The sequence below is a fragment of the Babylonia areolata genome, chromosome 27 (genome assembly GCF_041734735.1).
Source record: "Babylonia areolata isolate BAREFJ2019XMU chromosome 27, ASM4173473v1, whole genome shotgun sequence".
NCBI classification, from domain to species: domain Eukaryota; kingdom Metazoa; phylum Mollusca; class Gastropoda; order Neogastropoda; family Buccinidae; genus Babylonia; species Babylonia areolata.
Genome location: NC_134902.1, coordinates 14261364 through 14331363, shown reverse-complemented (window position 1 = coordinate 14331363; position 70000 = coordinate 14261364). Strand labels below are relative to the sequence as shown.

Genomic DNA, 70000 nt, shown 5'->3' with positions numbered 1-70000 from the left:
AAATGTGGAAAAAAGAGACGACAGTTTGTATGTGTATGATGAATATGTGTGTGTGTGTGTGTGTGCATGTGTGCATGCATGCATGCATTCACACACGTGTGTGTGTGACGTGCATGATTTCTCTCTCTCTCTCTCTCTCTCTCTCTATGTATATATATATATATATATATATATATATATATATGTATTTACACCTGTAACAGCTGTTTGGTATCGGATCAGAAACAACATTAATCAATTATGCAGATTAATTATGCACGGAGAACACTTAAGACTGCCCTATAAAAGTGTTTCGTTGTTACCGGTGTTATAGCCGTGGTGTATATAGCATTCCAATTACTCCGTCCCAGGAGATGTAGTCAAAGCCAACTCTAGCATCACTCATGTGGAAAGAAGAGACGATCCCCCAGGATTTCAAAGATGCATCTATCATTCACTTGTACAAGCGAAAGGGGAACCGGCAAGCCTGTGATAACCATCAGGGCATTTCCGTGCTCTCCATTGCAGGCAAGATACTTGCCAGGATCCTACTAAACCGCCTCACAGCATACCTTGACCAAGGTCATTTGCCTGAGAGCCAATCTGGATTCCGGAAAGAGCGCGGAACCACCGACATGGTGTTTGCTACAAGGCAGCTGCAAGAGAAATGTCAGGAGCAAAATGCTGATCTGTTCTCCACCCATGTCGACCTCACTAAGGCCTTCAACACCGTGAGCAGAGAGGGACTGTGGAAGATCATGGCCAAGTACGGATGCCCCAGGAAATTTATTTCCTTGGTCAGCCAATTCCATGAAGGCATGCAGGCTCGAGTCCAGGACAATGGCGAAACATCTGCTCCTTTTCCTGTCACAAATGGTGTCAAGCAAGGCTACGTCCTGGCTCCAGCACTGTTCAGCCTCATGTTCTGTGCAGTGCTTACTGAAGGGAGATGGCGATGTTGGAATCGGCCTAAAGTACCGAACAGATGGCAAGCTGTTTAACCTCAGAAGGCTTCAAGCAAAAACAAAGGTCATGACAGACATCATCAGAGACTTTTTGTTTGCTGATGATTGTGTCCTCATCGATGGATCTGAAGCTGACATGCAACTCAGCGTCGACAAGTTTGCCACTGCCAGCAGGAACTTCAGCCTTACCATCAGCATGAGGAAAACTGAAGTTCTCCATCAGCCAGCCCCAGGGAAACCCCACGTTGAGCCCAACATCACAGTCAACGGTCAGAGACTCAGTGCGGTGGAGCGGTTCACATACCTTGGCAGCACACTGTCACGAAATGCGACCATCGATGATGAAGTGAACGTCAGGATTGCAAGAGCAAGCGCAACCTTTGGTAGACTCTATGCAAATGTCTGGAACAGAAGAGGCATTGGTCTTGAGACCAAGCTAAAGGTCTACAGAGCAGTAGTTCTCCCCACACTACTGTATGCCTGCGAAACTTGGACAGTGTACCAACGACACGCCAAGAAGCTGAACCACTTCCACACAACATGCCTCAGGAAGCTACTGAACATCAAGTGGCAAGACAAGACCCCAGACACGGAGGTGCTTGCAAAAGCCACCCTTCCCAGCATCTTCACCATCCTGATGCAGTCCCAGCTTCGCTGGGCTGGACATGTGGCGCGCATGCCAGACCATCGGCTGCCCAAAAGGCTCTTCTATGGCAAGCTGCAACAAGGGAAGAGATCACACGGAGGTCAGAAAAAGCGCTTCAGAGATACTCTGAAAGTCTCTCTGAAAGCGTTTGATATCAACCCTGACTCCTGGGAGGAATCTGCAGTGGACCGTGACAAATGGCGCACTGCTGTGCACAAAGGCGCCAAGTTGTGCGAGGCCAACAGGACTGCTGCAGCTGTTCAGAAGAGGCAGGCCAGAAAGTCACGGGCAAACAAGCTCCCTGACAGTGATATGCCTGTCTTTGTCTGCCCCAACTGTCAGCGCAGATTGGACTTTTCAGCCATCTGCGCATTCACAGATAAATTCATGAGCAACCCCCCCCCTCCCCTCCCCATACCCAGCTAGATGACAATGATGGTCATCATTGATCTCGCTGGACACACAGTCATATAGCATAGGGCTTGTTGCCTTTGCCATGGGGAAGAAAAGGCTTTTTTGGACAAAGAGGGGAGAAGTAAGGTAGGAGTGGTTCAGAGCACTCCTATTTCAGGCCAGGTTTTCATAGCACATCAGTTACATGCATGCTGAGATCAGCATTACCGCTTGATTGACACCAACCCCTCTCCTCCCCCCCCCCAACCCCCCTTCTTCCCTCACACACACACACACACACTGGCTTCCTATGCTCACACCCTGTCTCTCTTATGCATGTACACACACACACACACACACACACACACACACACACACACACACACACACACACACACACACTGGCTTCCTATGCTCACACCCTGTCTCTCTTATGCATGTACACACACACACACATACACACACACACACACACACACACACACTGGCTTCCTATGCTCACACCCTGTCTCTCTTATGCATGTACACACACACACACACACACACACACACACACACAAGCACATACACGCCCACTTGCATACACGCACACCACACACACACACACACACACACACACACACACACACACACACACACACAAAGAGAGCAAACATCTCTCAGCACCTCATGCAAGCCATCATGCATGCATTGATGCATGCAGTGTGTGTGTAAGTACGCCTGCAAAAGGGTGAAGGAGGGGGTGGGGCGAAAATGAAGACCACTGAAGGGTCAACATTGTTTGTGTGTAACATTACGCACGTAGAAGGTAGTTACAGCCATCTCTTGATGAAACATCGGTTGACTGTGGAAAACTGTGCAGAAGTTAGTTGCAGTGTTCATGTTTTCTCACTCTCCTGATGAAACACTGGTTGACAGTGGAAGAGTGAGCAGAAGATAGTCACAAAGTTAATACTTTGTCTGTCTATTTCCTCTTGAAACATTTAGCTGACTGTTGAAGGCTGTGCTGAAGTTAGTCGCAGTGCTCATGTTTTGTCATTCTCCTGATGAAACGATGGTTGACAGTGGCTGCCATTCTCCTGATGAAACGATGGTTGACAGTGGCTGTCATTCCCCTCATTCTCCTGATGAAACGATGGTTGACAGTGGCTGTCATTCCCCTGATGAAACGATGGTTGACTGTGGCTGTCATTCCCCTGATGAAACGATGGTTGACTGTGGCTGTCATTCCCCTGATGAAACGATGGTTGACAGTGGCTGTCATTCCCCTGATGAAACGATGGTTGACAGTGGCTGTCATTCCCCTCATTCTCCTGATGAAACGATGGTTGACAGTGGCTGTCATTCCCCTGATGAAACGATGGTTGACTGTGGCTGTCATTCCCCTCATTCCCCTGATGAAACGATGGTTGACAGTGGCTGTCATTCCCCTCATTCTCCTGATGAAACAATGGTTGACAGTGGCTGTCATTCCCCTCATTCTCCTGATGAAACAATGGTTGACAGTGGCTGTCATTCCCCTGATGAAACGATGGGTGACAGTGGCTGTCATTCCCCTGATGAAACGATGGTTGACAGTGGCTGTCATTCCCCTGATGAAACGATGGTTGACTGTGGCTGTCATTCCCCTGATGAAACGATGGTTGACTGTGGCTGTCATTCCCCTCATTCTCCTGATGAAACGATGGTTGACAGTGGCTGTCATTCCCCTGATGAAACGATGGTTGACTGTGGCTGTCATTCCCCTGATGAAACGATAGTTGACTGTGGCTGTCATTCCCCTCATTCCCCTGATGAAACGATGGTTGACTGTGGCTGTCATTCCCCTCATTCTCCTGATGAAACGATGGTTGACAGTGGCTGTCATTCTCCTGATGAAACGATGGTTGACAGTGGCTGTCATTCTCCTGATGAAACGATGGTTGACTGTGGAAAACTGTGCAGAAGATAGTTTTACGAAATTAATAGTTTGTCAATTTCGTGATGAAACATGGGTTGACTGTGGAAGACTGAGCAGAAGACAGTTGCGAAATAAATATTTTGTTTGTCTCCTCATGAAACATTGGTTGACTGTTGAAGGCTGTGCCGAAGTTAGAGCTGTAAAGTCCTGTTTTAGCATCCTAAATTAAGGAATCTATTTTAACGGGAATTTTCATGCATGAATGCGATTTTGAGGGTTATTGTACTCAAAATTGAAGTGGATTCAGTCACTTTACTAACATGCTGCCAACTTGCAAGTCCAAAATCATCTGTTATGACTTGTACATTCAGTTTGTGCCAGTCAGAGAACTGCTTTTTCCATGTTGTGCCCTGCAGTCCATGAAAAGGACTTAAACAAACAACATGGCGGCCCTGGCTAAAACTTGTAGGAAAAACTTCAGTCTAACGTACATGCATGTGTGTAGGTGTGTGTGTGTACATGCGAGCATGCATGCGTGTGTGCGTGGAGCGATGGCCTAGAGGTAACACGTCCGCCTAGGAAGCGAGAGAATCTGAGGGCGCTGGTTCGAATCACGGCTCAGCCGCCAATATTTTCTCCCCCTCCACTAGACCTTGAGTGGTGGTCTGGACGCTGGTCATTCGGATGAGACGATAAACCGAGGTCCCGTGTGCAGCATGCACTTAGCGCACGTAAAAGAAGCCACGGCAACAAAAGGGTTGTTCCTGGCAAAAATTCTGTAGAAAAATCCACTTCGACAGGAAAAAGAAATAAAACTGCACGCAGGAAAAAGTACGAAAAAATGGGTGGCGCTGTAGTGTAGCGACATGTTCTCCCTGGGGAGAGCAGCCCGAATTTCACACAGAGAAATCTGTTGTGATAAAAAGGAATACAAATACAAATACAAATGTGTGGAAACAAATGATGAACGCATAAAGGCAGCTCTCAGTCAGCTCAATCCAGGCAGGCAGTCTGCTGTGTGAATCACTCTGTGTTTATAATGCACTTAGAGCTTGATCTCTGATCAGGGATAGTTCCTATATCATTATCTTTATTGATCAGTCAGTCAACTTACTCATGATTTTCTGTTTCTGGTAGTTCAGAGATTGAGTTTTGTTTCTATGTGTTGTGCAATTAAAGAAAAAATCATTTCATAAAATTGTTTATTCTTACAGTAAACCACTCGCTCTTTCATTCAGGAAGTAATGTTCCGTAAAAGTGAAATTAAAAACTACAGAGAAAGAAACCAGCATGGATGTTTAACATGTAGTTGATGCACACAGAAGCTGTGTATCATTGCCATGTTGTTATCAACATGTAGTTGATGCACACAGAACCTGTGCATCGTTGCCATGTTGTTATCAACATGTAGTTGATGCACACAGAACCTGTGCATCGTTGCCATGTTGTTATCAACATGTAGTTGATGCACACAGAACCTGTGCATCGTTGCCATGTTGTTATCAACATGTAGTTGATGCACACAGAACCTGTGCATCGTTGCCATGTTGTTATCAACATGTAGTTGATGCACACAGAAGCTGTGCATCATTGCCATGTTGTTATCAACATGTAGTTGATGCACACAGAACCTGTGTATCGTTGCCATGTTGTTATCAACATGTAGTTGATGCACACAGAACCTGTGCATCGTTGCCATGTTGTTATCAACATGTAGTTGATGCACACAGAACCTGTGCATCGTTGCCATGTTGTTATCAACATGTAGTTGATGCACACAGAACCTGTGTATCATTGCCATGTTGTTATCAACATGTAGTTGATGCACACAGAACCTGTGTATGATTGCCATGTTGTTATCAACATGTAGTTGATGCACACAGAACCTGTGTATGATTGCCATGTTGTTATCAACATGTAGTTGATGCACACAGAACCTGTGTATCATTGCCATGTTGTTATCAACATGTAGTTGATGCACACAGAACCTGTGTATCATTGCCATGTTGTTATCAACATGTAGTTGATGCACACAGAACCTGTGTATCATTGCCATGCTGTTATCACACAGAAGCTGTGTATTGTTGCCATGCTGTTATCAACATGTAGTTGATGCACACAGAACCTGTGCATCGTTGCCATGCTGTTATCAACATGTAGTTGATTCACACAGAACCTGTGTATCGTTGCCATGCTGTTATCAACATGTAGTTGATGCACACAGAACCTGTGCATCGTTGCCATGTTGTTATCAACAGGATGGGCAATGTGTGGGGTTAGTCTCACACTTGATACTCCTGAACTGGCCTTCAAGTTCAGCTGTGTTTTAATAAAGTGTGATATGTATGTGTGTGTGTGTGTGAGTGTGTGTGTGAGAGAGAGAGAGAGAGAGAGATGTATGTATATGCCAGTCAGGATTATCTGACTTTGTTGCTTGTGGTTTAGGGAACAGTTCAGAGAGAGCTGAACACTGAACACTCTGAACTTTGCAAAGCAAATTTTATGCCATTTACTTGTTATAATCTTAATATACTTCTGTGTTTGAATTATTGATTTAGATGAAGAGAGAGAGAGAGAGAGAATGTATATACATGCCAGTCAGCATTATCTGACTTTGTTGCTTGTGGTTTAGGGAACAGCACAGTGATAGAGAGAGAGTGTGTGTGTGTGATAGATGGATAGATACATCAATAGATACATAGATAGATATATAGATAGAAAGAAAGAGAGAGAGACAGAGAAAGAAAGAGAGAGAGAGATGTATGTGTTTTCCAGTTAGCAACACCTGACTTTGTTGTAGTTTGGGGAACAGCAGAGAGAGAGAGAGAGAGAGGTGTATGTATATACCAGTCAGCATTATCTGACTTTGTTGCTTGTGGTTTAGGGGAACAGTTCAGTGATAGAGAGAGAGAGAGAGAGAGTGATAGATGGATAGATACATAGATAGAAAGAAAAGAGAAGAGAGAGAGAGAGAGAGAGAAATGTATGTGTATGCCAGTTAGCATCATCTGGCTTTGTTGCTTGTAGTTTGGGTTCAAAGGTTCAAAATACAAAGGTTCAAAATCATTTTTAATCCGAGAAACCCTATTTTGGGTACATGGAAACACAAGAGAAAAACAGGCCCACATCCTCAAGACGTGCCATCGCACGAAGAAGAAGAGAGAGAAAATAAGAAAATTTTAAAAAAAGAGGCGGGGAGGGGGGGGGGCGGGCGTGGGCACACATAGTGGAGCCCTAGGAACAGAAAACCTGCAAGGCCCACATGCACAAATGTAAATAAACAATCATCAGTTCAATATAAGGAGTAAAAAAAAAAAAGAAAGAAAGAAAAAAGGAAATATATTACTTGAAGTGTTTAGTACTGCTAACCTGACGTAAGAAAAAAGAATAAGAACATCAGAAATTATCGCACAGATTCAATAATAATTTTCAAAACTTTTGCCAGCTTTAACAACACTTTTGGAGTATTAAACAGTGTACTGAATTTCAGTGTGTTTGGTCATTTACAGTAAAATGGTTTTAAGAATGCTTTTCTAGTGTCAGAAAAGAACGAGCAGTGACCAGTGACTTATGAACTTGTGTTCCTTTAATTGTCCTCTTGTTTTAAGATAAAGATGTGGGAACATAATACATCTTCATGTGATTGCCGGTACTGTTGAGGAGAAAACAAAACATAGACTCACTTTGTTTACACAAGTGAGTCCAAAAGCATTTACTTTATGCTATTGTTTTTGTGGTTTTTTATTTAAAATTTTTTTTATTTGTTCCATTCTGTTTTGTTGGACTTGCGTTAATATTGGATATAAAACAAAAGAAGAGACAGTGTGTTCTGAATTGATTTCCTAATTGATTTGGTGTCAGGATTGTGCAGTTAAACGTTTTTTTGTGTGTGGTTTTTTTTTGGGGGGGTGGGGGTGTATACCATTAGTGACTGTAAGTGACACCACACATGTTTGTGCTTTATGAAAAACACAGAGAAGCTAACGGACATTCATGCACTCACAATCACATGCACACAAACACACACACACATACACGTCTGTCTGTCTGTCTATCTCTCTCTCTCTGTGCGTGCAGGAAGCATAATTTATCAGCTGGCCAGCTGCTGCATATATCTGTGCTGTTGTCAGCCCCCTGGGCAATAGTGAACACCGGCAAATTTTCACTCATGACATTCATTCACCATGAGAGTTTCATTTTGAGTGTAAACCGTGGATGATGATTTTTTTTCACTCATTATGTATGCTGTATGAGATTCATCATACAGGGATATGGACGAATCATCACCCGTGGCACAGGGTGTATAAGGGCTCTTTTTTTTTTTTGAAGTGTGGTGGGTGAATTTTCTGCCACGTTGTTTGGCGTGTGTAAAAAAAAAAATAAATAAAATAAAATAAAAAGTCGATGTACGTTGATAGGTTCAATTCCTTGTGGGTTTTCCTTTTTGTCATTTTCTGGGTGCACTTGTGTGTGTGTGTGTGTGTGTGTTTGTGCATGTGTGTGTTTGTGTGTGTGTGTGTGTCTGTGCGTGTGTGTGTGTGTGTGTGTGTGTGTGTGTGTGTGTGTGTGTGTGTGTGTGTGTGTCTTTGTGTGTGTGTGTTTGTGTGTGTGTGTGTCTTTGTGTGTGTGTGTATGTGTGTGTGTGTGTATGTCTGTGTGTGTCTTTGTGTGTGTGTGTGTGTGTGTCTTTGTGTGTTTGTGTGTGTGTGTGTGTGTGTGTGTGTGTGTGTGTGTGTGTGTGTGTAATGCTTTTGTACATGCTGTTTACATGCTGTACTATTTGTTCTGTTTTTTTCCGTAGTCTTACAATATTATTATTATGAACAGAGCTGTGAAATATGTACTGTTATTATTATCATTTATTATCATCATCATTATTACTATTATCATAATTGTTTTTGGTGGTGATGATATCATCATCATCATCATTGTTGCTATTATCATCTTTATTATTATTATTATTATTATTGTTTTTGGTTGTGGTGGTGGTGATATTTTCATCATCGTTGTTGTTGTTGTTGTTGTTATCATATTTATTATTATATTATTATCATCATTATCATTATCAATATTATTATTATTATTACTACTACTACTACTATAATTATAATTATAATAATTATTGTTATTGTTTTCATCATCATCATCATTATCATCATTATTATTATCATTACTGTCCTCCTTGTTATTGTTTTCATCATCATCGTCGTCATCATCATCATCATCACACCTATGATAAGCATGAACTGTGGTGTGTTGCAGACCTATTTCCGCGACCTGCCCAGCAGTGACCTGTCCAACCCAGAGCGGGGCATCGGAAGAGACATGGCCACCCTGGACTCTGCTTACTTCCTCTCTCAGGTGAGTCGCACACTTCGCTGGGGACAGAAAAACAACAACAGCGTCTGTTGAGAACATTTGACAGGGGAAGAAAAACATTCTGGCAGCTAGCTGCTGCAGTCTGTCTGGTCGTGGTCAGGTTGTGTCACTCCGTGTCCCTCCCGGCTAGTGTGTTTGACAGGGGAAGACAGATGTTGTTATGCATCACCCCTAACTAGTATGGTTGACAGTAGAAGAAACTCATGGTGGTCAGGACATAGCGTCCCTCCTGGCTAGTGTGTTTGACAGTGGAAGAAACTCATGGTAGTCAGGACATAGCGTCCCTCCTGGCTAGTGTGTTTGACAGTGGAAGAAACTCATGGTAGTCAGGACATAGTGTCCCTCCCGGCTAGTATGGTTGACAGGGAAAGAAAGACATGTCGCTATGCATCCCTCCCGGCTAGTGTGTTTGACAGGGGAAGAAAGTCATGGTGGTGAGAACATATTGTCCCTCCTGGCTAGTGTGTTTGACAGTGGAAGAAAGTCATGGTGGTCAGGACATAGCGTCCCTCCTGGCTAGTATGGTTGACAGTGGAAGAAAATCCTGTTGATGAGAACATAGCGTCTCTCCTCGCTAGTATGTTTGACAGGAGAAGAAAGATGTCGCTGTGCATCACCCCTAGCTAGTATGGTTGACAGGGGAAGAAACTCATGGTAGTCAGGACATAGCATCCCTCCCACCTGGCTAGTGTGGTTGACAGCGGAAGAAAGACATGTCGCTGTGCATCCCTCCCAGCTAGTATGTTGCGGAAGAAACCCATGGTGGTCAGGACATAGCGTCCCTCCCGGCTAGTTTGTTTGACAGGGGAAGAAAATCCTGTTGATGAGAACATAGTGTTCCTCCTGGCTAGTATGTTTGACAGGGGAAGAAAGATGTTATGCATCACCCCTGGCTAGTATTGTTGACAGGGGAAGAAAATCCTGTTGATGTGAACATAGCATCCCTCCTGACAAGTGTGTTTGACAGGGGAAGAAAATCATGGTGATGAGAACATAGTGTCCCTCCCAGCTAGTATGGTTGACAGGGGAAGAAACTCATGGTAGTCAGGACATAGCATCCCTCCCTCCTGGCTAGTGTGGTTGACAGCGGAAGAAAGACATGTCGCTGTGCATCCCTCCCAGCTAGTATATTGCGGAAGAAACCCATGGTGGTCAGGACATAGCGTCCCTCCCGGCTAGTTTGTTTGACAGCTGAAGAAAAACATTCTTGCAGCTCAGTACATGTTGCTCAGTGTCACTCCTGGCTAGTATGGTTGACAGTGGAAGAAACTCTCGGTGGTCAGGACATAGCATCCCTCCCACCTGGCTACTATGGTTGACAGTGGAAGAAAGATGTCGCTATGCATCACTCCCAGCTAGTGTGTTTGACAGGGGAAGAAAATCATGGTGATGATAACATAGTGTCCCTCCCGGCTAGTATGGTTGACAGGGGAAGAAACTCATGGTGGTCAGGACATAGCATCCCTCCTGGCTAGTGTGTTTGACAGGGGAAGAAACTCATGGTGGTCAGGACATAGCATCCCTCCCGGCTAGTATGTTGCGGAAGAAACTCATGGTGGGCAGGACATAGCGTCCCTCCTGGCTAGTGTGTTTGACAGGGGAAGAAAGATGTTGTTATGCATCACCCCTAGCTAGTATGGTTGACAGGGGAAGAAACTCATGGTGGTCAGGACATAGCGTCCCTCCTGGCTAGTGTGTTTGACAGGGGAAGAAAGATGTCGCTGTGCATCCCTCCCGGCTAGTATGTTGCAGAAGAAACCCATGGTGGTCAGAACATAGCGTCCCTCCCGGCTAGTTTGTTTGACAGCTGAAGAAAAACATTCTTTCAGCTCAGTACATGTTGCTCAGTGTCACTCCCAGCTAGTATGGTTGACAGTGGAAGAAAGATGTCGCTATGCATCCCTCCTGGCTAGTGTGTTTGACAGGGGAAGAAAATCATGGTGATGAGAACATAGCGTCCCACCTGGCTAGTATGTTTGACAGGGGAAGAAAATCATGGTGATGAAGACACCTGTTTGACAGGGGAAGAAAATCATGGTGATGAGAACATAGCGTCCCACCTGGCTAGTATGTTTGACAGGGGAAGAAAGATGTCGCTGTGCATCCCTCCCGGCTAGTATGTTGCAGGAGAAACCCATGGTGGTCAGGACATAGCATCCCTCCCGGCTAGTTTGTTTGACAGCTGAAGAAAAACATTCCTGCAGCTCAGTACATGTTGCTCAGTGTCACTCTGAGATGAGAACATAGCGTCCCTCCTGGCTAGTGTGTTTGACAGGGGAAGAAACTCATGGTAGTCAGGACATAGCGTCCCTCCTGGCTAGTGTGTTTGACAGGGGGAAAAAAAAAACATTCCTCACAGCTCAGTACATGTTGCTATGCGTCCTTCCCCTGGCTAGTAATGGTTGACAGGGGAAGAAAAACATTCCAGCAGCTCAGTCGTGATCAGGATGTATCGCTGTGTGTCACTCCTGGCTACAGCAGCTGGGCTGAGACGGGGTGTGTGTGTGTGTGTGTGTGGGGAGGGGGGGGGGGGGAGGTGGGGGGGTGGGGGGGGCAGGAGGGGGTCATGGTGCTTGGGGCAACCCACAGGGTCTGCTCATCCTTTGTTTTTTTTAATGATAATGATAATGATGATGGATGCTTGTTGAGCACTTTCCTCCCTGACAAGGAGCTCGAAGCGCTTTCCAAGAAACATTCATGATGAACATTATCATAATTATTACATTGATGATGTTACAAACATTAACAGCAACAACAATAAAACGATGATAATATTATTATATTACAAGCACTGCACACACACACACACACACACACACACACACACACACACACACACACACACACACACACACAGACACACACACACAGACACACACAGACACACACACACAGACACACACACACAGACACACACACACACACACACACACACACACACACACACACGTGTGCGCGCATGCTCACACATGCAAACCCAACACCCCTTGCACCTTTACAGTTATAATAATGACCCTATCTCTGCTCTTTCTCAAAATCACCATGTGCAAATATTTTCACACACACACACACACAAAAAAAAGATCAGTCCAGGATTCAGTGACACTCCATTCAATGATCTTAGGAGTCACTGACTTCTTCATTGCGTGGACACCGATGATAATGTGATAAAGTGTGTTACTGTCGAAAGAAAGGCTGATATGCTGCTGCCTGAAAGAAAGAGAATTCCTTAAAAAAATTTTTTTAATTTGAACTGTGGTGATACAGGTAGTGGACTGTGGTGATACAGGTAAATATCTACATAGGTGATGAACTGTGGTGATAAAGGTAAATAACTACTTCTCCCCAACCCCACCCGCCCTCCAATCCCCAGTTATGTCTCTTCAAGTCTTCTCTTTGTTTTTGGCATGAAATTATTTGCCGCTCGGCAGGGTGTATACAATTTATTGTCGCCGGCGACAGTTATCACGTACTTGTTCATGTCAATAGTGTTGAATAACAGCTGGTTTTTAACCGTGTACGTCGTTGTTTAATTATAGTGTGATATTCCCATCTGTTCTTTTACTGTGATTATCGCCACGGCACTGGTTGATTTGTGATTATTGTGTGACATTGATCAGCATGAACTTTGTATTCATGCATTTCATGTTCCTTTTGTATTCATGATGAAGGACTGTGAACGTGTGCAATCATTACATGTGTATGATTGCGATCATTGTACGAAAGGTCCTCATCAACTCAGCATTTCAGCATTTTATATCTTTCATGTGTTTAAAACCTATCTATAAGTTGACTCTCAGCTTCCCTTTCTCCAACACCACCCCACCACCCATGTCAGCTCGGCTTTGGATGGATGTAGAGTGGGAAAGGGAGAGTGTGAGTGGTGGGAGGGTTTTTTGAGAAAAGAGTGGTTATGAATGGTTTATGTTACTTGTAATATTTTTCTTTCATGTAAAACGCCCTGAGCTCTTAGTGAGAAAGGGCGCTATATAAATGTACATTCTTCTTCTTATTATTATTATCATTATTACTTTGATTGGCTCTGATTTTCGTGTACTGTTTGTGTAAAAATACACCACACGTGATTTTCTCTTTAAAAAAAAAAAAAGGAAAAAAAAGGTAAATAACTACATAGGTGATGAACTGTGGTGATACAGGTAAATAACTACATAGGTGATGAACTGTGGTGATACAGGTAAATAACTACATAGGTGATGAACTGTGGTGACACAGGTGACATAGGTAATGAACGTTTTAGGTGATGAACTGTACATGTAATGGACTGTGGTGATACAGGTGACACAGGTAATGGACTATGTAGGTGATGAACTGAGGTGACACAGGTGATGAACTGTACAGGTGATGAACTGAGGTGATACAGATATAAAAAAACTACATAGGTGATGAACTGTGGTGATACCGATGATGAACTGAGGTGATACAGGTGATGAACTGAGGTGATACAGGTGATGAACTGTGGTGGTACATATGATGAACTGTGCAGGTGATGAACTGTGGTGACACAGATGATGAACTGTGCAGGTGATGAACTGGGGTGATACAGGTGATGAACTGTGCAGGTGATGAACTGGGGTGATACAGGTGATGAACTGTGGTGGTACATATGATGAACTGTGCAGGTGATGAACTGTGGTGACACAGATGATGAACTGTACAGGTGATGAAGTGTGGTGATACATATGATGAACTGTGCAGGTGATGAACTGTGGTGACACAGGTGATAAACTGTACAGGTCATGAACTGTGATAATACAGATGATGAACTGTACAAGTGATGAACTGAGGTGATACAGATGATGAACTGTACAGGTGATGAACTGTGGTGATACAGGTGATGAACTGTGGTGATACAGGTGATGCACTGTACAGTTGATGAACTGTGGTGATACAGGTGATGAACTGTGGTGATACAGGTGATGAACTGTGGTGATACAGGTGATGAACTGTGGTGATACAGGTGATGCACTGTACAGGTGATGAACTGAGGTGATACAGGTGATGAACTGTGGTGATACAGGTGATGAACTGTGGTGATACAGGTGATGCACTGTACAGTTGATGAACTGAGGTGATACAGGTGATGAACTGTACAGGTGATGAACTGCGGTGATACAGAAGATGAACTGTGGTGATACAGGTGATGCACTGTACAGGTGATGAACTGTGGTGATACAGGCGATAAACTGTACAGGTGATGAACCGTTGTGATACAGTCAATGAACGGCGGTGACACAGGCGATGATGACACCAGTGTGTGTGTTTTGTTTCTCCCAGGTGATCCTGACGGTGGTGATGGGGGGCGTGGTGCACGTGATACAGGTGATGAACTGTACAGGTGATGAACCATTGTGATACAGTCAATGAACGGCGGTGACACAGGCGATGATGACACCAGTGTGTGTGTGTTGTGTTTCTCCCAGGTGATCCTGACGGTGGTGATGGGGGGCGTGGTGCACATGATACAGGTGATGAACTGTACAGGTGATGAACCGTTGTGATACAGTCAATGAACGGCGGTGACACAGGCGATGATGACACCTGTGTGTGTGTGTTGTGTTTCTCCCAGGTGATCCTGACGGTGGTGATGGGGGGCGTGGTGCACGTGACGGGCACGGTGGTGAGCTACATGGTGACCGCGGGCACCTTCGGCCTGCTGGCCTGCTTCTTCATCCAGAACATCGTGGTGTGCCAGGAGGACATGGAGCAGCACTTCTTCTTCCACCGGACTCCCTCCTCCTCCCTCTGATCCCGCCCCTCGCCTCTCGTTGCTTGTTTTTTGTTTTTTTGACTCACTTGTGTGAACAAAGTGAGTCTTATGTTTTAACCCGGTGTTCGGTTGTCTGTGTGTGTGTGTCTGTCTGTGTGTCCGTGGTAAACTTTAACATTGACATTTTCTCTGCAAATACTTTGTCAGTTGACACCAAAATTTGGCATAAAAATAGGAAAACATTCAGTTCTTTCCAGTCATCTTGTTTAAAACAATATTGCACCTCTGGGATGGGCACAAAAAAATTTTAAAAAGAAGCCTAATTATATGCAAACTGCATTTACTGTTATATTTATATTTTTTGTATTCTCTGAGCTTGGCACTTTGATCTGATATTCCGACCCAACAACAAGAGCAGTCATTATTATCATTTTTTGTTCAAACAGGAACTTCTTTTGCTAAGCATGGAAGTTTTATTTATTTTGCAAACGTTTTGGTGCAGATAGTAAAAAAGGGAAAGTACTCTGTAATTAATGCTAGGGGACTTAATTTGAATCTGGTTAGGACTTTTTTTCTTTCTTTTTTTTTAACGCAAAGCTTTATAATAACAAATACAGAACACATTTTAACGATCAGATTTTTCTTTTAAGTGTATCACAAGTGAGTCTTGAAGGCCTTGCCTCTCTTGTTGTTTTTGTTTTTATCCTTGTTTTGTTGTTACTGCTGCTGCTGTTGTTGTTGTTGTCTTGTGCTCCAGAATTTACTGGTACGATGGCCAGGTTGTTGGTGACCTGTGTCCCACACGGGGCAGCAGGCGTAATGGTGGTGCAGAATTTACTGGTACGATGGCCAGGTTGTTGGTGACCTGTGTCCCACACGGGGCCAGCAGAGGTTGTTGGGTGGGTGCTCCAGAATTGGGGACGTTTTGTTTTCTATATTTCGGTGATGAATGATGATCCTCATGATGATGGAGGGGGGGGGGTGATGAAGATGTGCTGTTGGTGAAGGTTTGGGACTGATTTTTACAAGGCTGCGCTGCGCTCTTGTGATACGTCCCAGCGTCAGCCAGGTTGGGAGATAAACTACAGAGACACCTGCAGTGTTGGTGATGAAATTTGAGCAGCGCTGCAAAAGACGCGTCTGTGAAGTGGATGATCCTTGACTGTGTGGTCTCAAGTCTTCTCGTTTGAGCCTGGTAGTGTACTCAGCTCTTGGTGGGGAAGCTGGCCACAGGATGGAAAGACGGGGATGGAACCCACAGTCTCCCTGTGATCAGTCTGTGATGCTGACCACTTTGCTATGGGCGGCTGGTGATCTTGCCTTTTTCCTTTCCTTTTTTTTTTTCTGTCTCATCCCTCACTTCCTCCCACTTTTTGTTGTTGCTGCTGTTATTGTTGTTGTTGTTGTTGTTGGGGAAAATGTCCCAAGTGGACTGAATACAAATGAATACATATTTTTCTTTGTTTTCTCTCTCTCTCTCTCTTGGATTATATGCTCATAAGTATTGGTTTCAAATTAACCCATCCATGCTCTCCCCTTGTCCGATGTGCGGTTTTATTAAGGAGGATGAGTTACATTTCTTGTTTCATTGCAAAGCCTACGCTGATATTCGTGAAAAATGTACTGTGTTTAAAACATGTTCTGCAAAGAATGAAGATCTGTGCAGTGTACTTAACATACATCAGGAAAATTCAATCCAGTCTCTGGCAAAGTATATTGCCGAAGCATATAATTTTCGAAGAATAAACATCACTCACTGTTGTTCTTTAAGAAATTGACTTCGTAAACTGGATGGTCGAAATTATGTAGATTCCTTATCAATGGATTTCAAAAATGGTATGTTTTGAATAGACGTTCAAAAATGGTATGTTTTGAATAGTCGTTCCATCTTTTTTTAGAACTATTTTGTTGTTGTTTTGATTGTACCCCCATGTCATTAGGGCTGATAAGCTATTGACATTAAAACAGTTCTCTCTGTCTCTTCAAATATTCTGTTGAGTGGTGGAGAGGATAGGGGGATGTTTTCATGACATTTCATTTTCAAGTTGCAGAATTAGAGAATAATTCTGATGGAAGAAAGTTGTTTTTTTTTTGCTATTGATCTTTTTTTTTTTTTCTTTCCATGGGTGGGGGCGGGTCTTTACTTGTTTGTTTTGCTTTTTGTGTAGGCAGTCACTTTGGGCACAAGATGATACTGAATGATTTGTGTAGGCAGTCACTTTGGGCACAAGATGATACTGAATGATCATGTAAAATGCTGCTGAGAACAAACAACCTGTTTTTTTGTTGTTTGTTTTTTTTGTTGTTGTTTTTTGTTTTGTCTAATGACAGTCATTGTTGGGGGTAATGCTGACTGTATGTAAACTGATACTAGAACAAATTCTTTTTGTCTCCCAGAACAAATTGCTGTGTGGGAAATAAGTTTCTTTTTATCTCCCAGAACAAATTGTTTTTGGGAAACAAATTCTTTTTGTCTCCCAGAACAGATTCTTTTCGTGAAAACAAATCTGTTTTGTCTCCCAGAACAAAATCTTTTTAGAAAATAAAAATTCTTTTGTCTCCCAGAACAAATTCTTTTGGGAAACAAAATGATGATTTTTGTGCCCTCCTGAACAAACTCCTTTTTGGAAACAAATGTTTTCTGTCTCCCAGAACAAATTCTTTTTGACCCCCCCACCCCCACCCCCTTTGTATTTATTTATTCCTTTTTTGGGGGGATGGGGGGGGGATGGGTGAGGGGGGGGGGTCTTCTCTGTGTGTGCTGTTTCCCCCCCCGTTCCTGTCCACCCTCTGCCCTACCGGTGCCTACTTACCGCATGCAGTGCCAGTGGCTTTGTCTGTCAGGTCTGGAGAGACTTACCTGGCTGGCATCCGTAAACCTCTTCACCTCACTTGCCATGTTTGTCGGTGCCTGGAACTGTACACCTGGCCTCTGTCCATACTGTCGTGAGCGCCTCCTCTTTATGTTTGTTACCATTATTGTTATTGTTATTAAAAAGCAACAACATTTTTATCATTACTATTATTATTATTAAAGATATATAATACTGTAACCAATGTTTCCGCAATGCTCTGTTCACCTTATTCCACCCCACCTAACTTGCTGTTATTTCCTTGGGATCATCCTGTATGTCAGTTGATGCACAAAGTCTCCACACACACACACACACACAAAGCTGCTGCAGTCTTTATATAAGTTGCATAGAGTGCCCAAGATGTGTCACAAAGTGTCATGGGTCAGCAAGCAGCCCCAGCTGCTTTGTCAAAACTTTCAGGGATGCCGTCTGCTCAGATGTGATGATGATGATGATGTGATGGGAGCAACTCTTCTTGGTTTGTAAGCGTCTTTTGTCGGAAGACCCTTTTTTTTCTTTTTCGTTTTTTTGATGGCTCAAATTTTCTTCAACAGTTGCCAGAAAGCGCATCTTTTTTTTTTTTTTTTTTTTTTTTTTTTTCCAGCATCCCTTTCCATCATGAGACACTTGAAAAAGGAAATTCGCAGTGAAATTGTTTTTGTGTTTTCCCATTTTTTGTTTCGGTTTTTGGATTGCATGTGGTAGAAAGAAATGAAAAAGAAAGTTGTTATTCACACTCATTTCTCAATGGGTTTTTTTTTTTTTTTTTTTTTTGCACATGAGCGTGCATACAGTCTGTTAGTTTACAACACATGTAAACTCAAGATTTTCATCATGGTTGGTTTCTGAAAACCCCCCAAAATAAAACCAACTTTTACTTTGCAATGAGACACAGTGACATTTTAATTGTGACTTGCAGTTTGTGTTTGAAGAAAAACATACATATATATATATATATATGTATGTATGTATGTATACTAGCATATTGACACTCCCATCCCCACCTCCAGCCTGTCATCTGTGACAGGCAGAAAAAGGCCGGCCAAAAAGTGTTCAGTGCGACGTTGTGCGTTGGTCGTATGCGTGTGTGTGTGTGTGTGTGAGTCCACACTGCCTGTCTCCCTCCCACCCCACGCCACCCTCTGTACCCCTCCCCCAACCCCCCCACCTCCCCCCCTCCCCCCCCTCCCCCCGCCTTGTTGGTGCAGAGCAAAGCACAGGCTACCTGTGGTGTGATAAACCTGTTGTTTGTTGTTGTGTTCGATGTTCCGTTCACTGCTGTGTCTTTGGGACAGCCATCACTGCTGTCAGTGGCCACCTTCAGGGGCTGGCTACAGGCTGTTTTTTCATCTTCCTTGTTCGGATCGTTGAGAGTAGGAGTGCATGCCTTTCCTCTGCTGGTTTGGTTTGTAGAGGGTCTCTGCTGGAGCAGTTCTTCGCAAAGAAAAGTGTTCAGGTATTCTGTGACTTTGTGTGTGTGTGTGTGTGTGTGTGTGTGTGAAGTTAAGGCTGGTAGGATGTTTTGTTTTAATTGTGTATGTGTCTCTCTCTCTCTCTCTCTCTCTCTCTCTCTCTCTATATATATATATATATATATATATAAAGGCATGTAAAGTGGTCAGAGTTTGCACAAATTCCTGATTTCCTTTATACGTCAGTGATGAAGTTCTGATGTTACCTTGGGAGTGAAACGTTAGTGGAGGTGTGTAATAATACCTTGCGTGAGTGATGAGAAAGTACTGAACGAAACAAGCATGTTTTTGACGATGACGCTCAATACTCAGTGTATCTGATTTTGTTGTTGTTTTGGGGGTCTGTCAGGATAAAAATGAGCCTCGGGGGGGGAAAACTGCAGGCAGTCTGTGTGAGCAAGCGATGGGATTGCTGTGAAACAAAACATTGGGTTTTTATTTTGTCGATGATGCTCAGTACTCAAAAGTGTTTTTGACTTGTTGTTTGTGTATGCCAGCGGCAGGATGAACGTTAACCAGCAGTATTCAGTCACCAGCTTCTTGGAGAGGAGTAGCTGTCATGACATGACCTTTGTCCACCCCTGACCTTTGTCCCCAGGGTGACCTTCAGTGTATCCCACGATCTGTGACGCACAGTGCCGTTCGTTTACATCAGACGTTCTGCACAGCTCACAGAGGGCTAGAACACTGCAGTCCTCTCAAGATCACTGCTTGTATTGAATAAGTTGAATGTTTGTGGAGCTCCTGTAGTTTCAGGTTTTGCTGTTGTTGTTTTGTTTCTTTCGCTTTTCTTTATTGTTTGTTTGTTTTATCTCCTTTTCTTGCAGGAGAGGGAGTGGGGATGGGGGGGGGGGGGGGGGGAATTCAGTTTTTACTGCTGTTGTCGGGGAAACAGCACTGCTTTTAATCGGAAATTTTGAAGTAAACCCCTCCTCCCCTCCTCTCCCGTTTTTACTCTTTGTCTTTATTTGCCACATTCTCACCATGGGCTCGTTCATTCTGGTTTCCAAAAAGCAGGTTACACACTTGTTGTTGCCTGTTTGTTTAAGGAATTCAGCGTGATTTTATTGCCAGTTTCTGAGATCTCTGACAGCAAAATGGAGAAGCACTAAGGGGGAGAAGCAGCTAGAACCTGAATGACAGTCAGAGACCCCCAACTGTGGTCAGAACGGAAGGCTGTTATCTCAAGTGTGTGGGCTGTGGATTAAACACCACTCTCAGAAAAGCTGCAGTGGTTGAAATCAGGTACAAAGGCTGAAACTAGTTGGCCATATGTGTCATTTGAATAACTCTCATGTGTTAATTTCTTGGTCATTTTGTGGGTTTTTTTCAGGGTTACCAAGCTGTTCTCCAGCAGGCTGCAGTATCAGACAGAAACATTCATCACACAGTTCAGAAATGTTACACGTGTAGTGAATGTGCATGTATGGAACTGTAAGCTAAAGCTTATGTTTGTTGACTTATCTACTTAACTCTCTTCGTGACCTGTGGCACTTGAGGCCATCACCAGAGATCTCCACCGCTGTCTGTCTTGTGCTGTCCCAGTAACATCCCCAACAGGCGTAACAGCCGGGTTCGAATCCCAGTCCCAGGGTAAAGGTACAAGATTTTTCCGAGCTCCCAGGTCAACATATGTGCAGACCTGCTAGTAGTGTCTTACCACCTTGTATACGCACACAGAAGATCAGATACACTGGTTAAAGATCCTGTGATCCATGTCAGTGTTCAATGGTGGGTTATGGAAATGAGAACATATCCAGCATGCACTACATAGTGGGGATAAAAACGGTTGTACATGTAAAAGCCGTCTCATGCACACGAGTTGTAGCCCATGAACAAAAAAGACCAAGCTCTTTGTGCCCTGTGGAACTTGAGGCTGCCACCAGAAGGTCTCCACTGCTGCCTGTCTCGTGCTGTCTTTGCAGCGTCCCCCAGGTACAGCCTTTGTACTTCACGTCTTTTTCAACCATCCTGTACCACGTCTCCCTCGGTCTTCCTCACCCTCTTTTTCCGTCAGCTGTCCAGCGAAGGTCTACGTCTGGAAACACAACTGGTGGAATTCTGATGATGTGTCCTATCCAGCGCCATCTTTTTCACTTGGTCTGTGGTGATGACCAGTGTAGAGGTTCTTTTCTGGAGTTCAGTGTGTGAGATAGTGTTTGGTCAGCTGCTTTTCAGAATTCTGCATTCTGAATGGTTCTGGAATGTTTCAAATTTATGGTTGATGCACTTGGTGACTTTCTGGGTTTCTGATCTGAAAGAAGAGTGTGTTGAGAAAAACTGATATTTGTGTGTGTGTGTGCTGTCCTGTCACATGGAGAAACTAGGACCTGTGTAAACGTTTGATGCATGCTGTGAGCATAAGAACAAGATTACTGAAATGATTGGCTAGCTGTGCTTCAATCGTTTCATCATTGCCATTTGTCGCAAGGTCATGTACCACCATGCAGCCACAAAGTTTTCAAAAGAAGAGTCACTGAAAATTGTTGACAGTTTTATGATGGAGCTTTGTGTGTGGGTGCGTGTGGTGTGGGTGTGGGTGCATGCATGCATGCGTATTTAACCTTGGAGTAACTGACCATCACAAAGGAAGTCACTGGTGACAAGACTTGACTGCAGTGAGGTACAGAGTGAAACGTAACGCAAGAATGAATCTCAAGTTCTGCTTGTGTATCATAGCTGGTGCTTTGTGGGCGTGTGGTATTTACAGGTTTTGCTTTTTTTTCTTTTTTTTCTTGGTTATTTTAAAACCAAGTTTTATTGCTCTATAGTTAAGAGCACTGTGACTGTGCATGATGGTTCTCACTGTTAACTCACTCAGTACGGCCTGTCCTCTCTTCTCCTCTACACAGACCCCTTGGATGTCCAGTGGGTAGTCTGAATGACCCAACCTTTAGCTTCCGTCGTCAGAATTGTGGTATTCTTTGTCAACATTCACCTCTTCAGTATAAGAGCCTTCCGCTTGCAATATTTTGATGGTGGTAATTGGGGTGAAACGCTGTTAACGTTGTCTCCTTTGCCGCTCGTATGGAGAGAGTTAAGGCCTTACATCATTCATTTCATACAGAGATGACTGCTGTGTGCGGACGATTCAAACGCTTTTCATGAAGCTTGAACGATGGAACAGCAACCAGTATTTGTACAGACAGATGTTCATTTTTTATTTATGAATTCATCATCACCATATTTATTGAACCCGTTTTTTTTGGTCGAGTATTCTGTGAAATAGTTTGTGCCTGCTGCAGCCGTTTCTGGCATGGTGACTTTTGCTTTTGTTTTAATTTCTTCTTCATTTTCAACTTCTTTTATCTGTATATATATATATATATGTGTGTGTGTGTGTTCTTATTCATTCATTTACTTACAGTTGTTCATTCATTTACTTACGGTTTTTCATTCTGTGAAGTATTTTCACATGGGTTGTAGTGTTTGGTTTTGCTTTGTTCCATCTCTTGATGCTGACAGATGACAGACTTCAGTAGGACTGAATGCCGTCTGTCGCTGTGGTGAGACAGGTGAAATGGGAAAAATGGGCACCTGCAGAAGACCGTAGATGTTTTGATGTCAAAATTCTTCATGGTCAGGATGGTGAAAGGAGTTGTGGAGAAAGAGAAAGAAGCTGTTTTATTTCAGTCTAACTTTTGGACTGCTAGCATAATGTGTGAAGGTTTTTTACTCTTGACATAACTAGTAAAATTGTGTTGTTAGCCTTTTTGACAGCATAATACGTGCAGGTTTTTATACTGACATTGCTTGCTAGTAAAATTGCCAGGTATGCAATGATGCCAAGCATAAATAGGAAGGACATTGGGGTTCTAAGGCCTGATACTGGGAACATGGAGAGGGAGAGGAAGGGATGACACTGGTGTTTAATGGTATGTCTGTTATCAGGATTAGTACAGTAGTGTGTGTTTGTGTGTGTGTGATTTTTTAAAAAATTTTTATGGGTTTTGTGTGTTTTTCTTTTGAGTGTGTGAGGGCATGTACATATGTACGTGTAAGGTTGCTAATGTGAAAAATGTTCATTTGTTTTTTTTTAGAATGGGTTTTGTGTGTTTTTCTTGTTCTGAGTGTGTGAGGGCAGGTACATATGTACATGTAAGGTTGCTAATGTGAAAAATGTTCATTTGGTTTTTTTAGAATGGGTTTTGTTTGTTTTTCTTGTTCTGAGTGTGTGAGGGCAGGTACATATGTACATGTAAGGTTGCTAATGTGAAAACTGTTCATTTGTTTTTTTTTAGAATGGGTTTTGTGTGTTTTTCTTGTTCTGAGTGTGTGAGGGCAGGTACATATGTACATGTAAGGTTGCTAATGTGAAAAATGTTCATTTGTTTTTTTTAGAATGGGTTTTGTGTGTTTTTCTTGTTTTGAGTGTGTGAGGGCATGTACGTATGTACATGTAAGGTTGCTAATGTGAAAAATGTTCATTTGGTTTTTTTAGAATGGGTTTTGTTTGTTTTTCTTGTTCAGAGTGTGTGAGGGCAGGTACATATGTACATGTAAGGTTGCTAATGTGAAAAATGTTCATTTGTTTTTTTTAGAATGGGTTTTGTGTGTTTTTCTTGTTCTGAGTGTGTGAGGGCAGGTACATATGTACATGTAAGGTTGCTAATGTGAAAAATGTTCATTTGTTTTTTTTAGAATGGGTTTTGTGTGTTTTTCTTGTTTTGAGTGTGTGAGGGCATGTACGTATGTACATGTAAGGTTGCTAATGTGAAAACTGTTCATTTGGAGATCAAAGTACTACAGAAGATGTTGTCTTCCCCCATAAACTCTCATTTGGGATGCAGTTTAGAATGTGATGTATTTGTCATGGTGGGTTTTTTTTGTTTGTTTGTTTGTTTTGCTTTGTTTTGTTATTGTTGTTTTTATATGCCTGTAAGAATTATATTTTTATGGTCATTTTGATTGATGTGTGGAATGTTAAATCCATCCAAGGTCATATTCAAGTCATCTGTGTACATCAGTATTTTAATTAAGTTTGCGCCCCCTCCACCGGACACTTGAGTAAGGTTTGCCAAAAGTCTTCCCTGGCGCACGGAGCAAGTGTTGACATGTGGCAGAACTGTGTTGTGAGATAACCGCTTTGCCAGATATATATATATATATGATAGTCAGTCGTGTCCGACTATGACCATCAGAACAGCAGAGGAAGCAACTGCTGTTCCGACTATTTGGGCTAGAATTTGATTATAGTGGAGAGTGTCTTGCCCAAGTACATCCCCACTCTCTCGGCCAAGAGGGTTTTAGGACAGTCGGCGTTGGGATGGTTCCCAAAGGCCAACTAGCCCACAAGGCTGCAGCACTAAGAGCCAGTGCAATTTTGCCTCCTAGTTTGAGAGTCATAGCCAGATACCTGATGCTGAGGGATGTGTGTGATTTTTTTGTGTCTGCTGGGAGCTGGTGGTAGTGGGTGGTGGAATAGTTTTTTTGTTGTTTTTTTTATTATCAGGAACTGAGCCATAGAGGTGATGAACTAAGACACACAATCAGATGTGTAACAATTTCTGTTCAGTGACCGGGGAAGGGTAATCACTCAGACTGTCATGGACATCATTGTATCAGAGCGATTACTTCCCTTGGGCCAGTACTCCGTGCGTGGAAAATGTTTCAGGTAACTGAGGCAGTGGTTGTGTTGGAGGCAAACATCACTGCTGTTTTTGACAGTTTGCTTTGTGTGGGAGGCATCGAATGAATGATTGAGGGTTCAGTCGTTTGGTTCTTTTTTTTTCTTTTTGTTGCTTATTGTCGTTCCATGTCATCTTGTGTAACTTGACATCGTTGTTGCTGAATGAGTCACTGACCGCTGAGAAATGTTTGATGGATCTTTTTTCTTTTTCTTTTTTTCTTTTTTTTTGTGTGTGTTAAATGCAACAGATGTAGAAAACCTTGCAAAATGTTTATTTTATACTCTTTTTTTTTTAAACTGACAATTGTGGAACATGCATTCTGTCTTTGTAGAACAGCAACAACAATAACCGAAACAACAACAGCAATAACAACAACCAAAAAATCTCTTAAGTACTGATCATTAATTTCATGCACAGTTCAAATTTTATTCAGAGACAATGGAAAAAAAACCCAACACTAACATATGCTGAAGTGAAATCAGCAACAAGGACAACAATGATAACAACAACCCAAAATCAAAGTAAGGAAAGAAAATGTGTAAACAAATGCTCATCAGGAGCCAGTTGCATTGCTCGGACAGAAGAGCCTAGTATGGTTGAAACCCACTACTGTCTGTATGTAGTATGAACTGAACAATGGTGTAGTTCGGTCAACGCAGGCATTTTGTCACGTGTAACTGTCAAAAAGTTGGAACCAAGCAATGCAGCTGGGTCCAGGAGTTTGTGCAATAGTGTGGTCACCCTGGGTCAGTGGGTGTCCATGGCTGGTGGTGGTGTGGTGTTTCCAGTGGATGGCTGGGGCAGGGTTTGGGGCACGCTTGTGAAGGTGGAGCACGGTGTTAGTTTTTGTGGGCCGGTGCTGTCGTTACCCCTTGCATACGCTTGATGTCATGTTGACTGCAACACACCCACAGCTGGAAACTACGCATTCCTTGGTACTCTGACCCGGCCCTTTGGTCAGAACGCTCGTTTCAAGGATAGAAAAGCTAAGATGTCCACCCTGTTGTGTTCTTGCTCGGCACTTTTTCCATGTAACCTAATTAACAGTTTTGTTCCGTTGGTGTTCTTCTGATTCAGCTCATATTCTTCTTTCAAAAGTGTGAGGACCAACACTTTTGCTGCGTGTTTCAGATGCATAATCAGAGTTTAGGGAGAATTGGAAATGACCACATGAATGACCATGGCTTTGTTCACAGAGGGCAGCCAGTGGCACACATCCACCTGGCCGTCCAAGCTCCACTGTCTCAGTATTGTCACTTTATAAACCTAGTCTTTGGATCTATAAATATACTTGTGGCTAATTTAAAAAAAAAAAAAAGGAAGAAAATTTCAAGTTCTACGAGACCATTATTTACCGAACTGTCATTCACAGTTTTCCGCCCCTATTTGAATTGCAGGAACTTGGCAAATGATCGTTCATGGTGAACTTTTTTTTTTTTCTTCTTTTCCTGAGTGACGATTGCTTTCTGGCTAGGATTTTCACCCTCTTCTGTTTTTGGCAGGAAAGATTTTGAGATGAAGAATTTACCAAACAAAAACCAAAAGTTGTATATGTTTTTTTTTTCTATGTAGTAGATAGCAATGTTCATTGTTATGTGATCTTGGTATAGTCATTCTCCTTTGTTTTGCTTGCTCTGTTCATTCTTGCATGAATTACTTTCTTTCATCCGATCAGCAACCTTTCTTTCTTTCTTTTCTTTTTTTGATGAATTGATTTCAAAAGGATAGTGATATGATGTAGTTTTCATTATTCAGGTTAGTGCCCTGCAAACACTCTTCCACCTTCTGATTACACACATTCAAGGCTTTTTTTCACAGTGATTCACATCATAAATGCTCTTAAATGTGTGTAATCAGGAAGCGGATTTCAGTCCGCTGAAAACTAATCTGGTCTGCAGTATCCATGATTCATTTGTTATTACTGTGCATAGATCCTGAAATGATTGTGTCATCTGTTGAATAATATTTGGAAAGACTGGTGTTACTTACAACATGAATCATGTACAGCAGAGATAGGTGAGGTTGATTGTTATGTAACAGAGGTATTTCATATTGGGAAGACTGGTGTCACAACATGAATCATGGACAGCAGAGATTGGGAGGGGGGTGCGGGGTGGATCATTTTGTACAGAGATACTAGTATTGGGAAGACTGGTGTCACAACATGAATCATGGACAGTAGAGATTGGGAGGGGGGTGCGGGGTGGATCATTTTGTACAGAGATACTAGTATTGGGAAGACTGGTGTCACAACATGAATCATGGACAGCAGAGATTGGGAGGGGGGTGCGGGGTGGATCATTTTGTACAGAGATACTAGTATTGGGAAGACTGGTGTCACAACATGAATCATGTACAGCAGCGATAGGTGAGGTGAACCATTATTTCACAGAGATATCGGGAAGACTGGTGTCACAACATGAATCATGGACAGCAGTGATAGGTGAGGTGAACCATTATTTCACAGAGATATCGGGAAGACTGGTGTCACAACATGAATCATGGACAGCAGAGATAGGTGAGGTTGATTGTTATGTAACAGAGGTATTTCATATTGGGAAGACTGGTGTCACAACATGAATCATGGACAGCAGAGATTGGGAGGGGGGTGCGGGGTGGATCATTTTGTACAGAGATACTAGTATTGGGAAGACTGGTGTCACAACATGAATCATGGACAGCAGAGATTGGGAGGGGGGTGCGGGGTGGATCATTTTGTACAGAGATACTAGTATTGGGAAGACTGGTGTCACAACATGAATCATGGACAGCAGAGATTGGGAGGGGGGTGCGGGGTGGATCATTTTGTACAGAGATACTAGTATTGGGAAGACTGGTGTCACAACATGAATCATGGACAGCAGAGATTGGGAGGGGGGTGCGGGGTGGATCATTTTGTACAGAGATACTAGTATTGGGAAGACTGGTGTCACAACATGAATCATGGACAGCAGAGATTGGGAGGGGTGTGTGGGGTGGATCATTTTGTACAGAGATACTAATATTGGGAAGACTGGTGTCACAACATTAATCATGTACAGCAGTGATAGGTGAGGTGAACCATTATTTCACAGAGATATCGGGAAGACTGGTGTCACAACATGAATCATGTACAGCAGAGATAGGTGAGGTGAACCATTATTTCACAGAGATATCGGGAAGACTGGTGTCACAACATGAATCATGGACAGCAGAGATTGGGAGGGGGGTGCAGGGTGGATCATTTTGTACAGAGATACTAGTATTGGGAAGACTGGTGTCACAACATGAATCATGGACAGCAGTGATAGGTGAGGTGAACCATTATTTCACAGAGATATCGGGAAGACTGGTGTCACAACATGAATCATGGACAGCAGAGATTGGGAGGGGGGTGCGGGGTGGATCATTTTGTACAGAGATACTAGTATTGGGAAGACTGGTGTCACAACATGAATCATGGACAGCAGAGATTGGGAGGGGGGTGCGGGGTGGATCATTTTGTACAGAGATACTAGTATTGGGAAGACTGGTGTCACAACATGAATCATGGACAGCAGCGATAGGTGAGGTGAACCATTATTTCACAGAGATATCGGGAAGACTGGTGTCACAACATGAATCATGGACAGCAGAGATAGGTGAGGTGAACCATTATTTCACAGAGATATCGGGAAGACTGGTGTCACTCATAACATGAATCATGTACAGCAGAGACACGTAAGGTGGATCGCTTTGTAACAGAGATTATGAGTATTGGGAAGACTGGTGTCAAACTGAATCATTTACAGCAGAGACAGGTGAGGAGGATCGTTATTTCACAGAGATATTAATATTAGGAAGACGTGTGTCACTAGCAACATGAATGTCGGCTGTGTATCAAAGCCTAGGTTACAAGATTCAAAACCAAACTGTCGTCTCTATCGTCTCTGTGTGGATTTTGTAACAAGTGAATGTGTCAGGGGGACATATGTTTTTGTGAATGTTAAAAGGTTAACACTCTGTGATATACAACTGCTGACGCCTTTGGACTGGTTTCTGACTTTATTTCTTTTCTTTTCTTGTTTTTTTTGGGTTTTTTGTTGTTGTTTTTTAATCTGCAGTACTAATTTCAGTGGTACAACTTCAGTCATTTTTCTTAGTGGTTACTACTGACGTCTTTTGAGCAGTGTCTTTCTTTTGATTTTCATTGGGTTTTTTTTGTTTTGTTTTGTTTTCATGTAATCAAAAAAAAAAAAAAAAAGAGAGCATGTTTCAATATAGTAGCTGCTAATTGCTTTTGGTTGTTCAGTTGGTATGATGATATGAACAATCTGGCAGCAGACGGAATCTAGTAGCTCTTTAACATAATGGATTCCAGTTCAACCAGAGTGATGACTGCTGATCACTGCTGATCTGGTTTCTGGTGTTTGGCTGGGGTTTTTTTGTTGTTGTTTTTATTTTAACACCAGAGGTAGATGATGAGGTGTGTGGCATAAAACGCTTTGTCAAACAAGGGATGAAACGTTGGTTCCGCTTCCCCGTTATAAACAGCTGTCGTTTTCTAACCATAGAGGCAACTCGTTTTGCTCCTTTTACTTACCATTTACCAAAGTAATCTGTGTATGTGTGTGTATACATACATGCATGCATACATACATACATACATGCATACATGCATACATGCATGCATGCATACATACATATATACATACATATGTATATAAATATATATATATAAGTATAAATATATATAGAGAGAGATAGAGTGTGTGTGTGTGTGAAATGTATGAGACAGAATTTAAAAAAAAAAAATTAGTTTCACATTAAAACAAGGCAAAAGGTCAGGCACTTTCTTGGCGTTGCTCAGAATGAAGAAGTCTCTGAGAGAAAAGTTAACCAGAGACATAAAAAGAGAAGTTGAATCCATGACCAAATTGGGACAGTCTGGCCCGCGCCATGCCCCCCTACCCCTTTTTTGACGTATTCATAGCGTGAGGTCAAGGCTGACTTTGGTGCAGAGGTTTGCCCACAGTGAGTGTGAAGCGCGTGCTTCGTCGGCAGAGCCATGGCTGCAGCTTACCCCCCACAAGGAGCAGTGCAGCTACTGGCAGGCTTTTTGTCTGACAACCTTACTGTGTAGCACCTGGAATATTTTTCTTCTTCCTTGTTTGTGGGCTGCGAGTCCCATGTTCACTCGTATACTTCTTCTTCTTCTTCTTCGTTTGTGGGCTGCAACTCCCACGTTCACTCGTGTGAACAAGAGTGGGCTTTTACGTGTATGACTGTTTATACCCCGCTATGTAGGCAGCCACACTCTGTTTTCAGGGGTACTCGTATATAAAAGTGGGCTTTTACGTGTATGACTCTTTTTACCTATGCCATGTAGGCAGTGATGCTCCAAGGGGAGGGGAGGGGGGGGGGAGGGGGGAGGTACGTTCTTGTTTCCTTAACCCACCGAACGCTGGCATGGATTTATGGGATCTTTAACGTGCGAATCTGGTCTTCTGCATGCGTTACACACGAAGGGGTTTCAGGCACCAGCAGGTGTCCACATCTGTTTGACGTGGGAGATCAGGAAAAACTCCACCCTTTACCCACCGGGCGCCTTGACCATTATTGAAACCTGGGGAGCCTCAGATTGAAATTCCAACATTTTAGCCACTCGGCTGTTGCACTGGAATATTGAAACAGTTTGATGGGTGCAGCAGCCAAGTGGTAAAAGCATTGGACCTTCAGTCTGACGGTTCTGGGCTCAAATACCAGCCATGTGGGTTCAGGGTGGAGGTTTTCTCCAAACTCCCAAGTCAGCACATGTACAAGGCCTAGGCCGTGTGGGTTCGGGTGGAGGTTTTCTCCAAACTCCCAGATCAGCACATGTACAAGGCCTAGGCCCTGTGGGTTCAGAGTGGAGGTTTTCACCAAACTCCCAGATCAGCACATGTACAAGGCCTGCCAAAGGCCCTGAACCCCCTTCATGTATGTATACATGCAGAAGATCAAACGCCACATGTCAAATATCCCCATAAGGCATGTCGGTGTTTGGTGGGTTACGGTAACAAGAACACACCCAGCACGTAGAACGCCCCCACCCCCACACGCCACCCCCACCCTCTCCGTCCCCCCAAAATGGAGAATGGCTGCCTTTATGGTGGGGGTAGAAATGGTTATGCATGTGAAAAGAATCCTTTTGCATGTACAAGCAAACGTTGAAGTTGCAGCCCACGAATGCAGAAAAAGAAGAAAAGGTTCAGCATAGTGACATTGAAAGGGTTAAAAGATTCAGCATAGTGATGTTGAAAGGGTTAAGTGTAATGAAACTCTCTGACATGCTTCAACACATTTGTTTTTTTTAATCATTGATTTTTGGGGTTTTTTTGTTGTTTTTGTTGCACTGTGCAAACACATCTTGCCCATTTTTAAGTGAGAAGAAAATAGAATAGTAAGTCCAGAAAAACTTCTTTCTTTTTTTTTTCCCTTTCACATGATGGTGTGTTTTTGGTGACAGCGTCGACGCAGCTTTATCCAGTATATATATATATATATATAGCACAATCATAAAAATGGCAGTATCACAGCGATTGTGTTCTTCAAAAGTCTTCGCTAGTGTTTGCGTTGTAAAATTCAGTGTGCCACTTGCCACACAGCGTCCACTCTGATTGTATAGCGTCTTCCTTGAATTTCTTCACAACCCATGATTTGAAGGGGAAAAAAAAAATCATTGTTGATTACTAAGTGCCTATAAATGTTCTTTGTGTGCTGCTGATTCTTGTCAAGATTTATTTTATGTCAACAAAAAAAAAGAAGAAAAAAAAAAGGTTGATTCAAGACCTGATGAATGCACTGGATCTGTGCGTGGGTCAGGTGCCTGCTCCCCCCCCCACCACCACCACTTTAAAAAAAAGGAAAGAAAAAAAGAAGCAGATGTGATGTAGCAGATGTGGGTTTGTCTGCATAGTTTGATGCCTCTGTGAAACTGAAATCTTAAAAAAAACACCATAAGCATATGTGAATGTGTGTGTGTGTGTGTGTGTGTAATATATATATATATATATATATATATATATATATATATATATATATGAAAAATGTATATACATGTGTGTGTGTGCATGTACAATACAATACAATACAATACAATGCAATACAAAAACAATACATATATATGTGTATATTCATAAGGAGGATGTGTTAGGTTTGTCAAACAGTAAAGCCATGAACATTGTGTCTCACAGTTTATGCTGAGAGTTTTGCATCCAGTGTTTGATTATGTTTTTGATATCTCTTAGTTGAGGGTTGGGGTTTTTTTTTTCTGGGAGACTGCATATTGTCGCATGTGTATTTGTGTGTGCGCATTTGCACATTGGTATCAGCGTGCACATATGTGGGGATGCGCAGGCTCGCTAAGCATGGCCCGTTTTTCTTGTTTCAGTTCTATCATTTGCCGTATATGTATCTTCAGCTTAACTATAGTTTGTTGTTATATACAAGTTTTTTTGTTGTTGTGTTCTTCCCCAGTCTTTCTTAATACAATGGAGTGTACATCTATGAGCCAAATAATTTTGACAGCCTGTAGTTTGTACGTTTATTTATGTTAGTGGAATACTGTTGAGCTATATTTGATTGTTCTTTTGTTGGCATACTGATGGCAAATGCGCTGAGTATATACTCAGGCTATTTTTTTCACTCATATAATATGTGTCTCGCTGATTTTGGGTATGTTGGCTTGCAAAACTGCCTCTTCCAATCCTGTGAGTGGTTTCATAATGTGAGTTATTCATCATGGTTGTGGAAGTGAACGCACGGTGGCTTATTTCTGTGCATCCAGTACATTTCGGTGTCCCTGTTAGGAGGAAGTTGACAGAATGCTTAAGGCCAGACACAGCAGTACAAAAATGTATGAAATAAACTTGAAGTTTATGGCTTTCTGTGACATGGTATGCAAAGATATTGGACTAAACATGTCTAACAAGGTCATTTTGTGCAATTTGTCATGATGGTTTCCATGGAAACGAATCCAAAATGGCCGACAAACGAAAAAAATTGAAAGCTTATAACTTTGGTACCATTACAAATATGTTATTTCTGTTTGTTTTATTTGATTTATTTGTATTTGTTCTTTATTATGGTGCAGTGGTATTTTGGAATTTGAATAAATACATTTTTTTGTTGTTGTTGTTGTTGAAATGTGTATAAATTCCTTGACATAATTTTTTTCAAATGAGTGTATATTCATTCTTTTACTAGTACTATACAAACCACTGCACTATAATAAAGATGAATACATAAAGAAAGAAAGTACCAAGTTTGAACATGCTATCTTTTAAAGTTTTTGAGCTTTAGCATTTTGAAAAATGATATTACAAGGACAAAACACAAAACTGAGAAAACAGGAAAAGAAAGAGATGTGCTTGTACTCACAAGAAATCACACATGTTGATGCTGTTTGAAGCTTTATTTAAGTGAATATAGTACCCAGGTGAAACGGAATATAAAGATTAGATGTTGAAGAAGCAAATTATGCGAAAAAACGAAAATCACAAAAAATCATGATTTTGGTCAAAATTTCACTACCGTGTCTGGCCTTAAGACGTTTCTCTGTCAGTGCAGTGTTGATGAAGGTCTGGATTCAGTTCCCAGTCTCGCCCTTTCTCCCCAAGTTTGACTTGGACACTGAACATCTAGTCATATGTGTAGTGATGGCCTAGAGGTAACGCGTCCGCCTAGGAAGCAAGAGAATCTGAGCGCGCTGGTTCGAATCACGGCTCAGCCACCGATATTTTCTCCCCCTCCACTAGACCTTGAGTGGTGGTCTGGACGCTAGTCATTCGGATGAGACGATAAACCGAGGTCCTGTATGCAGAAAGAAATATAAATAAATACAAATATAAATAAGATGATAAACCAGGGGCCTGTGTGCAGCATGCACCTGATGTGCAGAAAAAAGAACACATGGCAACAAAAGTGTTGTCCTCTGGCAAAAATCTGGAGAAGAAACCTGCACAGATAGGGACACATAGATGTAAATGCAAGCACTCAAAGCCTGACCAGGCATGTTGGGTTATACTGCTGGTCAGGCATCGACCCAGCAGATGTGGTGTAGTGTCTTTGTCCTGACGGGCGCAATAGCCGAGTGGTTAAAGCGTTGGACTTTCAATCTGAGGGTCCCGGGTTTGAATCACGGTGACGGCGCCTGGTGGGTAAAGGGTGGAGATTTTTACGATCTCCCAGGTCAACATATGTCCAGACCTGCTTAGTCCCTTCATGTGTAAACGCATGCAGAAGATCAAATACGCACGTTAAAGATCCTGTAATCCATGTCAGCATTCGGTGGGTTATGGAACAAGAACATACCCAGCATGCACACCCCCGAAAACGGAGTATGGCTGCCTGCATGGTGGGGTAAAAACGGTCTTGCACGTAAAAGCCCACTTGTGTACATGCGAGTGAATGTGGGAGTTGCAGCCGCCGAACAAAGAAGAAGAACAAGAAGTCTTCTTGAGAAACTGAAATTGAAGTGCTCCTGCATAAAATGTTTGTCTGTGATCATTTTGAAACCAAGCTTTTTTAGGATTTAGATATTTACTTTGCTTAAATGAATTGGGATTTTCAACTTTTGTTTGTTTTTTGTTTCCATAACTCCAGCTTGCGCTACTCATAATTGTTTAACTTCATCATTGATCACAACAGAACTACCTGTGATGTTTAAACTATTCAGCCCATACAGTTGTAACTTTTCATTAAGTTTAAGATATCTGAGTATTCTTGTTGCCTGGGTAGTTGATCGTTGTTTTTAATCAGTTTTCAATCACAGTGCCAGCTATGAAAAAAAAATCATTAAAAAAAATCCACTGTGCATTGTTTATCAATGTGATGATTACTGCCCAAATATATCTTGGTGATACGAAGTATATGATTTGGTATATTTGCTGAAAGTTAATGAAGCTGAAATGTTTAGTGACAAGAAACACAAGCATGCAAACACATGTACCTGCATGCAGGGACAGATACACACACACACAATGATCCTGCATATATGTATGCACACACATACACATGCTTTCTCACAAATATAAATGTGTGCCAGCACCTTTGCTGCTTGAAGGTTTCAGTGGCATATCTGCTCAAACGAGTCATTAACATATACACAACATAGAAATATAAATGTGCAAAAGTACCTTGACCATAAAGTGATCAAGTGCTTGACCCATTTTTGACTCACTTGTGTAAACAAAGTGAGTCTATGTTTTAACCCGGTGTTCGGTTGTCTGTGTGTGTGTGTGTGTGTGTCCGTGGTAAACTTTAACATTGACATTTTCTCTGCAAATACTTTGTCAGTTGACACCAAATTAGGCATAAAAATAGGAAAAATTCAGTTCTTTCCAGTCATCTTGTTTTAAACAATATTGCACCTCTGGGATGGGCACAAAAAAATTAAAAAAATGAAGCCTAAATATATGCAAACTGCATTTACTGTTATATTTATATTTTTTGTATTCTCTAAACTTGGCACTTTGATCTGATATTCTGACCCAACAACAAGAGCAGTCATTATCATTTTTTGTTCAAACAGGAACTTCTTTTGCTAAGCATGGAAGTTTTATTTATTTTGCAAACGTTTTGGTGCAGATAGTAAAAAAGGGAAATTACTCTGTAATTAATCCTAGGGGACTTAATTTGCTTTAAACTGATCTTTCTCATCTTAAACATTACATTTTGAAATTATACTCAATACATAAAAAGCTTGGATTTTTTATTTTTAAGTGCATCACAAGTGAGTCTTGAAGGCCTTGCCTCTCTTGTATTTTTTGTTGTTTGTCTGTTCCAGGTTGTTTATTGTGCTGGGTTGAGCTTACTGACTTTTCTTTTGATTCTACACAAAAAGGGGGTTGGGGGAGGCATTATTTTTATGTATGTGCATGTGTGTGTGTGTGTGTGTGTGTCCATGCCAAAATTTGTCCAGATCTATACTGTACCAACCCAATGAAAACTTGCAGGTGTTCAGATATTCATGAATAATTGTATTAGAGATTTTTCCCCATGTGTGATAATTATCTCATGGCTGGTGTATTGTTCCGACTGTCTTAGAGATTATAATCATGCATGGAAATTGGATACAAGTTTTGTTTCTGCCCCTAGTATTTTACAGGTTTTAATCATGAATGGAAATTGATTTTCAGTCTGCGTTCCATTGTGTTGGTGATTGTCATCATGTACGGAAATTGAATTCTGTTATTCCTACGGTCTTGATACGATCGCAGAGGAAAACTGAGTTATATTTTGTTGTTGTTTTTCTGTCAGTTATTCTACTTCACATTTATATACCTTTACAGTTCTGATGCAGTAGCAGTCTCCTTGAAGTCAGTACTGCAAACACATCTCTTTAAAAAAAAAAAAAAAATTAATAATAAATCTTTTATTTAAGGGACATATACTTACTCCCCCCAAAAATAGATTTCCTGCTTCTCTTGCAATGTCTTTTCTCCCAGTGGCAGATGGTCTTATTTGCTGTGTGGGGGTGTCGGGTGTGTGTGGGTACTTGCATTCATGTATTTGTGTGCATTATGTGCATGTTAGAGGTTTATTCGTGCATGTGTTTGCATGTGCACATGTGTGAGTGCATGTACGTATATTCTGTGTTAGGCATTGGAGATTTATATATGGGTGTGTGTGTTAGCATGTACATGTGTGAATGTTCCATCTTTTTTTTTTTTTTTTAGTAATAAGCTTGGTTCTGTTCATTGTTTTGTCTTCAGCTTCATTCTTACTGCAGTCACCTTCAAACAGAGCAGTGCTATTTTTCTGATACAATTGTTTGATTGCAAATGTTCCGTTAAGATTGTGAGGGATTTTATCATGGTGTTTCCATTATACTTACATATATATATATGCACACATTTTGCCAATTTCATAGATGGGATTATTTTTATAATGATATATATAAATAGCCATGAGGTTTTATTTTTGATGTTTGTTAATGCATTGACTCCTGGAAATGTTGTGTGGGATAGTACTTATGTCATGGAATGGACATGAAGATGCAAAATAAAACAAACTCCCAAAAAAGGGAAAATCATTTGCTTTTTTGTTGTTGTTTGTTTTGTGCGAAAAATTGCACCGTTTTGTAAACGGGGTATATTTTTCATTTCTATACACTAAGGTAATGACAATGAATAAACTAAACAATGATTGCTTTTTTAAATATTTTGATGTGAAATCTTCAGTATAAATCACCAAAGTTTAGAAATAAGTCATCAGCTTCACAATATGAAGTAGGCAAATTGATGCCATGAATGAACACTTTTTTTGAAGAAATGATGGAATCGAGACAATGTAAACTTCCAACACAGAAACAAACCAAACATCTGACCATTTTGCAGCAATTTTATTCATGGAGCAAACTATGAACAATATGTTTCTTTTTCAAACCTTCTCCTGCAGATGTGTCTTTCAATACAAATTGATTCTCTTCAAAATAGATTTTTTTAGCTGAGCGAAGTGCACACACAAATATTCTCTCTCTTTTTTCCCTTTCACGCACATTCACACCACCTTTCTAATCCTTGGGAGGACAGAATGACAGGTGAACTTGGTAAGAAGTCCGCACGTACATGGAATGACTTTTTAATTCCTCCTTAACTCGTTAACACGAGTGTTTTGAATACTTCAAAGTTTCAGATAGATGTTCTATACATATAAATACACAAATGACTACAAAAAAAACAACAACAAAGCATGGAATTAAAATGTAATGACTCTCCATGCACAAACATGTACTTTGAAGATGGCACCAAATTTCAATACTGACAGATACACAGCACGGACAATAATAAGAAATGACTTTATAAACGAGCACAAAACGACACTGAACAAAATTACAGAATGTCTCAAGGTCACAGCTGTTAACAAGGGCTGGATCGCACAAGTTACCTTTGTACTGCTTAGCTTGCCTCGCATCAAGAATTTCACTTTGGCGACACTGCTTCCATGGAATTAGGGAAACTTGCTACGTTCACACTTAGCCCACCCAGTTTCTGTATGGCACTCTCCAGACAGAAGAAATAAAGAGTTCTGTCCCTTGGACCAACACACCATCTCATCAAACCGACACAAGACAAAAAAACAACTGGCTTGTTCTTGTTCTTTATCATCCAGCCGACCACACAGGGCCATATCAGGACTGTCAAACCATACAAATGCTCAACCACCTCACAAAACTGTCACATCTACAAAAAAAAAAAAAAAAAAAGAGAAACCCACAAAACACAGTTCATGACACACAGTCCCAGCCATTTAGTTCCTTACAGCAAATAAGACTAGGACATGCTGAGGATGCCAGCCATTCTGCTTAATTCATCATCCCCAAATTACAAAAAATCATAAAAAAAGGAAGCAACAATACTTCAAAAATAGCTGCTTGGAGACAGCTGGTGGCCAGTGTGAACACTTATTGCCAGCATCCATGGCAGGAAATCGCAAATAAATGACATGTGCACAATTTCTGGCAAGGTGCTGTCAGCAACAGGCTGGGCTAAATGTGAATGTAGCCTGCTGCTAAGCAAACTTAGCACTGTGACCTAGTTCTGTTCTGCAACCCATCCCTCATGCGAATAAGTACAAAGATGTGCAAACTGAGAGAGCACAGAAGTCAAAATATTCACACCATTTTCCGGTGAAACATTACAATCACACACACACACCACTTTCCAGTGAAACATTGCAATCACACACACACCACTTTCCAGTGAAACATTACAATCACACACACACACCACTTTCCAGTGAAACATTACAATCACACACACACACCACTTTCCACACAACACTACAAATCACACTGACCACTTTCCATCATAACCAATTAACACTTACCAATTTCCAGTGAAACATTATTAACAACACACACCTCTTTCCAGCACATTTCTTTTGTCACCAAACCTGGCATAAAAAGGGGAGAAAAAGAAAAGCAGCAAAAAAATACAATTCAATAAACAATACCAAATTCAGAACAGATTTATAAGATATGCAGATCATCTATAAAAAAAAAACAATGTTGCTATGCTCCTGAACATGTTACATACACTTGGTTCAGTGCATTGTTTTAACAAACGTACAATGCAGTTAACTTCCGTTCTTCATTCACTGCATGTGTGTACACGCACAAGCATGCATCTGGATATGTGAAAAAGAGATTGAAATAAGAAAGAAAAACAACAACAACAACAAAAAAACACCACCAACTAACAATAGTAACATGACTTCTTCTTCTGCGTTCACTCGTATGCACACGAGTGGGCTTTTACGTGTATGACCGTTTTTACCCCGCCATGTAGGCAGCCATACTCCGTTTTCGGGGGTGTGCATGCTGGGTATGTTCTTGTTTCCATAACCCACCGAACGCTGACAAGGATTACAGGATCTTTGACGTGCGTATTTGATCTTCTGCTTGCATATACACACGAAGGGGGTTCAGGCACTAGCAGGTCTGCACATATGTTGACCTGGGAGATCGTAAAAATCTCCACCCTTTACCCACCAGGCGCCGTCACCGTGATTCGAACCCGGGACCCTCAGATCAAAAGTCCAACGCTTTAACCATTCGGCTATGGCGCCCGTCAGTAACATGACAATCACATGGTACTTTAGTCAGAATGGCCCAGAATGGAACATGGATACGTACACGAGCAGATTTCGCAGTATGTCCTTCACTGCATAATAGTACAGCAGAAAGAAAGAAGTTTAAAACTTGAATACAACATCATTAACGAGAGAGATTTCAGTTCACAAATATGTAATAGTTTTCATCAAATCTATGCACATACAACATGTTTGGCACTGTTCTTCCCCATTCATTTACAACCATGAATGAGTATGGAGGGAGAGTAAACTCTGTGTGTGTGTGTGTGTGTGTGTGCGTGCGTGTGTGTGTGATAAATCAATCATAAATTGTATCATATCTACAGTCATGTCAGTTCAGAATATGTCATCAACGTCTGCATTCTGCCCGTACACTGTACGCATGAAGCTTTTTCACAGTGGGGAGGTCTACATCCACATCTTATAGTCAACAGTATATACAGCATTTGTTATACCCTTTGCAAGCACAATGTCCAGTTCAGCACTGAACGCCACACCACAGGTAGCCACAGTGCGGTTCAGTGCACAGCACCCACTATCAAACACCTTGTCTGTCGCAGCCAAGTCACCGGTACTCTGATCAAAATACAACAAACCAAATAACAATCGCTGACTTCATGGACACAATCATTGCACACGTTCAATGTCAAACTTTGTACAAATCTATGAAAACAACTTCTACCACTCAGTTTGTACTAAAAAAAAAAAAAATTCTTTCATTCTATAAAAGCTGATTTTATTTTATTTTTTATTTTTTTTAAAGCAATTTCTGGATTACGATACAGAGCAAAGAAAGAAAGCAGCAATCTAGTTTTGAATAACAAAGTTACTGAGTCTCTTATCTTATCTTATCAGTAGCTCAAGGAGGCGTCACTTCGTTCGGTCAAATCCATATACGCTACACCACATCTGCCAGGCAGATGCCTGACCAGCAGCGTATCCCAATGCGCTTAGTCAGGCCTTGAGAAAAAATAAAGTAAAATAAATAATAAATAAAAAAATAAATATAAAAATAAATAAATAAATACATAATAAAAAAACCAAAAAAACCCCAATAAAAATAAATAAAATAAAATAAAGTAAAAATAACAAACAAACAAAATAAATAAATAAATAAATACAGATAGACAAAGCACCAGTTTACAACACAATCTTCCACCATCTCAACAAAAAAAACACCAACCTTTCTTGTGTTGTCACAACATTCTCCAGTTTCAGAAGTAATCTCCAGTCTTTGAGTCAACTGTCATCATTTCTTAATCACCAGTCCAGAAATGTTTACGTCATGTCAAAGCAAACACGCTGTAATGTATGTGCACATAATCACGCAAACATACATGTACATTCAGTTCACTGTAAACTGTTCAGCAATATCGCATCCCAACAAGTGCCTTGAGAATACTGCCTGCGTGGCAAGGCACAAACACACACAATATTCTCTACAGTCCATCAAGAAACTATTACCACTTTTGACCAGAAAAAAAATAATCACAGCTTAATGACTCATAGAAAATGTGACGCATTCAAATGCATGATCCCATTGCATTCACACATGCACTAAAGTTAAATGAGCAACTCAAACCCCCACACCCAGAACAGTAACACCCATCAAAAAATGCAGGTGCCGATGAATCTAACAAACCATGTCAGGAATCTTACAAACATCTAAAGTACAAACTAAACAGTACACATTAACCACTGGAACCAAATCTTGAATATTCTTTAACAACACAACACACAAAACAAGTCACTTTGAGCACAAAAAAAAAAAAAAAAAAAAAAGGTACAGAAACTGAACCAATCACTACTGCTTTTGATTAATGATGTGTTCATTTTGACTAATGATGTGTTCATTTTGACTAATGATGTGTTCATTTTTACAAAACAGATGAGAAGTACAAGTAATATCCCCCTTCTCCTTTTCTTGTCTTAGACAATTTCCAAACAGCATCTACCCCTAGTTCATTAACTCACAATCACCATGGCTGGTTGTATAAGTGAGCTAAATTGCTCTAAGTCTGCACGGAAATAAAAACTTTCCTAATTCTACGGAATTAGCATAGATTTAGGAACATTCATAAAGCTAAGCAAACTTAGTGCTGCTAAGATCGTTTATGCAACCTGTTCCTTTAAAGATAAAACAAGCACTGAAAAAAAAAACCGCACAAAAACTGATAGCTGACAGCCACCTGTCCCTCACATCCCCTGCCTAAAATGACGATGGAGTAACGGCGTTGAATTCCGTTCTGCTGGTCATGCTGTGTTGTTGAGGGGTCACGAACCAGTTCATCATCTGCTTCGTCAGGGACTTAGAGGGCCCCTTCAGCTGCTCTCCATCCACATGGTCTTTGGCAACGGCACTCACCACGTCCGATGGCTTGCTCCGACGCTTCGTCTCCTCAACCTGCGCGATTTTATGAGCCACGACAGCCTGCGTCTCCTGCTTCGTCTCCCCTGCCTCCTCCTTCACCAGGGACAGTTTCCGCGTCTCGGGCTCTGGGCGGGGCTGTGCTGCCTCCAGCTGTGACAGGCTTGTGTCCGGCAGCGAGCCCCGGCGTGGGCTGGTAGGAGCGCTGACCGACGTCTTGTTGACGTGACCAAACACGTTGAACTCCTGTCGGAAGGATTTCAGAATACTGCTGCTGCTGTACGACGGCTCAGTCTGATAGCGCGTCTCCAGGCTGTTCTCTGTGCTGCGCCTCTCCAGGGGGCCGTAGGGGCGAGGCGGAACCTGGGGGGCTGTCGATGCCATGATGGCCGTCGGGAGCACCAGTCTGCCTGCAGGCTGGGCAGTAGGAATAGGACTGCTGGTGGCTATGGAAACAGAAACAAATACAGAAATAATTACATATATATATATATATATATATATATATACAAAGCCCAGAATGGTCCACGACAGTTTCATCTTCAATCAAAAACTGTCCATGTCAATGTGAAATATCACCTGATGTAAAAACATTTACACTGAAATCAAAAGCAATCACTACTGCCGAAAATAAAATTAGAATACAAACAAAGAGCAGAATATCTACATATGAAAATTATTACATACATATTTATTAAATTTCAAAACTGATACTGAATACAACAGCTGAATAATTTCACATAACAACAATATTTGATAAAAGTAAAAACAAGAAAGCCAACTACTGCTGGTGAACTACCTTATAATAATAACAATAACAACAATAAAAACAACAACAAAAAAGGGTGTCTTAAGCATGGCACACCACTCAAGAAGTGGTCTCTTTGCACTTAATAAAATGTGATTTACAAAAAAAATGTTAAAACACACACACACACACGCACACACACACGCACGCACGCACGCACACACATGCACGCACACACACACATGCACGCACACACACACACGCACACACACACACGCACGCACGCACACACACGCGCACACACACGCACGCACACACACACACACATGGGTATGACATAAACCTCAACATGTCACACAGTAAACTAAAACAGCATAGACTAGTTCCCCCCCCCTCCCCCAACCGCCTCCACAAGATAATGAGATACTGTGTTGTGTGCTATCAACATCTCGACTGGTCTGCATGCTTTGTTGAGTTCCTGATTTTCTCTCAAGGTCTTGTAACATACATCTAGTTTGTATTTCTTTTGTTTGTTCGATATACTAATGTGTAAAATCTTTTCAGCATTTTCAAAGCATGCAAAACAAAAACACCCCAGACACAAAGCTTCATTCTGTATAGTCAATTACAAACAAAATACAAAGTGAATGGCTCAAGCTAACTAAACTGAATTTGCCACTGAGAACATTTGGTATTAATAACACACACACACACACACACACACACACACACACACACACACACACACACACAGGTCTTGTATGCACACATGCACATGAGCACACAATTTAAAACTTTCTCTGTTCAAGCCTTGGCCTAATAAACTTTGTACTGGCAGTTTACTGTTTAGGTCATAACTTCTTTTGAAATGACAAAGAGTACATATACATACATATAAATAATAATAAAACCCCTCTAAGTCTAAACATCATTGCAAGCATGAAGAGGCACACAAAAGATTATATCATTATTAATTACACTGATCTACAAATAGACACAAGATGGAAAAACTGTGACAAAGACCAGGGAAGACATGGCACAGAATGTCTGGAAAAAACACAAACTGAAGGAGAACTCTGAACAGCTACGCCTTGGGGGCAAGCTAGCTAGGACAGCACCAGACAGACAGCTGTGGAGATCTTTGCTGACGGCCTAGCATGGGCACTGGGGGATAATTCGTGTAAAAATATAACGAGATGAACTGACATTTAAAAAAAAAGGTCAAACAATACTTAGCAGCACTGCCATACTGTTTTAGCATACTTAGCATTCCTCCCAGTTCTTTATTAGATTGCAGTTTTTCCAAACAGATAATGTTTGTTATTCCTGGACAAATATTTCATGTCCTACACAGCAGCATCCCTCCCCCCCTCCCCACACTCACCCCCCACTTCGCACTTCCGAGTGCAGAAAGATTTGGTTTCTTGTTTTGCAATTACCGCGACTCTGACATGACTTTTCCCAAAGTCTGGGAGAAAAAAAAAAGGCCCAGAATAATCACAAACAATGGTGGCAAAAGGCAGAAAAACTAATGCAAGTCTTGAGAAAAAGGGTCTTGCCTGTCTTTCCTTACCTTACCATTTTATCCAATTGTTGTTTCATTGTAATATTAAAAATATATAATGTTGAAATAAACAATTAGAATTTTTTAAGTAACAAAAAAATAAATATAACCAAAAAACCCAAAAACAACAACACATAAACCTTTTTTTTTTTCAGTTAAGAAAAAAAAAAGTCAACAATTTTGGACTCTTTCAGTCTGTCCATGACACATAGCTGACAAAACACAGCCACACAATCAATGTTATAAATATATAAATTCTGCATGTTGTATGCACAGTGCCATTTTCACTTTCATTCCAAGCAAATACTGATCTACACATGTATATAATTACCAGTGACCACGTTGCATGCACACTGCCATTTTCACTTTCATTCCAAGCAAACACTGTCGTCTGATCTATACATGTATAGATCTATCTATTTACCAGGGACAGACTTCAGCCCCAGAAGCTGTGGCTGTGAGAAACTCTTCCGTAGTCTGGGCCAGCTGTGATGCGCTGTTGGCTGTGGCACTGTACAAGGAAGGTGAGGAAGCGACGAGATATCCGACTCGAAGTAATACGATCGATGTTGATTGAACATCTGGAAAACGTCAGGTGGGGCGTTTGTGTCTGGAAGTTCTTTCGACATGGTGAGATACTGGGAGGTCACTCTGAAAACAGATTGACAAACTGCCACATTATTTCCCTTGACAGGATGGAGTGTACAGTACACAGCAAGTTAAAAAAAAAGAAAAAAAAAAAGGGAAGGTAAGTTTGTTCACAACTCTGAGAAAAGGAAATTTTTTTCCCTAAAATTACGTTTATCTAACATACTTACCATGACCCACTAGTGCAGACTCCGGCAGGGAGTCCGATTCCTGTCCTGTGCAAACAACTATCCGCCAATGCGGAGAAAACTAAAGTAGCTACGGCCGATAACCTCCCGGAAGTAGGTTACCTCCCCTCTGTATCCCTGACTAGCTTCCTCTTAAAACATGTTGTTTTACTGCACCAAACACTTGCATGCATGCATCCATGCACACACACACACAGGAATAAACAAGCAAACAGATTTCAAAACTGATCTCATACATCAAACTATATATTTTTAGGTTTTTAAACAAGTAAAAACAACCTGCAACTGGTTCAACTTAAACAGATCTGTGATACATTTTTTTCTTCAGGTGGACAGATAGATTATAAAGATGGATCTATCAAGGCAGACAAATATCAATAAATAGATAATAAAAAGAGGTCAAAAGGGCTAGAGACACACAAAACAATGGTTGAGAAACAGATACTGAAACATGTGAAAGAAACATCCAGACAAAAAAACAGATTTTTTTTTTAAGGATTAAATCCTCTTCACAGCAAAAACAAATTTCACCACTTTCTCAGTTTCAGCCTGCTTTTCACAAACTACCATTAGGTGCAACTTCAACTGCAGATCTGGGTTCTTTGTGTTGCTCTGTTTCAAAACGTCTGAACTTGTGCAGAACTCAAGTTTACAGTGCTAGCTGCAGTTCAAAGCTTTTAGGTGAATGGTGACCTATTTCCTTTTGTAATCTGTACAAACTTGCGTAACTGACCTACTGCAGCTAAACTAATAAAAACTGGGGCGATGTCCTCAAATTTGTAAGCCTCAAGATAACGCACAACCTTACGATAAGAAATACGAGCATAGTAATATCCCAATTTGAGGGCCTAAATTTTAAACAAGGAACAGGAGTGAAAAAGAAATATGTTGCACACGAAACTCCCAATTCATTGTCATATATCTAAAGACTTGTTTCAAGGCCAGGCCATCAACAACAACAAAATTATCAGCAGTGATCTTAACTGGAAAACATATATGTGCACTGTAGTACTTTGCATAGGAAAGGAATCAGACCCCTGCCAGAGTCTGCACAAGTGGGTCATGGTATAGTATGCCTAATAGACATGTTGATTACAATACCAAGAAAGCCAGCCGGGCAACAATATACTGGACTTCCTCAAAAGGAGGAGTAAGACCACCAGCCAGAAAACAAAAAGGAGGAGTTTGTATTATACTCCATGTTTGGTGATACATATACTTACCATGTCAAACTGATGCATAGGGGCGATATCTCAACTCTTGGACCCAGGCCCCAGTTTTTTACGGCCGGTTGTTCGTGATTCCCAAGGTCCTGGGAGGGTGGAGACCAGTCTTGGGGGAATGTTCTGAGCTGCACACCAACGCAGCTACGCTCCCCTCCTGAGACCTTTGGAATCACGAACAACCGGCCGTAAAAACCGGGGCCCGGGTCCAAGAGTTGAGATATCGCCCCTATGCATCAGTTTGACATGGTACAGTATATGACACCAAATATTATTTTTGGGCTGCATGCACATTTCTTCCTCTCCACTCCACTGTGTGACTGGAGGAGGGAATGCCTTCACCTTGTTGTTCACACTACTCATTCCACTCCACTGTGTGACTGGAGGAGGAGGGAATGCCTTCACCTTGTTGTTCACACTACTCATTCTACTCCACAGTGTGACTGGAGGAGGAGGGAATGCCTCCACCTTGTTGTTCACACTACTCATTCTACTCCACTGTGTGACTGGAGGAGGAGGGAATGCCTTCACCTTGTTGTTCACACTACTCATTCTACTCCACTGTGTGACTGGAGGAGGAGGGAATGCCTTCACCTTGTGTGACTGGAGGAGGAGGGAATGCCTTCACCTTGTTGTTCACACTACTCATTCTACTCTACTGTGTGACTGGAGGAGGGAATGCCTTCACCTTGTTGTTCACACTACTCATTCTGTCTTGAGAAGGAAAAATTGCGGATACTGCCCAAAATTACAAAAATTGATTATTATTGATCACACCAAAATAAAACAACATCCAGAATACTGTGATTCTGCTTGGAGTCCCACAGCACCAATAAAATCCACCAGATCATGCAAGGCAAAGACGGGCGCAACAGCCAAGTGGTTAAAGCGTTGGACTTTCAATCTGAGGGTCCCGGGTTCAAATCACGGTGACAGTGCCTGGTGGGTAAAGGGTGGAGATTTTTACGATCTCCCAGGTCAACATATGTGCAGACCTGCTAGTGCCTGAACCCCCTTCGTGTGTAAATGCATGCAGAAGATCAAATACGCACGTTAAAGATCCTGTAATCCATGTCAGCGTTCGGTGGGTTATGGAAACAAAAACATACCCAGCATGCACACCCCCAAAAACGGAGCATGGCTGCCTACATGGCGGGGTAAAAACGGTCATGAACGTAAAAGCCCACTCGTGTACATGCGAGTGTACGTGGGAGTTGCAGCCCACGAAAGCAGAAGAAGAAGAAGAAGCAAGGCAAATAAGGGTGACACATTATCATCATAAATACAGATATGACAACACTGTATGCAACATGCTGCAGATGTTGAATTGGAATGCCCTGGAATAGAGTGGAAAGTACTCTCAATAATAACCCGGCTGACATCAAGCCCACCCACTCCAACTGTCTCAATATGGACAAAACCCGTTCAGTTTCAGACCATGCTAACTAACTCTTGCTTCAATCCCTGTGTCAGCAGAACAAAATACTTCCAATAATACTTTTCTTCCATTGCATCGACCCTCAATGCAAAATTTCTCTTCAAGTTTCTGTAGCCGAAACTCCCTACTTGGCAAATTTCATTTGGTCATTCCTTTCAGATACATGCTTTATATATAGATAGTATTTAACAAGTAGGCTATCTCAGTATCTGCTCAAGAAGGAATGGTGACAGAGCAGAGCTGGTCAGCGCTAAACATCGGCATGGACGACTGATAGCTGGAGTGATCTAACTGGATATATATATATATATATATATATATATATATATATATGAAAGCATACAGTGACACACATGAAGTGTCCTCTTGTTTTTTTCACACTCTCTCTCTCCACTCCGGAAACAGTGTTACCATTACTACATACGTTAAGAATCATTTGTGACTGAACACACTTTCGTAAAACAATCTGAACACAATTAAAAATGAATAATCAGGAGACAGGGATATATGTGAGAAGTTGGCACAAATCACATCTGTTGAAGCAGAAGGCACAGGTTAAGTCAGTAAAAGAAGACAACACTGTCTGTTACGACTAGCTTAAAAAAACAAACAACATCAACAAAACAGTTCGCTGATTATTTTTGTGAGTGTATGGCACATACTTTTGCCAGCATGAAAGTGGCGGTTTTAAGTTTTGTATATCAACCACATCACATCCAAACATAAATCAGCAATTCCAGTTCTTGATTTTGTTTTATTGCCAACATATGACCTGATTGCCTTAGAATTCTTCTTTGCTTGTGATGCAGCTTTCTTCTCAAGTCTCTTTTTCGCCTTACGGCAGGCATTACGCACTTGATTTCTGGCTCTAACATATTCCAGGTAACTCTGACCATCTCTTGTTTCTAACCAGCGTCTGAAGAGCCTATGCTTTTTCCAGACTAAAGCCACGTTACCTCTGTCCATCCATGGTTTTCTATTCCTGCCGACTCCTGATCTTGGTACAAATTTGTCAGTAGCTCCTGTGATTTCACCCTTGATGACTGACCACATTTCGTCAACTGTCAACACTGATAACTTGCTGTTCCAGTCAACTGAACCTAATCTCTGTCTTATGCTGTCAAAGTCTGCCTTGTGAAAATTTAGACGCTGACACTTCTTTTCTTCAGTACGTGCACATGACAAAGTGATGACTAGAGTGGCATGGTCACTTTTCCCTGTTCCTGCCGTAGTAGTGATATCTAACACCATGTCATCTCTGTGAAAACCAGGTCAATCAAGCTAGGAGTCTGGCCCTGTCTGTGACGTGTTGGTTCTTTCTGGCGCTGTATCATGTATGCATCTCCAGTGGTCCCGAAGAAAGAGTCATGAGGCCAATAAATGACATGTTTTTCTCTGCTGCTTTCAAAAACAAACTATTCATCGTTTTACTATTTGTTTCACTGGAGCTGGGCATTCCATACACAAGTCCTTGTAACAACCTCTCACCATCGTCCAGTGTTCATTCCACGAACAAGGATTCTCTAAAATCACAGAGGTCAGTATCACTTGGGAATGGTCTAAGACCTCTAGTATAAACAAATGCCTTGCAGTCCAATATCAGTGTTGCTCAGATTATTAAATAATTCACTTCGATAGCCACTTCGCACTCAACTCACACCATAGCGCCTGTTTTGTTGGGGTTTTTTTACATGCTGTCATGAACTATCATTCGTATCATAACCAACCAACTGACACAACTGTGAAAGGAAAACGAACTGTTAGGTGGATAACGTATGTCTAAACTGGGAAAGCTCACCTGCGGGCAAAAGAGCAAGTTATTTCCAGCAAAAGTCGATTATCTCCAGAATGCGTATCGACTCAGGACGAAGCTGATGACGTCTCCGGCAAGTGGAGGTGTGCCCCGGAACGTGTACTTCATTGGCTTATTATAAGTACTACTGCAATCTGATTGGATAAAATGGGGTGGAGGCACCTTGTGACCGAAATCACCTCGTTGTGTTTGTTCATTCTCTGTAACCGTATCACACACTGATGAGCATGGAGACTGAATGTAAACACACTGAACGTATTTCAGGTTGTAAAAGCACCAACCGCTTCCTCGACCTGAATTTGCAACACAACCCAAAACACCAGCGTTTAATGGACCTATTATTCCAGGATAGTTTTAGCTCATGGAATTGCGTCTACTTAACAAATGACAATCAACTCCTTTCCTTGGAACAAAATGCAGTTTTGTGTGATTGTGTGTGTGTTCCTACCAATGTTTTCGGAAGTACGGACGAAAAGAAAAAAACCATGACTGACTGTCGGCGTCAGACTTTTTCAGAAAATGCAATTTTGCAGAATATTTTCCTTGCTGTTGTCGAGCCGTCAATGACCTTCACCTTGACCTCACAAACACATCAGCTGGGGGCTCTGTGACATGTTTTCAACTCGATGTTTGGCGTACATGTAACTAACCGATTAATAACGAATACGATATTGTGGCTTTCAAGTCGAGGTCGATCTTGGCTATTTGTCCCATCTTCTTGTCCAACATATTCCAACGAAGGAGAGAAAAAAAGGCTCAAAAGTCAAATGCTTTCGTGTCGATACAGGTTCAGGTTCAGGTTAGGGGCTGATGTTGATCATCGTAGCCTCACGGCTTTTTACGCCCCGTCTCATTCATGATTAGCACAAGGCCTCACGGCCTTCTTTATGCTATGTCGTTATCAGTCTTGTCTCAGTCTAAGTAGACCCAGTTACAATTATCTTGGACCATCAAAGTCAAACCAGATGTCTTTTAAAATTTTGTGATTATCGATAAGGTTCTTGAAGTTGTTGGTATTATATGAATGGTACGGACTTGCAGGAGACTTCATCGGAGAGAGATCTTGGAGTCATTGTTGACTCTGGTCTCTCTTTTGATGTTCATATTAATGAAACCATTAAAAAAGCCAATAGATTGACCGGAATGCTAGTTGGAAACATACAGTGTAAAGGTAAAGACATAATGGTGCCATTATTTAAGTCATTAGTCAGGCCAGTCTTAGAATATGGGAATGTTGTTTGGAATACGGGTTTAGTGAAACATACAGACAGTATTGAAAATGTTCAACGAAGATTCACTAAAAGAATCATTGGCTTTGCTGATATGGACTATGAAAGTAGGTTGCAAGCACTTAAGTTACCTAGTTTAGAATATAGAAGACTGCGTGGTGATTTAATAGAGATGTATAAAATGACACATGGATTATATGACAGCAGAACCATAAACTCTTTGTTTACATTGAATGAGAACAGTACCACAAGAGGCCATTCATACAAACTATTAAAAGTTTCAGTTAAAACTTCCAGATCTGCACATTTCTTTACTAACAGAGTAACAAATGTTTGGAACAATTTGTCACAAGATGTTGTTTCCGCAGGAACAGTGAATACATTTAAAAATTATCTTGATATTCATTTGAAAAATTTAAATTACAAACTCATTTACATATTTATTGATTTTTCAAGCATTGCGCACTCAATGTTGAAAAATGCATCAGACATATGTGGGGACTCTCTTTTTCTTCCCCACATCAAGCGGGCAAAAGGCCTCGTCAGGCCTGCACGCCTTGATATGATATGATATGATATGGTATTGGAAGCATACTTGATGTTAGTGGTTAGTTTGTTCCAGTCGTTAGTAACCCTATAACTGAAAGCAAATTTCCTTGTGTTATTGTTATGTCTCTGTATATAAATTTTATCAACACTGTTTCTTGTTTCCATATTAGTATCTGGCGGTGAATCAAAGAAGTGATCTTTTTTAATATTGTCTATACCATTACATATCTTATAGGCTTGAATCAAATCTCCTCTTTTTCGTCTTGCTTTCATTGAGGGTAATTTTAGGAATTTCAGTCTTTCTTCGTAAGACAAATCCTTAATTTCATGCACCAGTTTAGTAGCACGTCTTTGCACTCTCAATAGTAATTGATTGACGTATTAGTCTAGGACACCTTTTTCGTTTATTGATAAGGATATTTTTCTCCGACTTTATAAAGCTCTTGTAAGACCTCTCTTGGGGTATGGTCTTCCTAGACCATACCCCAAGAGAGGTCTTACAAGAGCTTTATAAAGTCGGAGAAAAATATCCTTATCAATAAACGAAAAAGTACGTTTAATAATACCCAGCCTTTGATTTGCCTTGTTAACAACTTGGTTAATATGTCTGTCAAACAGTAAGTCTTTATCAAACGTCACCCCTAAGTCTTTCTCCTCTTCACATTTCACAATATTGGTTATTTCGTCGTCGTTTTTCATTACATAGTTATGTTTTGGGTTTGTTCGACCAATGTGTAATACTTTGCATTTGGAAGCATTAAAGTATAAGTTCCATTTTTCATACCATTCTATCAAGGAGTCAATGTCATTTTGCAATATATGTCGTGAACTTGGTGAACAGTAAAGTTTAGTGTCGTCTGCAAAAAATTTACATACACTTGATACTGTTTGAGGCAAGTCATTTATGAATAATGTAAAAAGTATGGGTCCTAAGACACTACCCTGTGGAATTCCACAAAGGACCATTGCTTCCTCTGAATAACTATCTCCCACCTTAACTCTTTGTTTTCAGTTTGTGAGAAAATCCCTAGTCCAATTTAATACTTTTCCTGATATTCCATAAGATTCTATCTTTTTTTTTTAATAATCTCTGGTGTGGCACAGAATCAAAAGCTTTCTTAAAGTCTAAGTAAGCACATCAATATCTTCGCCCCTGTCTATCATTCGTGTGAAGTCTTCCATGACTTCTAGTAATTGAGTTACACATGATCTGTGTTTCCGAAATCCGTGTTGGCATTCCGCATACAAACAATTTTCTGTCATATGATCAACAATAGTATCTCTTACATATGATTCCAGAACTTTACATGTTATACAAGTCAAACTAACAGGTCTATAGTTTCCAGGGTCAGTTCTTGTACCTTTTTTAAATATTGGCATTACTGTAGCCATCTTCCAGTCATCTGGTATTACCATTTGTTCAACTGATTTATTAAACAGTATGCTTAGCGGTTCTGCTAGCTCTTCACTTAACTCTTTCAGAATCCTTGCTGGTACTGCATCTGGGCCCTGAGCTTTATTTGTATTTAGTTTTTTCAACTTTTATTTTACAGATTCACTTGTAATTTTAATGTCAGTTACCATTTTGCCATTTGATCTATATCCAGGGTCCAGATTTGGTATATTATCAACTTTCTCCTTTGTAAAAACACTTGAGAAGAAACTGTTAAGAGTATTGGCTTTTTCTTTGTCACTTACAGATTTCGTGCCATCCTTGTCAATTAGGGGGTTTATTCCAATTTTTGATTTAGTTTTAGTTTGGACATATTTCCAAAAGCCTTTTTGATTAGATTTGACATCTTTAGAGAGCTTTTTCTCAAATTCTTTAGTTGCACTTTTGATCTGTTTGTTACATAGGTTTCTTGTTTCAATATAATTTTGATAATCTTTACCATTTTTTGTATTCAAAAATCTCTGATACAAGTTATATTTCTTTTTGGTAATCCGCATAGCTTTTTTATCAAGCCACATGGGTTTATATTTCTCTCGTTTGATGTATCTCATTTTAGGAATGTTTTTATTTATTGTAGAGTGTAATTCCTTTTTAATATATTCTATTCCCAACTGTCATTTACATCCTTGTCATATAGGCATTTCCAATCTATGGATTTTATGTCCAATCTCATATTATTGTAATTTGCTTTGTTCATATTATACTTCATCTTCTCTTTCTTTTCTTTACATTTTTTGCCTGCAATATATAGACAGAAGGCAAGAACCTCATGGTCACTTTTACCCAATGGGGACAAATGTTCAATGTCCGAAACTATTTAAACGTGAAAGATCATCTGTTTCAAGTGTTGGTTCCAACTTCATAATTCATAATGGTTTGCATGTTTGCAGTTGTTTTTTGTTTGTTTGTTTGTTGTTTTGTTTTTGTTGTTGTTGTTTTTTGTTCGTTTGTTTGACCATACCATGAACATACAGCTTTAATTTGGAACCAATTCAATTTCAAGGAAGCGCCACAAACTGCATGACAACTGCTCCACCATATCTGCTTGAAACGAACACACACACACACACACACAAAACAACAAACAAAACAAAACCAAAAAAACCCACGAAAACTCCAGATGCCTTAACCAAACATAAACGCAATGGAATGGTCGGGCCTTTGACCAGTTGGAGTCTACAGCATGCATGTGTGTTTTTGTGTAAAATGGTCCATGGGTCATGTATGTTTAAACACAATATATTTTAGGTGCCAGAACAATCAATTTGTATGATTGTGGACCCTCGACAATGAAGAAGATGAAGAATATTATTATATTTTATCAACGTAGGATTCCATATCAAGACATCCAAGTACAGATAGATAGATGTGTCCAAATAATTCTGTTGATTAAATCAGCTGTAAACTAGAACACATTTCACTCTTCAAATACTGTCCCAGTGACAGTCAACATATGGTTATTGAGTGTGATCAACACCCATATCCAACACAAATAAATGTGATGTTTGTATTCTAATATACATGTAATGAAGACATCAGAAGTTGTTATTCCATTCACGGTTTAAGCAGCTGTGCTGCACTGTTCAGGTTGGGCACATACTTTGCTGGATTTATTCATGTATGCCTGCTTCCATAACCCAGTGACCATTGATTTGGAGTCAGGGATCTTAAACTTTAAGATTGAAATATCCGGTCTTGTTGCTTAGTATTTAGTTGTTTTTTTTGTTGTTGAATTTTTCTAAATAGAAACATAAACGTGCACATTCACATGCCTGTTTCTGCATGTGTGTGAGTGAGAGAGAGAGAGGGAGAGAGAGTGTGTGCGTGTGCGTGGGTGTTGTGTGGCAGTATGTGTGTGTGCATGGAGAGACAGACAATGAGACAAAACAACAAAATAGTAAAACAGACAATGTGTGTGGAAGACAGTGAGAGAAAGAGAAATAGATTGAGCACACATGCATGCATGTACATGATTTTATTTCAAATTATGTAAACAAGGCTTGGAAGAGATGGAGGGTGAGAAACAAAACAGCATGCATGCGTTGTTTTGTGCATACACGCAATGTGTGTGTGTGTGCGCGCGTGCGCGCACATACACATCCATACAAGCATGTGTGTGACAGTCTACATGAAGGTGAACAGGAATGGTAAGTGAGGGGTGTACGTGGTTGGGCCCATGTGTGACTGGGCATGTTATGACAAGAGACATCAAATAAAACAAGGGATCATCACTTGGGTCTTTTTAACAGCTAAGTAGTACATATATATATTATATGTATGTCAACTTCAGCCCAAATAATGTCCACCAATGTGTTTTTGATGACAAAGTGAAATTTGATTTGATAAAGATGATACGGGTGGTTAATTAAAAGGACAGGGGAGAAGACTACATTTGGAGAGCAATAGCTAAGAAATCCATCTCCCTCTTCTTCTCTGACTTTCATGAAAACAAGCTGTAATGGTCTAAAGTCCAAGGCTGACATGTCTAGCTGTAGTGACATTTCCGTCCCTCCTGTCCTCCCATGTCAACTTAAATGCGCAGTTCACACCTTACAGAAAGGAAACACAAGAGCTTTAAAAGAAGCAAAGCTGAACTGTCTCGAATAACACTGGTGTAAAAAAAAAAAAAAAAAAAAAAAAAAAAAAAAAAAAAAATTCAGACATTTGATTCAATGTAACTACATGACTGCTACTACTATAGAAATTAAATCAAATGAAACTGTTACTACTGCTGCTGCTGCTCTTACTGCCATGGCTATTGATGTAATTTGTTATCACTGAAGTTTGAACGTAGTTTACAAAGAACACCCACTTGTTTACTGGAGGGAGAGTGATATAAATCCCCCCTCGCAATTAACCTGGGAGCAGGTTCATTTTCCTGATCTATTCTCGAGACGCCCTTGCATACAAAACAAGTTGTGACCAAATGACATTGACCTTTCCCTGAAGCCGGCAACATTGGCTTTCTAAATAATGAAAGTGGGCAAACGTTTCAGTAATCTGTGATCACAATTTACCGAGGGGGAAAAAAGCACATATTCCCTAAGGAGAATATGAAACACAGGCTCTTGCACACGCGCGCGCACACACACACACACGTCCTTTTCAATAATTTTAATTTCAATGATCAGTACAAAGAAACAGACAATTGGAAATGAAGTAATGAACACATGTTCAGTATGGAAACTGTTCATCAATGCAAAAAGGTGCTCATAGCGGTACACTGAAAATCCCCAATCGCACGGACATATTATAAATACAAAACAGCAGACACTATGAATACTAACAGCACCCAGAATCACACAAAAACACCAACTGGCACACTGACACACACAAACACACTCTCTCTCATTATACACATTGTAATTGTAGTACGCTGGGGAAAAAAGTTACAAGCAGACACATGTGTAACCTGACATGGACAGCACCTGGAATCGCACACAAATACACACACACAAGCACACTCACTTAGAAATATTCTACAGATCATCAATGCACATAGTTTGTTTCCATTTACAGTGAGAAAAGTGGCATGCAATACAACCCACTAGGCTGTCTCCAAAGTCAGGAGTTCATAGCAGTACTATGAAAATTCATAAGCAAACACATGTAATCTCAAATGAACAGCACCTGCAATCATACACACACGCACGCGCACGCACACACACACACACTTTCTGAAATATTTGATAGAATATCAATACAGTATTGTATGTCCGTGTACAGTGAGACGGCAGGTAAACAATTTGTTGCAGAAAGCCAGCCTGTCAACAAACTCAGGAGTTCACAGCAGAACACTGTAAAGTCACATGCATATACATGCAGGAAATCTCAGATATAAATGAATACGTACATGTAGTTTGTACACACACACACACATTCATCACGCATGCACACAATGTCATGAGTGGTGGTGACACTGATTTTTCAAAAGAACCATAATCGAAACAACCTTCAATCTCCACTAACAGCACCTGTGTAGGAAGTACAGAAAACACAGTTTGATTTTTATGTGTGATTTTTTAGAATTCTATATGTACATTCATACATATACTAATCTAAAAAATAATAATAGATAAGTGGCTTATTCAATCCCAGATTCTGCCACTAACAACTATTATGAATAATTACATTTGCATTAAGATAACAGAATTCTTCTTCTTCGTTTGTGGGCTGCAACTCCCATGTTCACTCGTATACAGGTACACAAGGGGGATTTTACATGCATGATCGTTTTTACCCCACCATGTGGGCAGCCATACTCCGTTTTCAGGGGTGTGCATGCTGGGTATGTCCTGTTTCCATAATCCACCGAACGCCGACATGGGTAAAAGAATTAGTTCCTACACTTTAAACCAACACAGCTACAAAAAGTATTCAACTCTCTTCATCCTTATCTAACGCACTTAAGCTTATCCAAATATCAAACTGCAAATTACCTGTGAGTATTCATCCTGACATCAGACATTGTTTTTATTGGTCAGTTGTTAATTCTATGGTTAGTTAATTGCTACTTTGTTTCCATCCCCAAAATTTCTTTGCATGTTCCGATTTTCTCTTCCCTGTCACATATGTAAATACATATATACACAGTTAAGTCAAGCGTATTCTCATACACAAACAATACACACATACACACACAAAGCACACACATGTTTTTCCAAGTCTAAAATCACTTTCATGAATAGATGTTGAATTGATGACTAACCAACAAACACATATAAAAAGATATCAAAATCTTCAAATACATGGCACAGTGTAATGGGAGGAATAAAACCCACAGGAGAAACCCAGTACATCAACAAAGGAACTTGACTGGTGCAACCACCAAGTGGCTGAAGTGCTGGGGTTTTAAATCTGAGAATCCTGCGTCTGAATCCTGGTCGCAGAGTCTGGCTGGCTAAGACTATAAGAGTATACACATATGTGTATCAAAAATATATACATGCAGAAGATCTAACGATACATGTTAAAGATCCTGCTTGGTAGGTTATGGAAACAAGATTTACCCTGCATGTACACCCCAGAAAGACAATAACTGATGACAGGATAAAAATGGTCATGAAGTAAAAGCCCACTTGTACATGTACACACACATATAATGATATATACATGTAATGATGTATATCAGCATACATGAGTGAATATGGGAGTTGCAGTCAACAAACCCTGATGAAGGACTAAGACGCTCTCTCCAGTAATCAACAAGTTCATGGGCATGAAAAACAGCATGCATGTGCACAGCAAATAACGTTTGTTCGGATTTTTTTTTTTTGTTTTGCAAAAAGAAACATGGAAACAAATATTCAGGAAAAGAAGAAAGAAACAATCTTCTTTTCCCCAGTAAGTCTGTGATGAGTCACTGTTGTGCTGCACACAAGAACTGTTCACTAAATTCCTGCTGCTCTGTCAGTTGTGTATCTCTGAAAAAGAAAGAAAAGTAAATGGTTTTCTTATCCATTCTTCAATGTTGTCAGTCCAACTTTTTTTCCCCGTCTTTCCCAACATCTCTCTCCCTCAACAGTTCCAAGGAAGGAGTATTGTTTTCGCAAGGCCTTTGTATCTTGTTACGTGGCCATACCAACACAGCGTTCTTTCCTTCACTGATGTCAGCAGATCTTCATACGGTCCGACATGTTGCTGGATGGTTTGGTACACTTCACTACAAAACAATACTGGAAAAGGAAAGGCAAAAAAAAGAAAACTGATGTCACATAACTTGTGTTTTCAAGGGTGAAAACACTGAAATGCATCTTTCTGAAAAATGAAATAAATAAATAATAAAAATGTAAGAAAGACTGACACACTACAGTGAAAAACAATTCAAACATGATTCATTCATATTTTGTGGAAATCTGATACTGCACTTCAGGTAAACGCACTTTGCACATTTTCATCATGTAGCTTGATGTCAAACGCCAACTTTTTCCTGTTTGCAATGATGAACCTCCTGCTCATGTACTTTTTTGTCTTTTTGAGTGCTAATTCATTTGCAAATTTTTACATTAAAGGAACCCTTTAACTGTCAGATCTGAGCTGGATTACTAAACAATGATACTCTTGCGAGCTAGCGTGATCCTCTTCAATGCTTGCGCCGAACATGGTCCTTCAGTGAATTGCTGTGACGAAACTTCTGACCACAAATCTCACACATGTAAGGAAAGGTGTTGTTATGGATACGCATATGGCGTTTACGGTTGGCATGGCAACTGAAACGGCGGCCACACTGGGTGCAGACGAAGCGGCGCTGACCACCATGCATGATTGCAACGTGATTCCGCAGCGCCTGAGGTTGGTTGAAGACCTGTCCACACACGGAACACAAATGCTGCTTCAGCTGCAGACAGCCTCGCTGATGGAGACGAAGGTACATCTGTGTGGGAAAACAACTTCCGCACTTTTGACAGATGACATTGCGCTCTTTGGCATGCACATGGTTTTTGTGCAACTCCAGGTTCGAGATCTTAGAGGCTCTGAAGCGGCAGGAGGGGGTTTCCTTGCAGTGGAAAGGTTTCAGGTCATTGTGCTGGACCCTGGAGTGGACGGTAAACTGTGTAGCCAAGGTGAACACCTCGTCGCAGTGTGAGCAAGTCCAGGAATGGTGCTCGTGCTTCGTCCGAACATGCAGCGTCAGGTTCTCTTTGCGTGGAAACGTCTCGGGGCACTGCTGACAGGGGAAGCACTCTTCCTTATGGTCATTTCTGAGATGCTGGAATAGCATTTTCCTGTTTTCTTGCTTTTTTCCACAAAAAGAACAACGAGCATTTCTGGTTCTGCTCTTTTTCTTCCTGGAATTTTTTCGATACTTCCCAATGGACCCTGCGAACACAACAGGCGGCAACATCATGTCATCATCTTGAGATGATGCAGACAAAAGTTCCTGGCCTAGATCTGAATGCACAGCTGCTAACACTGCTTCAATACCTGCAGCCTGTAGTGCTTCAGCGTTGGCAGTTTCAGCATTTTCATGTTGAGGTGAGCTACTTGTCATGTTCTGGACCAATTCAAAGTCCATTTTCTCATTTGTTAAGATGTTCTCTCCTACAGTTTGTTTACATTTTTCCAGCTGCTTTTTGTCAATCTTATTTTTGTGCACTTCCCGTAGGTGCCGAGAAAAACTCCTTTTCAGATGAAAAGTTTTGTGGCAAACTGGGCATGAGTACTCATCTGCACTGTGCTTTTCATGCAAGTGTTGAGTCATACTTGTTTTGAGATCAAAAGTTTGGTGGCAGACTGGACAAGCAATTGAAGACTTCATGTCTGCACTGTGCTCTGTTCGCTGGTGCCGAGTCATATTCTTTTTCAAATGAAAGGCCTGGTGGCAAATTTGGCAGGAATACTTGGCATGGTTGGCTGCATGATGCATCCTTAATGTGCGTCTATCAAAGGTCACATATTCACACTTTGAGCATGGGTAATGTTTACCATTTTTATGAATTCGAGTCTGATGACCATTCAAGGCACTGGGGAACATTGTCCAGTAGTCACAGCCTGACACCTCGCACACAAAATCCCCATGAATTTCCTTGCAGTGTGCCTTTAAGTCCTCCTTCTCTTCAAAATATGCATCACATCGAGGGCAAACTTGTTGCAAAAACTTCTTGTATTTATGCACACGCATCACATGCTGTTTTAGACGAGCATCACTGGAATAGGTTTGCTCGCAGTACTCACAAATAAATGCTGCAGAACCAGCCTTCTTCCATGCTGTCTTGTCTTCACATGTTTTATCTGCTTGTTCTTCTGCGGAAGAATCGTTTTCTTCCTCAGTGTCCACTTTGTTTTCTGCATCATCTGACTGAAAATTTACAACAAGGTCTGATTCAGAATGACTGGCATCCTCCTGATGGAATTTTCCGATGTCTGGAACAGTTTCTGGAAAACTGTCAGAATCCACCACTTCCTGCTTTATTTTTACCATCTTCCCAAGAATGTTTTGTGTTTCAACAAAATCCTCACAGTCTTTTTCTGCATTCTTCACCTTTCTCTGTGTTTCTGAGGCAGACAGTGATGAGTCATTAAGTACTGGTGCAGCATCTCTTTTAGTACCTTCCACCTGAGCAGAGAAATCCAGCAACTCCTGGAGGTCAAGGTCTATGATTTCTGACTTCACCTTCACTCCAGAAGTGTCTGCAGGATTGTCACTGTCATTTTGGCTCACCTCTGCAGTGTGTGATTCTTCTTTTGATGATTCAACTCCAGGAGTCTGCAAGGTGTGGTCAGCGGCACGGTCCGGTCCTGAAACAGGTGCTGCAGCCTGATGCCTAAGAACACCCGGGTTACGTCTGATGAACACCTCAATGATGCTGACAAGGAGGCTAAACCCAAGAAGCTGGGCTGCTCCAAGTAATGCAAACGTTTGTGAGTATGGTACGGACAGGGACCCTGTGTACATGTACCCTACCAACGCTTTCAGCAAGCCCTCCTCAATGTTAACTCCTATTTTCTTTTCACCTGTGTTCAGGAAACAGTACAGCACCCCGTCCTCGATCACATTGTATTGGCTCTGCTCCGGGCTCAAGGTACAGGCATTGAGGAGGTGAGTGCTAATTTTGTCACTGAAACAGGACACAATGCACGAGTGAACAGTGAGGAGACAGGACCCTGCACTGATGGCCAGGTCGCAGTGTTCCCCTTGTTCCCACTGGCTGTGCAGCTGCTGCTGGAGACTTGTCGGATGGTCCGAGTGCTTCAGCGTCAGCATCTTTTCTCCATTACCATTTTGAAGTTTGCTGCTGCCACAATGCTCCATCTTCCTCTTCCTCTGCTGTCTGAAACAAAAGGGGACAGAACACTGTTTATGCTAACAGAGAAACAGGCTTTGACACACAACTGACAGAGCTGGAGGAATGTGGTGAATATTTTTGTGTCAGACAAAACAGTACTGAAAGACAGGAAACAAAATGAAAAAAAAAGCAACTTCCACACACCACACACCATCTTTCCTCTTTCATACACACACACACACACACACAGTGAAAGACATGAAAAAAACAAACTTCCACACACCATCTTTCCTCTTTCACACACCTACACACCAAATAATGAGAGCACAAACTAAAAAAACAAAACAAAACTGAAAGTAGTGAAAGAAATATATTACATATAACTTTCTTTTAATGAACATTAAAAATTTCTGTGTGAAAATTCCTACCACTCTCTCTCCCAAGTCATTGTGCCAACCCAAATATTTTACTATCAGGTACACACACACACACACACACACACACACACTCAGCTAGAAAGGAGTTTTCTTACTGGGCTATTCTTTTTTCTTCTTCTTTCTGTTACATGACCAACAATGATTTGCCAATGACTCTGTCATGTTTCATGCATGCTGGGTATTTTCGTGTTTCCATAACCCACTGAACGCTGAGATGGGTTACAGGATCTTTAACATACGTATTTGATCTTCTGCGTGCGTATACACACGAAGGGGGTTCAGACACTAGCAGGTCTGCATATATGTTGACCTGGGAGATCAGAAAAAATCTCCACCCTTTACCCACCAGGTGCCATTACCAAAATTTGAACCTGGGACCCTCAGATTGTAAGTCAAACGCTTAAACCACTCAGCTATTGCGCCCGTCAACGGGATTTATTTAGCTAGAACTTGTTCTGAAATGGTTTGTCCACATGGAACACTGGCAGTGTTTGTTACTGCATTTAACTTTCAGTTGACATGCACATGACATGTATCCACTCCTGGCTGCACAGCTGGGCTGGAGGAGGAAACTCTTGCTGCACCCATGGGGCAGAAAGAGTTAATATCCTGTGCAACTGAGTTTTCCCCATAACAAGTTAAAACTTATTAAAGCTGACTATAAAAAAAAATAATAATAAAAAAGAGAGAATCATAATGCATACTAAATACAAGCACACCAGAGCAAAAACAAAAAACGAAACGAAAAAACCCAAACAACAACAACAAGAAGAAAAAAGAAAAAAAACCCACAAAAAACCCCAAAGCTTAAATAACAAGTAGGGATGTAGGAAAGGAATGTTATCAGTGTGTGTATGTGTCACTTAGAAACTGGGAGAGGGGGTGGAGGGCAATCTTTTTTGAGCACAGTATCTAATACATTTCATTATTCCCAACATATTGTCTTCTGGAAATGGCCGCTACATGTACTTCTAGTCTTTGCAGCACATGCACGCACACACACTCAAAGAGCAATGAAAAACTCATTGTCCGCTCCCTTGTTGCTGCCTCTTCAAGGATTTAACCCCTTCCTCCAGCAAGTGCAACCTCCCTCCTCCCCTTCCCTTCACAAACACACACACACACACGTGCGCGCGCGCTAACACTTCCTTCCAAGGGGTCACCACGATCAGGATCAGGATCAGGATTTGGGGCGTTGTTTTATACAACTTAGTCGATCAATTGTTGATTGTTCTATAACTGGCTCGTCAAAGGTTATGTCAGTCATCCGAAAGTCGATGCTGGTCGTATAATACAAACTACAAACAGATTTGCAGAAATTGGAAGACGTGTTTTAAAAGAATCAATTTGAACTTCCACGTCGTGACGTCCAGCATACATCAACAAACTGATGCTCAGTCAGCATTTATCGGACACCATTTTTGTTCACAGTCAACACGTCACAGGGAAAGCTGCATATACTGATACACTGTCACTTACGGAACATAAGCAAAAACAGGATCAAATGTTGTGCAGAAGAATCCAGTGGACAGGATGCACTCTGTTGCATCCAGCCGAGAATGGTGGCACATGTATCGATTCCGACTGCGACGTACAAAAGTTCTTTCCCTTGCCATGGCTCGCTGAAACATCTAAATGCTCAAATCATACCAACGTTGATGGCAACTCTCCTCTCTCCCTCTCTCTCTCTCTCTCTCTCTAAATCATGAACACAGCTGTTTCTTCAAGGTAAATGTATGCATGCATGCAATTTCATCAAAACTAAAAAAAATAAAAATAAAAAAAGAAGAAAGAAGGTCTTTTGTGGTATTTTTGGACTCGGGAGGTCCAAAACTATACAGAAAGATGTCCTACACACATTATTCCGACATGTCCATTTTTCGCCAATTTTGCAGGCCGGGACCTGAAAAAAAAAAGTGCCAAATTTCAAAGGCGGACATCTCGGAACTGAGTTGATGCAGGTCTATTTATGTGGAATTTTTCGACTCGGGAGGTCCAAAACTGTACAGAAAGATGTGCTAAACACATTATTCTGACATGTCCATTTTTCGCCAATTTTGCAGGCCGCTACCTGAAAAATAGTGCCAAATTTCAAATGTGGATATCTCAGACCTGAGTTGATGCAGGTCTGTTTATGTGGTTTTTTCGACTCGGGAGGTCCAAAACTATACAGAAAGATGTGCTACACACATTATTCCGACATGTCCATTTTTCGCCAATTTTGCAGGCTGCGACCTGAAAAAATAGTGCCAAATTTCAAATGCGGATATCTCGGAACTGAGTTGATACAGGTCTTTTTATGGGGTATTTTTGGACTCGGGAGGTCCAAAACTATACAGAAAGATGTGCTAAACACATTATTCTGACAGGTCCATTTTTCGCCAATTTTGCAGGCCGCTACCTGAAAAATAGTACCAAATTTCAAATGTGGATATCTCAGAACTGAGTTGATGCAGGTCTATTTATGTTGTTTTTTTGGACTCGGGAGGTCCAAAACTATACAGAAAGATGTGCCACACATATTATTCCGACATGTCCATTTTTCGCCTATTTTGCAGGCCGCGACCTGAAAAAATAGTGCCAAAAATAGTACACAAAAATATTCACCACGAGGACTAAGTGAATAGACTGATTCATCGGTGTATCATACATGTACTGCGTCGCCGCAGGGCGTATTAATTTCCACTGACGTTTGCTTGCCATCATGGCATCAGTTCTCGGCGCGCTTAGTTGGTAATTTTCAATTGTCGCGGAACTAGAAACAAGAAGGCGAAGTCAAGTCAGTTTCTGCTGTCACAGCGACATCAACCTCCTGCAGATTTTTAACAACTGAACTCAGAAGAAAAAGAGTATCGCCGCGCGGCTCCTGTGTACGGTGACCCATTCATTCAGAATCTATATACAATCCAGCATTTCATATTGTTGCTGCATAGTGTGTGTGTGTGTGTGTGTGTGTGTGTGTGTGTGTGTGTGTGTGTGTGTGTGTGTGTGTGTGTGTGTGTGTGTGTGTGTGTGTGTGTGTGTGTGTATGTGTGTGTGTGTGTGTGTGTGTGTGTGTGTGTGTGTGTGTGTGGTGTGTGTATGTGTGTGTGTGTGTGTGTGTGGTGTGTGTGTGTGTGCCTTCTAAAAACAGATTTCAGACTCAGTGAGAAAATGGCCAGTGCTGTTCCAATTAATTTTTATCTTTTTCTGACTTTTCTATCACATTACTTTTTTTTTTTTTTTTTTTTTTGAGTAGCTTTAATATGTGGGGATGAGAGTGTTTGAGTTGAGCATGGAAATCTGTGGGTGAAATGAGTGGCCGGTGCAGTTTAGCATGGAAATTCATGGGGCCGGAAAGAGTGGCGGAGCTGTGCATGGAATTTGATTAAAGATAATAATTATCAAGACTGATTCATGTGTTGTTGTTTGTTTGTTTTTTTTTTGTTTTGTTTTTTTTATCACATTTGCATTGATGATTAACTGCAAGAAAAGAATGATTTCGTACTACAGCGCCACCCATTTTTTGGTATTTTTTTTCCTGCTTGCAGTTTTACTGATTTGTTTTTCCTATCGAAGTGACTTTTTCGACAGAATTTTGCCAGGAACAACCTTTTTGTTGCCGTGGGTTCTTTTACGTGCGCTAAGTGTATGCTACACACGGGACCTCGGTTTATCGTCTCATTCGAATGACTAGCGTCCAGACCACCACTCAAGGTCTACTGAGTGGAGGGGGCCGGAGAAAATATCCGCGGCCGGGGCGGCTGAGCCGTGATTCGAACCAGAGCGCTCAGATTCTCTCGGCTTCCTAGGCGGACGCGTTACCTCTACTGAGGACCATCACTCTACATTGTAGAAATAAACAAACAATAAAACGGAGAAAGGTCATTCTCTTTCCGATGAGATGACAATTATTCCCTTCTCTCTTCCTTCCTTCAAAGGTTTTCTGGAGCAATTAACGGCAGCACAACATAGCATGTTCTCACTTTCGCTTTCTCGCTCACTGAAGGTGGGCCAACAATGGCTGTCGCGCGCGAGGGACAGTCGCTTCAAGCGATCACACTGTGAGCTTCAGGATGGCTCGGTCTACTCTATGTATCCGCCGTGGATTGACTGACCCCATCTCGGACAGACAGCCCAGAACCCCACTTCTCGAGCCACACCACCTTCCACGGGGTGGAAGACCACATCCCATTAGTTTGACTCAATTTCGGCCCAAGGAGGCGTCACTGCTTTCGGACAAATCCATATAGGCTGCACCACGTCTGCTGGGCAGATGCTTGACCAGCAGCGTAACTCCGCCGGCAACGCGCTTAGTCAGACCTTGACGGAGCCGGTGCCGCATGCGTATATTTGTGTAGTTTTCAGAGTGGATTTCTGCTACATAATTTTGCCCTGATTGGACTGACAACACTCGTTGCAACGGGTTTATTTTCACCGGTGCGCCAAATGCGTGCTGCACACGGGACCTCGGTTTATCGTCTCACCCGAATGACTAGACGCCGCTCAGTTTGATTTTCCAGTCAAAGTTTGGACGGAAAAGGGCGAGAGCAGCGGCGGGCCGGATTCGAACCCAACCCTCATGCACACTGTATTGAGAGATGAGCGTCTTCACCATTCTGCCACCTTCCTCCCCAAACAACTGGACCTTGAAGGCATCACTGAGCCAAAAGGTCGTTAAATTCAGACTGTATGTCTGCTCAATTGTAGTGGCACTGCGGCGTTCTTCCTACATGGAAGGGTAAATAAACATACACGTAAAATGTTACATGTCTGTCTGAGTGTGTAGGCTATGTGTTCGTGCCTGAAATCAGATTGAATGACACAGGTAAACGAATGATGAGCACCCAATGGCAGTCGCCGGTCACTGATGGCATTTGGCTCAGTCTATCCAGGTTGGCATCCTGTTGTGCAAATGACCCCGTGTTTGTCTAATAAAGCACTTAGAGCTTGGTCTCCGACCGAGGATAGGCGCTGTATAAGTATCCATATCATATCATATCATATATCTTCCTCTCTGACAAACTGGGCACCCGACATAGCATCTGTATCTCAGTGCAAGGGGGTTAGGGGGTGCACGGGAGGAGTAGTACCTCTAGAGGAGGGGGAGTTGTCACGCTCTTCCGGGAGTGGTTCGTCCTCTATTGGTCCCCACCGGCACCCAGCTCTCACCTATGGGTCCTAGAAGCTGCTAGCATGCGACAGCGCCCAACCCCCAGGCAACGGCTTTGACAGGCTGACTAAACTAGGTGAGGGTAGCCGACAGGTCTCAAACCCTCGGTGAGTTAGGGCTTGTCTACCCAAGCATGTGAAGACTGTATCCGGCGGACTCTGCGGAAGAAACCTTCATGGTTCAACGGAGAGGAAGGTGGTTGCAGCAGAGCACTGTGGAGTGCTGAGGGCAGGATGAGGCAAATAGGACATCCTGGTCATCCACTGCATCCGTTTCCATCTCCAGTCGTCTTGTCGTGTGTGTGTGTGTGTGTGTGTGTGTGTGTGTGTGTGTGTGTGTGTGTGTGTGCGTGCATACATAAGATAAGATAAGATAAGATAAGAATAACTTTATTATCTCCAACTGGAGAAATTTGGTCAGGTGCATTATCACAACATAGACAAGTAAACAACACGGGGACCATAACTGTAAAAGCCAACAACAGCCCCAACAAATATTACGAAGATACAAATGTAAAAAATATCACATACATCGTTTCATACATACATCCACACACTGCAGGTAATAACTAGTATTCTTAATGTAAAAACAGAAAGAATTAAGAAACATTATTTGAATATAATTATAAACATAGCCTACTATACTGTACATTGATTATAATAGACAGATAAGATAAGAATAAAGATGAATTGCGGAAAACCACAACCAGATAATCAGCACACACCCGCACAGCAGCCCCCGCCCCCCCCCCCCCCCCCCCCACCCCACACACGCGGATAACTTGATTAAACAAGAGTAATAAACATATGTTCTCAAATAAAAGCATTTCACATATGTGTGTGTGTGTATGTGTGTCAGTGTGTGTGTGTGTGTGCATGCGTGCGTGCGTGTGTGTGTGTATGTGTGTGTGTGTGTGTGTGCCGTGAGTGTGTGTGTGTGTGTGTGTGTGTGTGTGTGTGTGTGTGTGCGCGCGCGCAGAGAAATCACAGTGTGGCCGTGTAAACATAACGTCAATAAAGAAAATGTGGGCGAGCGTGGAAGCGCAGAGACTTATACGTATATATATATATATATATATATATATATATATATATATATATATATATTAGAGAGAGAGAGAGAGAGAGGATGATGAAGAAGAAAAAACAGAAAAAAAAACCCACAACAACGGGGGGATCGGGTAAAACGAAGCAAAGTGGAGGAAAATCAGTTCAATTGGCAAGGGAAGAGCATCGTGGGGGGCTGGAGGGGAAAGGGGGGTCGGGGGGGGCTGGGGGGGGGGTCGGATCTGGAAGAGGTGAGAGCGTGAGAGGTGGGTTGGGTTTGGGGTGCTGCCGAATGGGGGATCGGAGGGAGGTGCGGGGTGGATGGGGGTGGTGGTGGTGGTGGAGAGACATGGGTGGGGATTGGGGGGGCGGGGGGCGAGGGTATGTGGGGGGGGGGGAGGTGTGGGGGGGGGGGAAGAAGGAAATCGTATCTCAGTGTAGCTTTAAGTCAGTGTGTGCGTGTAAACTGTTACTGGTCAATAATACTGACACATGAAAGGAGAGGCGGCCAAGCTGTCTATTGGATCCAGCATGTCTTTGCTAGTATGTAGGCAACCTGTTAACCAAGAAGGCAACAGTGGGTATACTAGTATTAAGTTATGGACCATGTGAAGGCCAGATTGGCCTAAAACACTGATTTTTCAAGTTCAATTTCAAGTATGATACCTAGTACATGATATGTGTGCCCACGCACGTTCACGCCGTAGAATAAAAGAACCGAAAAGAGAAGAAGAAGAAGGAGAAGAAGAAAGCACTAACAAGGAGTTTGGTTCTGATTCATTGCAGGCCGGAATCCCACAGAAGTAGATGAAAAAGGAAAAGAGAGTTAAAAAGCACCGTACTGTACGTGAGTGGGGCTGCCTGGGCCAGGCTGCTGAAGTACCAGGCAACCAAGTGGTGGAAAGGAGGGGATGAAGATCTTCAAGGCAGCTCGAGTGTTGGCCTCCTACGACACACATCTGTCGAGTGGCTCGTTAATTAGCGGAGACCTAAGCCTGCCCACTGTTCGGGGGGGAACGTACTGCTTGTCAGTCCCCTACATCTACTTGGTTCTCTACACTGAGTGACTGGCGGGGCTTTCTTTCTTTCTGCCAAACGAGCTTCCTCCCCAGCTAGATTACGTCATGCACAAAACGGCGCAACAGCCGGCGTAACTGACTATAAGCTTCTCCCAGTTTTCAGTTCCAGACACTTTTAACTCGCGGCGGTTTTAGTGCAAACAAAAAAAGTGAAATACGTAAGGGCTTTAGATATATGTATACATTGATGGTTTGTGTCTATCATTAACTTTTTCGCTTTTTCATTAGGCAGAAGTTTAATACTTCAACATGGAAACAATTTATTAGAATCCGAATTTGTAAAACGTGAAATATAGGTCTACCTACTGACTCTAAAGTAGGCCTATGTCTGTGCTGGTGAGACAAAATGCAAATGTTTTCTGTCATTCTTTTTCTATTTCCTACGACGTGTACATGTTGTTTTTCTGTGTCCAGACCTTTCGGGTTTTCAGTTGGAAGTGAGAGAACACAGTTGGAGACATCGATAAAAACCGTCCTATCCATTTCGTGAAATCATTTTTTTGTCTTTATACCGTGGTATTCGAGAAAAGACAGAAAAGAAAAAAAAATCTGCAACGATTGTGTGTGCGTGTGACAATGGACACTGCTAAAATTGAGGCATGGCTTCTGAATGAAAAGGTGAGAGCCGTTGATCAGCTTTTACGTTTACCTTCTTTGATTGTTTCTCTGTTCCATTCTGGCCAACACGACTGAAATGTCTCCATTTCGCCTGGAATGTGGCGGCCTTAATTTGACTATTTCACCCACCGTTGTACTAGACATGTAAAAGACCCCAGTCAGTAAATTTACAGGCGCAC

At 41.6% G+C, this 70000-nt stretch overlaps 4 protein-coding genes across 6 annotated transcripts in view; 2 read left to right on the top strand and 2 right to left on the bottom strand.

Moving 5' to 3' along the window:
• LOC143301468 (solute carrier family 45 member 3-like) overlaps positions 1 to 15263 on the top strand; it is a 49844-nt gene extending 34581 nt beyond the window's left edge. Inside the window, 2 exon segments of the mRNA XM_076615778.1 lie at positions 9146 to 9244; positions 14850 to 15263. Of these exon segments, the coding sequence (XP_076471893.1) occupies positions 9146 to 9244; positions 14850 to 15029 (279 nt within the window). The 3' untranslated portion in view covers positions 15030 to 15263.
• Positions 15264 to 37271: 22008 nt separating this feature from the next.
• On the bottom strand, positions 37272 to 49643 carry LOC143300971 (uncharacterized). Of its 3 annotated transcripts, none has more exons than XM_076614932.1 (3): positions 49518 to 49643; positions 44647 to 44873; positions 37272 to 42356 (listed from the first exon to the last, which is right to left on the bottom strand). In XM_076614932.1, exons 2-3 carry the CDS (start codon positions 44849 to 44851, stop codon positions 41752 to 41754), a joined length of 810 nt encoding a protein of 269 aa, XP_076471047.1. In that variant the 5' UTR covers positions 44852 to 44873; positions 49518 to 49643; the 3' UTR covers positions 37272 to 41751. The 3 variants fall into 3 exon arrangements, with proteins under 3 accessions (XP_076471047.1, XP_076471046.1, XP_076471045.1); XM_076614931.1 differs by lacking the exon at positions 49518 to 49643 and adding an exon at positions 49378 to 49455; XM_076614930.1 differs by lacking the exon at positions 49518 to 49643 and adding an exon at positions 48676 to 49369.
• Positions 49644 to 55868: 6225 nt separating this feature from the next.
• On the bottom strand, positions 55869 to 63529 carry LOC143301360 (uncharacterized). Its single transcript, XM_076615580.1, has 2 exons — positions 63406 to 63529; positions 55869 to 61534 (listed from the first exon to the last, which is right to left on the bottom strand). The coding sequence occupies exons 1-2, from the start codon at positions 63495 to 63497 to the stop codon at positions 58846 to 58848; spliced, it is 2781 nt and encodes a 926-aa protein (XP_076471695.1). The 5' UTR covers positions 63498 to 63529; the 3' UTR covers positions 55869 to 58845.
• Positions 63530 to 69183: 5654 nt separating this feature from the next.
• The window catches only part of LOC143301439 (uncharacterized), a 7839-nt gene continuing 7022 nt past the window's right edge, over positions 69184 to 70000 (top strand). The window contains exon 1 of the mRNA XM_076615733.1: positions 69184 to 69821. Coding sequence (XP_076471848.1) covers positions 69780 to 69821 — 42 coding nt within the window. The 5' untranslated portion in view covers positions 69184 to 69779. The remainder of the gene's footprint in view (positions 69822 to 70000) is intronic.

Excerpts from the sequence above, each read along its gene's own strand:
- LOC143300971 (XM_076614930.1), bottom strand. Across the intron at positions 42,357-44,646 it reads GGGGCTGAAGTCTGTCCCTG|CCACCAGCAGTCCTATTCCT; the intron begins GTAAATAGATAG and ends CTGTTTCCATAG.
- LOC143301360 (XM_076615580.1), bottom strand. The coding sequence starts at position 63,497 with ATGTGCCACCATTCTCGGCTGGATGCAACAGAGTGCATCCTGTCCACT. Across the intron at positions 61,535-63,405 it reads CCTGTTTTTGCTTATGTTCC|ACAGCAGAGGAAGAGGAAGA; the intron begins GTAAGTGACAGT and ends CTTTTGTTTCAG.